Source organism: Carya illinoinensis, chromosome 4 (assembly GCF_018687715.1).
Source record: "Carya illinoinensis cultivar Pawnee chromosome 4, C.illinoinensisPawnee_v1, whole genome shotgun sequence".
In the NCBI taxonomy this organism is placed as follows: domain Eukaryota; kingdom Viridiplantae; phylum Streptophyta; class Magnoliopsida; order Fagales; family Juglandaceae; genus Carya; species Carya illinoinensis.
The window spans coordinates 34649595-34721683 of record NC_056755.1 but is presented as its reverse complement, the minus strand read 5'-3'; the positions used below and the strand labels follow the sequence as shown (position 1 = coordinate 34721683).

At 37.0% G+C, this 72089-nt stretch overlaps 2 protein-coding genes, 2 long non-coding RNA genes and 1 pseudogene across 4 annotated transcripts; 1 reads left to right on the top strand and 4 right to left on the bottom strand.

The window, feature by feature from the left end:
- The first annotated feature begins 4124 nt into the window (after window positions 1-4124).
- Window positions 4125-6865, top strand: LOC122306444 (annotated as a pseudogene).
- A 7433-nt stretch (window positions 6866-14298) lies between these two features.
- Window positions 14299-16335, bottom strand: LOC122308052. Its single transcript, XR_006241900.1, has 3 exons — window positions 16113-16335; window positions 15924-16028; window positions 14299-14757 (listed from the first exon to the last, which is right to left on the bottom strand). It is a non-coding gene; the product is annotated as an uncharacterized LOC122308052 (long non-coding RNA).
- Window positions 16336-16995: 660 nt separating this feature from the next.
- Window positions 16996-18064, bottom strand: LOC122306975. Its single transcript, XR_006241598.1, has 3 exons — window positions 17918-18064; window positions 17761-17818; window positions 16996-17479 (listed from the first exon to the last, which is right to left on the bottom strand). It is a non-coding gene; the product is annotated as an uncharacterized LOC122306975 (long non-coding RNA).
- Window positions 18065-34414: 16350 nt separating this feature from the next.
- Window positions 34415-40166, bottom strand: LOC122306443 (protein SIEVE ELEMENT OCCLUSION B-like). The gene is made up of 9 exons (XM_043118872.1): window positions 40030-40166; window positions 38242-38371; window positions 37273-37362; window positions 36777-37088; window positions 36583-36680; window positions 36409-36503; window positions 36152-36282; window positions 35005-35463; window positions 34415-34792 (listed from the first exon to the last, which is right to left on the bottom strand). Exons 1-9 carry the CDS (start codon window positions 40164-40166, stop codon window positions 34415-34417), a joined length of 1830 nt encoding a protein of 609 aa, XP_042974806.1.
- Window positions 40167-59492: 19326 nt separating this feature from the next.
- Window positions 59493-60077, bottom strand: LOC122306442 (uncharacterized mitochondrial protein AtMg00810-like). The gene has a single exon (XM_043118871.1). It carries the CDS (start codon window positions 60075-60077, stop codon window positions 59493-59495), a length of 585 nt encoding a protein of 194 aa, XP_042974805.1.
- Between the last annotated feature and the right edge of the window lie 12012 nt (window positions 60078-72089).

Here is a 72089-nt window from a genome sequence, read left to right as displayed (position 1 = left end):
AACAAACTAATAATTACAAATACATAAAATAAAACTGATAATGGGCTGTAAAGCAAAAGGGCCCAGCCTGAGCTAAAGGCCCAGCTTGTATGCACATGGGGGCCCAACCCGTTAGGGTTTCATCTCATCACTCTGCCATCGCCGCCCATCTTCATCCCTTCTATCCTCTGCATCTTCCCCCGCCCATCTCTTGCCCAGCCTTGCAATGCTCTCATCAAAGAAGGTTTTGAGGACAGCCCATGCCGCACCCTAAGATCTTTCCGCTCAGTCGCGCCCCGGCGGTACCTCCCCCACGTTCCAGCAACACCAACAGCCACTCCAACGGCTCTCTGCACTCCACAGCCAGCCCACGCTGCCCCTGCTATAACCCAAAAACCAAAGCAACTGTTAAAACGTCCGCAAGAGCCACCGCCCAGCCACTTACCCCAAAAGACCCAAGACCAAACCTCTGACCACCAAAACCTCTCTACCAGGTCAGCCCACGCTTCCGCACCGCTAAACGACAACATGTTGCCATATACGACCGGAGAGAGGGGTATTGGGGTGAGCCGAGGGCAAGGCCTTGGCGTAAGAGTCACGGCGATACAGCTCCCCCTTCAGACCTTCACCGAGAGCTTATCCAAAAACCAAAAACAAGAGTTTAAAACAAATCTAAAACAAATCTAAAAAAACAGCCACTAAAGAAAGAAAAAGGAGGGAGGAAAGGGAGGATGGAGCCGAAACCTCATTCCCCCCTCCCCCCCCCCTCCCTGGAACTGGTTCTGCTTTGGCTGGGTTTCTAGAGAGAAGTCGGAGGTTCTCTCTCTAAATGGTCCCCAAAACGAATTCTAAAAGCATGTTCAGATGAAATATGTATTTAAATCCTTGAGAATGCTCTAAATTCGCCATTTTCAAGTTGTTCTATCAAAGTGAAGATTAATGGCGAGCTTTTGTGTGAGGGAGCTGAGACTTATATTAAAAATAAAAAAATAATCTGACGTATGATATAATAAAAATAATTAACCAAAATTAAAAAAAAAAAATAAGTTTTGGTTAATTAGTTATTTTAGATAAAATATTTATTTAAGCCTTTGAGAATGCTCTAAATTCGCCATTTTCAAGTTGTTCCATCAAAGTGAAGATTAATCACCCCCCCTATTTTTCAAAGCCACAAAGTGTGCAGATCTTATATTCGTACATAAATCAAATAAATCAGATCCACATATTTCTTATATTATCCATCGAAATAATAGAGAAGATGAATTTTTAATTTGTATTAATAAATAAAATAGGCCAAAAAGAATTAAGGGAACATTTACTTGTATTAAAACTCAAGTCCAAGTTATATTGGTTTGCGGATTTTGTTGTTACATTTGAATAAAGTTAAACAATGATATTCGATAAGGGTAAGATTTCACATTATTTAAGAAGTAGAAATTCTTCATTTTTATAATGTTTCATTAAAGTGTTATAAATAGTATCAGCATTTATTTCAACTATAAATGTGAGACTTAAAGCCATATCAATACTATTTACGGAGAGACTAGCCCAACGAGTATGGGATCTAATTGTACTACTAAATAATTTTTTTAAATATAGATCATATAGCGTGGGCCTACTATTGGAGTATGACATAAACTACAACAAAACCACGTGATCGATAGACCACTTGAATTAAAACAAAAAGCAAAAACTTCATATTAAAAATTAAAAACATTATAAGTTGTGGAACTCGATGCTACATGAGTGCCCCAACTTGTAATTTTTTGTTTTCTTCCTCTCCCTCCTTTTATTGTAGATGATGCTGGTCAATGCGCAGCATGTGTTGCTTTGACCGTTTTCCTTGCAACTATGAGACGGAGAGAATGGGAAAATAAGATAAAATACGTACACTCCTTAGATCATGGTACCAGTTCTAGGATTCTGATCAAGCGTGGCTTTTTTGTTCTCGGATAAACCACTTTCAGACTACATCGATCTCAACTACGTTGTTACATGGAAAATGATACCTGTTCCCAAGAGTTTGTTTTTTCAAAGTTATTGTTTCGATATTTGTTTAATAATTAAGAAAGTGACTTCCATCAAAAAAAAAAAAAAGAAAGTGACTATTAGTGAATTGATGTATTTTTTTATTTTTAAAAACTATTTGTAAAAAAAAGTTAAAATAATAAAATAAAATTTACACTAATAATAAATTTGAAGGGACAAAGTCATCGGATTGAGTAGCAGCACCTTTAAAAAATAATAATAATTGTAATTGAAATTAAAAAAACCATTTGAACAAAGAAAGACCAATTAAAAACTCAGACGTCATTATAGTTGATGATGTCATTACCCCTTATTTGCCAATTAAAAACGGCAAACAAATTGAACGCATGATGATCATGTTGATAACATCATTGATGGAGACCGTTGAGTATGAGAAGAAAAAATTACTCGAGGATTTTAGATTAACTGATTTTTGTCTTTCTCAGATGATCAATGATTCATGATCGACTTTTTCATTCACCTTGCAAATTAAAATTCATACTCTTTAATAGAGCTGTTCAAACGAGCCGGATTTAGTCCGGCCCGGCCCGGAACTCGGATAACTGGGGTTCCGGTTATGGGTTTCGGTCAGGATAAAATCCGGGCTGAAACCCGCATTGGACAAACCGGATCTATCCGGTCCGGACCCGGGTTTCAAACCCGGGTTCCGTATTAGTAACCCGGTGTAACCGGGTTTGTATAAATTGCAAAGAAAAAAAAACCTAACCCGTCTACCCCGAGTCCTGACCCCCCCCTCTCTCTCTCTCGTTCATCTGCAGCCGTCGCGCTCTCTCTCTCGTTACGAGCTCGGACGAAACTTCAAACCCTAGCCTCCTTCGTCGTGCCCACTGACCCCGTGACGGCGACCCATCATCGTGACCAGATCGCTGACTCAGAAGAAACTTCAAACCCTAGCCTCCTTCGTCGTGCCCACTAACCCCGTGACGGCGTGACCCATCATCATGACCCCATCGCTGAGTCATCTTCATCTCTTTTATCGCCGAATCGTCTTCATCTCTCTCATCGCCGAAACTCAGAAGCCCCTGTCTAGTGCCGAGACCTAGTTGATTTTTATCGGCGAATCGTCTTCATCTCTCTTATCTGCTATTTTATTTTTGGGTTCTATTCGGTTTTGGGTATTTGTTTTCTCTGTTTGTATTGTTTTCTCTTTGTTGATTTTAGGTTTGTTTTGATGAGAATGTTTTGAGTATTTTTATGGGATGTGTTTATATGCTATCAGTAGTTGAACAAGGGTTTTTTTTTTTTGCTAGATCTACTCTTTCTTGTTGACGATGGGGTGGTTTTGTTTCTGGAAAACAAAACACACACACCCGGGTTCTATCCGAAACCCGGAATTCGGGTTTTGAAAAACCCAGATTTATCCGGATTCTGGCCCGTATTAGAACCGGGTTAACCCGGTGCGGGTTCCGGCCCAGATTTAATATCCAGGTTCCGGTCCGGGTACACCCAGATTTCCGGGTCGGAACCCGGATGAACAGGCATACTCTTTAATTTCATGGTTAAAAAGCTCATGAGATGGTCTTTGGAGAGAGGCAAATAATTGGAATCTAGAGAAGTTTCGCACAGCTAGCTGGCTGTAAATACTTTTATTAAGTTCAACACCTGCTATGAGATAATAATAAAATCCCAAGTTGTATTTGTTCTGAAAAATTTAAGACTAATTGCAAGCTGTTGTGTCTCGAAAGGAGCCACGAAGCAGATCATCAGCACAGAAGCTGCCTTAACTAATTTTCTTCAACCACGTGATCTATTCATCTCTCTCTGATCTAACCCTGTAGTATTACCATTCTCAATCTGTCTATTATTTAGTTTTGGAGTCATGAAAATATCACTACATATACACATATACACACACACACACACACACATACACATATATATTTCATTGAGTGAACGAATTACTTAATTGACTGTATAAAGAAAATGAAAAGATCTCATCCAATATTCATTTTTAACATGACACAATATATTGAACTTTTTTATTACAGCTTTAACTATTTACTTCGAGTCATGAGGGTATTATTTAATGTTTTCAAGAATATTAGATCAACATATTGTGTATAACAATGAGATGATTGTCATCAGAAAATCTAAAGATGGGGGACTTGGCGATTGGAAAATTAACTCAACGAAAAGCAAATGGTTCAATAATAGAAAGTGGAGATCACTTGGTAATTGATATCAAGGAGTTGATACATAGCTCGAGGCCTCTCTTATCACCGAAGTGTTGTACTTACAAGGTTCCAAATCACTTTCGTAAGTTGAACGAAGATGCATACACTCCTCGGATTATTTCCATAGGGCCTTTCCACTACGACAACCCAAAATTGCAAGCAATGGAAAAGTACAAAGTGCGATACCTCATGAATTTCATGGAACAAACAAAAACAAAGTTGGTGAGTTTAGTAAACATTATATAAGGGAGAGTGAAAAAAGTCTGCATCTTATGCAGAAGCCACCGAAGTTATTAGCAGTGATGATTTTGTGAAAATGATACTGTTTGATGCGGCCTTCATTATTTAGTATTTTCTGAAAAACCAATTTCCCAAAACAATGGACGGCGGAGGACAAGATAGTGATAAAGCCATGGCTAACTGCTAGGATGCAGTTGGAATTCCTGTTACTTGAAAATCAGCTTCCTTTCTTCATTATTGAGAAATTATATAAGCTTGTTTTGGTCATTAACACAATTTAACCACCCTTTATTGAGGTTACCTTTTTCTACTTTAGTTTTTTTAACAATCAGGACAAGTCTTCTGATTCGGTGTTCCAAATAAAGCATTTCGTTGATTTGCTGAGAACCTTTTATCTACCTCCACTTGGAAGAGTTCTATCAGAAAGAAAAGATGAAAGCAAGGTTGAGGAAATATACTGCGCAACCAAGCTGGTCGAGGGATGAATGACCTTCAAGAAAGAGTACAAGCAAGTGCCACCTTGATCTAACATATGCAGAATGGGTGTTAAAAATCCCACACTTTACCTTAGACAATGCGATCAAACGTTATGCTCGAAACCTCATGGCCTTGGAGCAATGTCATTGTTGCGCCTCTGGCCTGTCTAAAACCATACAAGACGATATTTAAGTTGTTTAGCAACTTTCCTACATCCACTGGAGCCAAAATTCATTGAGTTTGTATGAGATTACAAACACTCAATAATTTCTCTCTCGCGTCCTCTCTTTCTCTGATTTTTGCCCACACAATTTTACACAAATGAGTTCACCTTTTATAGGACAAGTTTCAGAGGACAAGCACTTACAATTGTTGATCAAGGGAATTCGATGCAGCACTTTATGGTCCAAAATTGTTGTCAGAGAATTGTTTGTCCTAATATGACAAAGGACTTTCGGCGGCTATACATGAGGGTATGCATACTTGGGGGGATTTCAACAGACACTATCCAAGAGAAGCATATATTACTGATTATTTTTTTCTGTTGGATTTCCTTATTGATACAGGCAAAGATGTGGGTCTACTTGCTCGAAAGAAGATCGTTGTTAATGGGCTGGGTGACGACAATGCAACTTTTGTCAACAATCTAGGCACAAATGTCGAATACTCATCCCTAAATTCTGAGTATTTTCATCTTTGTAAGGATTTAGTTGATTTCTACAATAAACTTTGGCATCGATGGAAGGCTATCTTGAGACGTGATTATTTGAGTTCTCCTTGGAGAATTGCTTCTACCGCAGCTGCTATTATCTTCTTGGTGTTCACATTAGTGCAAACCGGATGCTCTATCATTCAAGTGCTACCTGTATAGATCTGATGCTTTGATCTTTTATGTGCTACATGAAAATAATAGTCTTAATTAGTAGAAATCTTTGTACTAATCATTGTTACACCACACCCCTAATAAGGAATATAAATAAAAAGATAAAAAAATAAAATTTGTGTGGTGTAGGCCGGATGAAGAGTAGAGTTTTTCTTAATTAAATAAGTGTTTTACTCCATATTATTTTCATTGCTTGTAAGTTGTTAGATAGGCCTCATGGATAGGAGTCTTATGGTTTATGCTTCCACTTTGTAACTTGTTCCCTTGGGGAGGTTAAGGTTTCCTCGAGTTGAATCGCTGTTTAATTTTCTTTGTTCAAGGATTCCTGGAAATTAATGAATTGACTGTAATTCTTCTTCGACTCCTGTACAAGAATCAGTCTCCATTTGATGCTCAATTGGCCTTTCTGCAGCACTAACTTCTAACCAACATAACCTGACCCAGATTGCTAACTAACTACTAGTGTATAGAAAAGTCCAACATCCCAAAACAATTACGAGTTGATACGTAAGTCCCACCATGTTAACCTCCATGCCCATGATTTAAAACAAGTTCCCCATCTTCCCATAGTCATCAAATAGCTCTGGAACAATACGAATACTTGGCACAAAAGAAACATTTATTATTTCCTCCAAAAATTCTCTTCCTGCATAAGAAGGCATCTGGTATCTCATTCCTCTTCAACTCTTAGTGTAATTTATCGATGATAGTTGATCGATTCTAAAGAGAGAAGCTCTTACTTCTCTCTAAAGCTTTGAAACAGAAAACCCTCAAGTCCCTCCCCCCCTTTCTTTTAGTGTACTGCTTTCCTGCCTTAATTTCCAGTCAATAGATTTAGCTTCATTTTGTTTTTGTTTAGGTGCTTGTCAATAAGGCTCTTTGTGGTGCGATTTATGATGGCTTAAGGGAGATGCAACAGCTCCGCTGCAATGATGTGGCCCAGGCACAAGAAGGTGGCAGCGGAGGAGCTAGACGGGGCTGGCCTCCATGTGGTGGCCCTGAACCACTATGGGGGTTCTCAGCTGCAAGGCATGCCTTTTTGCTAGGTGGTAGCGTCTGGTAGCACCGCAACACAACTCATGCTGAGAACTTACATGTCCATTAATGGCAAGCTCATCTTGGGCTTCGTTCAACCTATAGTGGCTCTCGACATGAAACTTGGTGGACCCTGTGGCCAGACTCCTAAAATGGAAGGTGAGTGTGCTCTGTTTCAAAAAATGAAAACAAACGAGGCTCGGTAGCTGGGGTGCAGTCCGTTGTTGGGGGGGAGGCACACATGCTCAAGCTAGCTCACAGTGGGGCAACCATGGGGGTTAGCTCTAATGTTAAAAACGTTGCCGTCACTAGCCATGAGTTTGGCAAATGATGCAGCCGTGGAAGCTGGTGGTGACTCGTGGTTTGCTATAAGGCTTGGTGTTAAGCCATGATGTGGAGTCATGCTGTGAGTCATGGAAGGGGATTGCTGCATTGGTGACTCAATGGATTGGGTTGCAGCGAACGTAGAGGAGCAGAAGAACGTGGGTGTTCTGAACGAGGCTAGGTTGCAGACCACCCACACATGCTTGCTGCAAAAGGTGTAGAAAGTGTTTTGGCATGGGTGCTTGTCGGGCACTCATAGAACCATAAAGGAGGAAGGTGTGCAATAAGTACGGTGTGGGCTTGGCAAAAGTTGTTCATGACTGACAGTCATTTGGAGGGCCATTTACGAGTGTTTTTAATATTTTAATGCTTTATGTTGTAATGTTGACTTTATGTTATAGTTAGTTAAAAATAAATAGAAATAGGCTATTAGACTTATTGTTCATAGCGGTTTGTCCCTCTCCTCTTTTGGAGGAGGAGAGTTTCTCCCTTTCTTCCATTGAAAGAGAAGGGTTTTCTTCCGCTCCTTATTTGGAGAGGGGGTTGGATGTGTTTTCTCAGACAAGTCGAGATGGACTCCTCTGGTGTTTACAGAGTCTGGTATATCAGAAGGTCTTGTCACTCGAGAGTTTATTTGAAGTTCAAACATTATCTGTCACAAAAAAATTTATGTGCGGGGAAGTCTCAAACAGATAAGTAGTTTGACTTGTATTTATCAGTCACAGTTGTAACTTCTTTCATGAATGAATTGAAGTCTATTTCCCATAAAAAAAAAGAACAAGGAATTCTAGAACATCTTTTCCTACATTGCCCTTTGCCAGAATCATCTGGTGAGAAAGGCGCCCATGGCCACTAGACATCAGCAAATTCTCATATCTCAACATCAAAGACTAAATCCGACTCACTAGCAAACCACAAATTAGTAATATATTGTTACACCATTAATGATATATTGTTTTGCCGACGTTTAAAATAATGTCAAAAAATTATCAATTGTACGCGAGTAAATTAGTCGTTTGCTGGCATTTATATTGTTATGGCGACAATAATATATAGCTTTGGCAGCATTTACAAAAACGTCGAACATTGATCAATTATATGCCTATAATTTAGTAGTGTGCTAGTGTTTATATTGTTACACTGGTAATTATTTATAGCTTTGAAAGCATTTTAAAAAATGCTAAAAACTGATCAATTATGCACCGGTAATTTAGTAGTGTGCTAGCATTTATATTGTTACAATGGTAATAATATATAACTCAAAGATTTAAAACTATTATAAATTTATTGGTAGTTAAGGAAATATTAAAAAGAATAAAAAAAAACTTATTTAAATGATAGGAAGAAAAACATACTTAAGTTTTTGCTAAAAAGAATGGAAAAAAACAATCATAATGTGTCATTGCCACCACCTCTCTTGCTCAATAAACAAAACCAAGATCACAATAAAATCTTAAGGAAATTATAAAGAAAATATGATTAATATAATTTGAGATTCTTCACATATAATCCCCTCATTTCTCGTCCACATTGTTCTCTTCCTCTTCATCATTTCCCTTTTCATCTTTATCTTCCTCTGCATTCTATTTCATTTTTTCCTAAAGCCTGCATATAAATTCAAATGAAGGTCCAAAAATTCCAAAATAAAGTTGATTGATATCAACTAAACATATTTGGGGTGCTCACCGGTGCATGCATGGGTGTGTTTACTAAGTTTCGCAATTCAATTAATTTGTTCATTTTATCAAACTCTTCCTTGGATATACCATATTCGTACTTAGAAGTTGGTAGTGAATGTTGACAAGTTTGCCTTGTAAGGGTTGGCCCAAACTGTGTACAGGTCCAGATTGTTCTGGGCCCATAACTTTAGAATAAACATCATCTGATGCCTAAGCCATGGTTCCTCCAAACCCCATTTTTATGATACTTGTGTACTGTGTTAAAAGTCCCTCAATCTCAGCCTGTAATAGATAATAAAAAATACAAATTCTTCATCTTATAAATCCATTAAAATTAAAAAATAATAAATTTGAAAATAAACGTATAATTTTCTTCCTCGTCTCATCATTGTAGTGGGTTCCATCCTTTTACTTATGGGTCGTGACAAACAATTGGGCTCGACTTGGCAATGCCCCAGTTGATTTTTGCTGCATTCAATATTCTAGATTAAACACAAAAATCGAAAACAAAGAATTAACAAATATTTGAAAATAAATAAATATTAATTAAATATATACCTCATCATTGGCATATCTTGCATAACTTTTTTTTATCCTCTAATGTGAATAACCACTTGCTTCTTATGACACTCCTTGTTTTTATTACATTTTGACTAACATTATAAGAATTATGATTAAAATAACTAGTTGGTTGACTTTCTAAATCTATAAGAGAAATGAGCACATTGTTATATATATTCTGGATCGAACCAAAGATTGGCCAACTCTGCTAGTTACAATAAGTCCCACCATATCGGAAATTGCCCTTGCCATAACTTGTGCTGCAGAGGTGTCTTTTTCATTAAGTAACTTTTTCTTCAATTCATGCTTGTAGTCTCTCCATTTCTTCCCCATGTCCTTTAGTAGCAATTTTTTTAATGCATCCAATTTGTTATCAGAAACTTTAAACTTGTCTTACAATCAAAATAAACTTACACAAGTATCCATCTTACTTTCTAAAAAAATTTACATATTTAATTAATGATAATGGTTTAATACAAGTTCTATACCATTATAAAATCCCACGCTTCATCCTTTATGGTTGTAGGCACCGACCTCTAATCCTTGTAAATTATTAGAACCAACCTATTAGTTCTTACTATCATGCCACCTTTGAGTCTTGCTTTTTGATGGGTTGACCAAGACTATTGGGCTCCATATCAATTCACTTCCTTTCTGGTAGATGCCAAATATCACGAATCGAGTACAATTATCTCTTTACTCTACCTCCATTACTATCAGCACAAATGGATTTAATGACATTGTTACTATTCTGTATATGTGCATTCATAGTGAAATAAATAAGAAGTAAGAAAAACAAAAACATCCGAACAATGACAACAAAACGATTTCCAATGTCCAAACACAAGTCAACATTTTCTACTTCGGAATGTGGTGCTATTGGTACAGATATACATTGCTGGGTCTCTCTACTGATCTCTATATGTTTGGATAGTTGGCCTCCCATTTGTATCGATGCAGAAGGTTGGGTCCTTTTCTGTGAAGAAAATGATGATTGGGAAGAACAATCTACAAAACATGATAACTCCACCATCCTATCAATGGAAGGGGGAGGCCCAACAACAGAGGGTAATGAATGGGTTGCGCTATCAAGAGATAGGTATGATTGCGTCTCACTATGAATAGCTGGTACTGAAGTAGATCGTCTTCACAAGTGTGATCTAATAGTCTGTCTTCTTTTTTTGGACTCATTGTACCTATACAAATACAAGTCGTTATATTTGCAAATCAATAGAAATAATAATATTTGGAACATGATATAAGAGATATCATGTTAGTTAAATATATAAAACAAAAAATCAATTATATTAAAAAGTCTAAATATATATTTCTTACTCAACACTATTAAGCAATTTCGATCTTCACTCCATCTATGTCATTTCGTGTCCACACAACATCGTCAATGGCAGGTTCAATAGCTTCATCATTGTAAGTGTTACAATATTCGTTCTCATCGTTGCCTATCACTTCCTCTTCACCAATATTATACACGTTTCTTGGATATCAAAAAAAATATATCTTACACGCTTCTTAGTTTTTTCCTAACGATGACAACCCAATTTGGGCATATTTCATCTGTCACATAATATACTTGAGATACTTGGGAGGATAAAACAAATAGATCATCAATAATTTGATTACCAATGTGCACTATATGAGAAACATTTACAAGACTAAAGTCAAATTCGTCCTCCTTGAATATTGTAACACTTACAACAATGAAGCTATTGGACTTGCCATTTACGATGTTGTGTGGACAAGAAATGACATAGATGGAATGACGATCAAAATTCCTTAATAGTGTTGAGTAAGAAATATATATTTAGACTTTTGAATATGAATGATTTTTTGTTTTATATTTTTAACTTACATGATATCTCTTATAACTTCACTTCTTTCTCATATCATGCTCCAAATATTATTATTTCTATTAATTTACAAATATAACAACTTATTTTTATTTTGGTACAATGGGTCCAAATAAGAAGGCAAAGACTATCAAACCACACTTGCCAATACATCTACTTCAGTATCAGCTATCCATAGTGAGACGCAATCATACCCATCCCTTGATAGGGTGGCCCATTCATTACCCTCTGTCAATTGGCCACCCCCTTCCGTTGATAGGATGGTGGAGTTATCACGTTCTGTAGATTATCCTTCCAAACCATCATTTTCTTCACAGAAAGGGATCCAACCTTTTGCATCGATACAAATGGGAGGCCAACTATCCACACATATAGAGAACAGTAGAGAGACCAGCAATGTACCTATGTACCAATAGCACCACATTCTGAAACAGAAAATGTTGACTTGTGTTCGGACATTGGAAATCGTTTTGTTGTCATTGTTCGTATATTTTTGTTTTTCTTACTTCTTATTTATTTCACTATGAATGCACATATACAAAATAGTAAAAATGTCATTAAATCCATTTATGTTGATAGTAATGGCGGTAGAGTAAAGAGATCATTGTACTTGATTCTTGACATTTGGCATCGACCAGAAGGGGAGTGAATTGATATGGACCTCAATAGTCTTGATCAACCTATCAAAAAGCAAGACTCAAAGGTGGTAAGGTTTGGTGGCCTGATAGCGAGAACTAATAGGTTGGTTCCAATAATTTACAAGGATTGGAGGTCGATGCCTACAACCATAAAGGATGAAGCGTGGGGTTTTATAATGGTATATAACTTGTATTAGACCATTATTATTAATTAAATAGGTATATTTTGAAAATTTTATTAGAAAGCAAGATAGATACTTGTGTAAGTTTATTTTGATTGTAAGGCAAGTTTAAAGTTTCTGATGACAAATTGGATGCATTAAAAAAATTGCTACTAAAGGACATGGGGAAGAAATGGAAAGACTACAAGCATGAATTGAAGAAAAAGTTACTTAATGAAAAAGACACCTCTACAGCACAAGTTATGGCAAGGGCAAGTCCCGATATGGTGGGACTTATCACAACTAGCAGAGTTGGCCAATCTTTGGTTCGATCCAGAATATATGTAACAATGTGCGCATTTTTCTTATAAATTTATAAAGTCAACCAACTAGTTATTTTAATCGTAATTCTTATAATCTTAGTCAAAATGTAATAAAAATAAGGAGTGCCATAAGAAGCAGGTTGTTGTTCACAACGGAGAATAGAAAAAAATTATGCAAGATATGCCCATGATGCGGTATATATTTAATTAATATTTATTTTTTCTCAAATATTTGTTAATTCTTTGTTTTTGATATATGTGTTTTATCTAGAATATTGGATACATCAAAAATCAACTGGGGCACTGCCAAATCGAGCCCAATTGTTTGCCACAATCCATAAGTGAAATGATGGAACCCACTATAATGATGAGACGAGGAAGAAAGTTGTATGTTTATTTTTAAATTTACTATTTTTTAATTTTAATGCATTTATAAGATGAAGAATGTGTAGTTTTAATTATCTATTACAGGTTGAGATTGAGGGAATTTTAACATAGGACACAAGTCCTATAGAAATGGGGTCTGGAGGAACCATTGCTTGGGCATCAGATGATGTTTATTCTAAAGTTATGAACCCAGAACGGTCTGGACGTGTGCACGGTTTGGGGTTTGGGCCAAACCCGCACGAACCCCACACTACTCACACGTCGAGCTCAACTGCGCATTGCCAAGTCGAGCCCAATCGTTTGTCATGACCCATAAGTGAAATGATGGAACCCACTACAATGATGAGACGAGGAAGAAAGTTGTATGTTTATTAAATTTATTATTTTTTAATTTTAATGGATTTATAAGACGAAGAATTTGTTTTTTTTTATTATCTATTACAAGTTGAGATGGAGGAACTTTTAACACAGGACTCAAGTCTCATAGAAATGGGGTCTGGAGGAACCATAGCTTGACATTAGATGATGTTTATTCTAAAGTTATGAGCCCACAATGGCCTGAACGTGTGCGCGGTTTGGGGTTTGGGAACTCCTATAAGGCAAACTTGTCAATATTTACTACCAACTTCTAAACAAGAAGATGGTATATCTAAGGAAGAGTTTGATAAAATGCGAAACAAATTAATTAAATTGCAAAATTTAGTAAACACATTCATGCATGCACATGTGAGCACCCCGCATATGTTTAGTTGATGTCAATCAACCATATTTTAGAATTTTCGGACCCTCATTTGAATTTATATGTAAGCCTTAGGACAAAATCAAATAGAGATTAATGAAGGGGAAGAGAAAGATGAAAAGGAAAATGATGAAGAGGAAGAATAAGAGCAAGAAGAAGAAGAAAAGAACAACGAGGACGAGGATTGAGGAGATTATAAGTGAATAATCTCAAATTATATTAATATTTTAGTTTAATGGTATTTGTAACATTTCTTAATTGAGACAATATTTTTGGTTATGCCATATATTGACCCATCGTATTTTCTTTATAATTTCTTTAAGATTTTATTGTAATCTTAGTTTTGTTTATTGAGTAGGAGAGGTGGTGGCAATGACACATTATGATTGTTTTTTCCATTTTTATGTGACAAGAACTTTAGTATTTTTTTCTTTGTATAATTTAAATAAGTTTTTTAATTCTTTTTAATATTTCCTCAACTACCAATAAATTTAAAATAATTTAACTTCTTTGAGCAATATATTCTTACCGACGTAACAATATAAACACTGGCACACTACTAATTTATCGATGTATAATTGATCAATTTTTACCCTTTTCTAAACGCCACCAAAGCTATAAATAATTATCGACGTAACAATATAAATGTCGGCAAACTACTAATTTACCAGCGTATAATTGATAAATTTTTTGCATTTTTTTAAACACAGCCAAAGCTATATATTATTACTGGCGTAACAATATAAACGCTAGCACACTACTAAATTACCGGCGTATAATTGATCAATGTTCGGCGCTTTTTTAAACACCGCTAAAGCTATATATTGTTATTGCCGTAACAATATAAACGCTGACAAACTAGTAATTTATCCGCATATAATTGATAATTTTTTGGCATGTTCTTAAATGCTACCAAAACAATATATCATTAATGGCGTAACAATATAAACACCAGCAAACTATTAATTTACCGGCGTATAATTTACAAATTGTCGGCATTTTTTTAAACGCCGCCAAAGCTATATATTATTACCAGCGTAATAACATAAACATTGGAAAACTCAATAATTTACTTGCATAACAATTAAGCGCTGGCAATAATATTTTATTATCGCCGCATAAACAAACGCCGATAATATAAACGCCGGCAATTCTTAGTTTTTTGGTAGTATATACACACCTCAACCAGATGTGGAACTGAAATACAGGTGCTCTAGCCAAAGTTATCTTTCCAATCCACCTAATAATGCCAAGTACAACAGTAAAGAACCTTCAAACTATGGTAGCAGAATTCATATATATATATATATATACATACATATAAATATATTTATTTAAAAAGAAGAATGAAGCCATTCAATCACCAAAAAGGAGGCGGCTCAAGTATAGAGTGAATTCATTATAAATAATCTATTAAGCAGAAAACGTTTGTATTGTGGTAACAAATAAGCTCCCGACACCATATTTATATTTGCACCTGCCATGCTTATGCCAATTTTGACCCTTTAGCAATCAAGTTGTTAGTCTATCACATTACAAGGTTCCCTTGCCTATGGGAATTAGTAGTGGTAGTAGTAGGAGGAGGAGCTAGAGACTAACAAGACCAAGGGACCTCCAAAGAGTAAAGGCCAAATAAATTCCAAACCTTCACCAGCTCCTGGTCCATTTAAGACCCTTTGGCTTTTCATCTTTCAAAAATAAGAGAGAATATAATCCTTTAAGGTTGTAAAGATACATCTAAGTCCTCTAGACCCTAGTAATTGTGCCTCAAACTTATATTTCAAGCAAAAGGAGTTGAGGAGCATCGAGCAACCTCTCATTCTATGTTGTTTATACTTCTTTACCACAATTATTTTTCTGCTAAATTCCCTCTCAGATTCAACTACCATAGAAAGCACAATTTTTCCATCAAATTATTTTTCCCCATCACACTCAAATAATTAGCTCCTCATCATGTTTATCACTATAGTTCCACCAACAATACATTAAACTTAATTAATGTAGTGTAAAAGGTAAGAACCATGATCCCAAAGTATAAACTGGCAGAGTTTCTAAAAGTGGGAGGAAATAGAAAAAAATCAAAAAAGGGGAAGGGGCTAAGGGTTGAGAACAAATATCAAGCAATTGTTAGAAGGATCTCATTTTGGAATATGTAGGTAAGCAGTAATACAATCAAATATCTGATGGGGGAGCACCCCAATTTGAATTTGATAGAACTGCATGTCCAATTAATAAACCACAGCACAGAAACTAGTATCCACGTCCAAGAACACGTACAAAACAAAAGACTACAAGTTTCTGAATGCCAAATTTTATGCGTATCATCAGCTTCCAAAAAATTGAGAAATGGAGGATATAAATCTAACCTGAGATTATGCTGGTAGGATTATGACGGGAAAAAAATACCTTGATAAAAAGCGAAATCTTCCAATTCGTCATCAAAGCACATTACAAATTGACCTCTCGATGTTCGTTGCCCGCTTTCGGATCCGTCTCCATTATACAAAGTCACTAAAAAAGAAAATTCATTCCAATTCTAATCGAAAATACCTTTGCAAGAAAAAAAACCGCAAATGATGGATGAGAAAACCGCACCCAAAGTTGTCCAACGCCATTGAAAAGGCGAGAGAGAGATTTACCGTTGAAACGGAAATCTAGCGCAATGAGAAGCAAATTCTGTAAGTGCTTTTGGTGGGGGAAATTGAAACATCAAGAAACAGAGGTAGGGTTAGATCGAGAAAGGGGTGTTGGAGATAAAACGAGAGAACGTCTAAAATGTCACTGGAAGAAATAAGAATAGGAATAGGCTGATGGTTATTGCAACAATAATTATTATCGCCGTAATACTAGTATTTTCAAGGGAATTTAGCCAACGCACTAAAGGAAGAACATTTATGACGATAAAATTGTCACAAAAGACGAAAATATCTATGTAAAAGGGCACCGTTCATGATGACCATTCAATGTATTTAGCGATGGAATCTAATAGATAGGAGTGTAAAAAAAAAATAAAAGGTGTGAACCGAATCAAACCAGATCGAACTGGTGGGTTTAGTCCGATACCAAATTTGGTTCGATCAAATACCAATTTTGTTTTTCTTAAAATCGGTCAAAATTGGTTCGATTCTAATTTTTCTTTTTTAAAAACCGAACCAAACCAATTCATATATATATTTTAATTTTTTATATTGAATATAATTTATATATATAATAGTTTTGTATTATATGATAAATTACTAATTAATATAATATTAAATTTTAAAATCTTATATCACTATAGTTTATTGTATTAATAATTATACTAATATTATATAGTGCATATTAATAGTTATACTAATACTATTTCACTATATATTATAATATACTATAATATATCATTATATTATATATTAGTGATATATTAAAATATGAGAATAACTTATAACCGGTGTCTCCTACAAGGAGTGAAAATCGGAAACCAATGTCAACGTGCCATGTAAGGAGTTGGTGAATACATTACCTCTCTGCACTTTAGGGGATTCGTTCCCCCCTCTTTCTCTTTTCTCTCTCCCCGATGAGTCTAGTATGCATAAATCACTCTCTCTCTCCTTCCATATCTCTCCTTCCTAGGTCTCTCATTCTTCCTTCACGAAAACCTTAACCCAAACTCACGAAAACAAACCCTAAGTCATGAGTCTTACCAATCCGACTGGGAGCATGTGTACGAACCCTGTGGTAAGGATGATGCTAACAGCGAATGCCTTGGCGAATATGAAGAGATTGCTGTAAGTTCGGAGGAAGTGGCTGTTCTTTCCAACAATGGGGATTGAGATTCCGATGGATCTAGTGATGAGGATCGACGCAATGGCGATGGTTTTGAGGACAAGTGCGACTGGTTCATCTCGGCATCTCTCTAAATTGGCACCTCTATAGCTTGTTCTGGCCATGGTTTCCGATGTCGTGGGAAAGTTTGAATCTTTGTTCTGTCCAAAAACAAAGAATGCTTGAATTTTAAAAACATCCAAAATACAAACCATTTTTCCATTTAAGGTTGAAATCGTTTGGTTGCAAGGAAAACATAGAATTAAAAAAAAAAAAAGAATAAAAAAAGAATAAAAACACAAAAACGGATAAAAGGATAACTTTCATGTATAAGAACACCAACAAAAATTGAATTTTGTATAGTTTTAGACTAAAATGGTAGACAATTGTTGCATGCCATTTAAATTAAATTCGAAAATTTGGCCAAATAGAGTTCAATTACCAGAGAAAACTACACCTCTTTTTTTGATACCTTCAAGGTAGAGTAAGGACCATAAATTCTACAATGAAACCCAAAAACCAGAACATCATCATCATTAATGGAAAGAAAACAACAAAATTAGAGAGATAAAAAATGAAATAAGTCTCGAATAATGAACCTCAATGAAATTCATCGGAAGAAATTGAGAAACTTGAGAGAGGGTGTTAGGAAACAACACTAGTATGTACAGAAAGGGCTTGGCTTATTCCGATGAACACGAATTTGGGAATTTTTACATGGAAAAGAGGAGTTTAGAGATATAATGTGTCCGAGAATATGGAAGGGGGGAGAGAGAGAGAGAGAGAGAGAGAGAGAGAGAAGAGAGAGGGGGGTCGGGGGAAAGATTCATTGCAGTGCAGTCTCTACCTATGTCTTCCTCAACTCCTTACGTGGCAACTTTTCATTGGTCTCTGATTTTCATCCCTTTTAGGTGACATCGGCCTGAAGTGTTTCTGTTATAATATATCACTATAGTCAATAATATAATTATAATATATATTATAATATACTACAATATATTATCACTATAGTATTATATAGTATAATATAATATACTATATATATTATATATTATATAATATAGTATAATCACTACAAAAAAAGGCTAAATTGGCGGCATTTATAAGCGTGGCATTTGTTTATGTGCCCGTAGATATATAAATTTGCCGGTGAATAATTTTTCTGCCAGTAAATTATTGAGCTTCCTGGCGTTTAAATTTTTACGTCGGTAATAATATATGGCATTGGCGGCGTATATAACAATGCCGCCAATTTAGTAATGATGTGCCGGGACATTAATGGCGTTGGCGGTGTTTATATTGTTACGTTGGTAATAATATTTTTTTTTTTGGCGTTTAAACAAATGCCAATAATTTATTAATTATACCCCGTTATATTAACCGTGTTTGTCGGCGTTTCTAATATACCAGCGGTAATAACATATAACATCAGCAGCATTTCACAAAATGCCGACAATTGATAGAGTTTACGCCGATAAAGTATTGAGTTTTTCAACGTTTATATCGTTTAAATAAATGCTGGCCATTGATTAATTTTACGCTGGCGTTTATATTGTTATGCCGGAAATAATTATATACATTGGCGGCGCTTATAAAATGTCAAAATTTGATCAATGAAACGCCGGTAAAACTATTATAGATTTATTGGTAATAAAATAAATAAAATAAAATAAAATAACTTACTTAAATGATACGAAAATACACCCAAAAATTGTGCAAGTCTCGTACAATATTTCTTTTGAAAACAATAGAGTCTATTATTTAAAATTTAATCTTTTAATATGGATCTTATATTTATTCTTTTTTTTTAAAAAGTGTGTGGTGCTTGCGAACTTTATGACAAGATATGTTAAACATCATATTAAGATTCACAACTTCCAAAAAGAGTAGTAAAAATAATGCATAATCCAACACTTCTCCTTTAATTTCATAATTCATCCTAATTCCAACTTAACAAAACATAGCAAACGTCGATATATGGCATAACCATAAATATAGTCTCAATTAAGGAAAGTTGTGAATACCACCAAAACAGAGCAAATGTCGATATATTGCAAATACCATAAATATAGTCTCAATTATAGTCTCACTTATAATCTCGACCCTCAATCATCGTCCTCTTCATTCTCTTCCTCTTCTTCATCTTCCTCTTGATCTTCTTCCTCTTCAGCATTTTCCTCTTCTTCATCTTTCTCTTCCTCTTCATTCTCTTTCCGATTTTGTTCTGAAGCCTGAATATAAATTCAAATGAGGGTCCAAAAATTTCAATATAAGGTTGATTTATATCAACTAAACATATGTGGGGTGCTCACCTGTGCATGCACGAATGTGTTTACTAAGTTCTGTAATTCAGCTAATTCGTTCTGCATTTTCTCAAACTCTTCCTTTGATACACCATCTTCTTGGTTTGAAGTCGGTAGTGAATGTTGACAAGTTTGCTTTGTAGGTGTTGGCCCAAAACCCAAACCACGCACGCGTCCAGGCCGTTCTGGTCCTATGACTTTTGAATAAACATCATCTGATGCCCAAGTCATGGTTCCTCCAGACCCCATGTTTATAGAATTTGTGTCCTGTGTTAAAAGTTCCTCCATCTCAACCTGTAATAGATAATAAAAAATACACATTATTCTTCATTTATAAATCCTTTAAAATTAAAAAAGTTATAAATTTAAAAATAAACATACCATTTTCTTCCTCGTGTCATCATTGTAGTGTGTGCCATCCTTTTTCTTATGAGTCTTGACAAATAACTGGGCTCGACTTGGCATTGCCCCAGTTGATTTTTTCTACGTCCAATATTTTAGATTAAACACATATATCGAAAATAAAGAACTAACAAATATTCAACAATAAATAAATATTAAATAAATAAATACCATATCATGGGCATATCTTGCTAAACTTTTTGATTCTCCGCTATGAACAACCAACTTCTTCTTACGACACTCCTTGTTTTTATTACATTTGGACTGCAACATGTAAAATATTATGAGAATTATAATTAAAATAACTAGTTGGTTGACTTTATAAATCTATAATAGAAATACACGCATTGTTACCATATATTCTAGATCAAACCACAGATTGGCCAACTCTGCTAGTTGCTCTAAGTCCACCATATCGGGATTTGCCCTTGCCACAACTTGTGCTACAGAGGTATCTTTTTCATTAAGTAACTTTTTCTTCAATTCATGCTTATAGTCTTTCCATTTCTTTCCCAAGTCCTTTAATATCCATTTTTTGAATACATCCAATTTGTCATCAGGAACTTTAAACTTGCCCTACAGTCAAAATAAATTTACACGGGTGAGTAAGTAGCTTTCTAACAAAATTTTCAAAATATACCTATTTAAATAATAATAATATTTAAATATGAAAAATCATATATACTTTATAAGACCCCACGCTTCCTCCGTTATGGTTTTAGGTATTGACCTCCATTTTTTGTAAATTATCGGAACCAACTTATTACTTCTCGCTATTAGACCACCAAACTTTACCACCTTTGAGTCTTGCTTTTTGATGGGCTGACCAAGATTGTTGAGCTCCATTTCAATTCTCTCCCCTTCTAGAAGATGCCAAATGTCATGAATAGAGTGCAATAATCTCTTTACTCGATCTCCATTACTATATGCAAAAATAGATTTAGTTACAGTGTTAGTATTTCGTAAATCTGCAGTCATTGTGAAATAAATAATAAGTAAGAAAAAAAAAAACATACCGACGATGATGAGAAAGCGATCTCCAATGTCAGAACACATATCGACATTTTCTGCTTCCGAACTAGGTGCTATTGGTACAGATGTGCATGGCTCGGTCTCTCTGCTCATCTCCATGTGTGTGGATAGTTGGCCTCCCATTTGGCTCGATGTAGAAGGTTGGGTCCCTTGCTGTGAAGATAATGATGGTTCTATAGAAGGTTGGGTCCTTTGCTGTGAAGATAATGATGGTTCTATAGGAGGTTGGGTCCCTTGCTGTGAAGATAATGATGGTTGGGAAGGACAATCTATAGAAGGTGGTGACTCCACCATCCTATCAACGGAAAGGGGTGGCCCATCGACAGAGGGTAATGAATGGGCTGCCCTATCAGATTGTGGCTCACTATGGACAGCTTGTAGTTTTGTAGATTGTCTTCGCAACTGTGGTATGGAAATCTTTGCCTTCTTTTTTGGACCCATTGTACCTATACAAAAACAAATTTACATATATGCAAATCAATAGAAATAATAATATTTAGAGCATGCTATGAGATAGACTTATGTGATAAGAGATATCATGTTAAATAGTCTAAAATTATATATTTCTTACTCAACACTATTGGGGAGTTTCGATCGTCATTCCATCTATATCATTTTGTGTCCACACAACATCGTCAATACCGGGTTCAATAGCTTCATGGTTGGAAGTGTTAATACAATATTTGTTGACTAAATATTCATCCTCATCATCGTCAGTCACTTCCTCTTCACCAGTGTCATACACGTCTCTTGGTTTTGTCTTAACAACCACAACCCAATTTGGGCATCTTTCATCTGCCACATAAAATACTTGAGATACTTGGGAAGATAAAACAAACGGATCATCAGTTATCCGACTGCCAGTGTGTACTAAATGAGAAAAATTTACAAGAGTAAAGCCAAACTCGTCCACCTTCAAACCTCTACCCCGAGCAACGTCTGCCCAATCACATTTGAATAACACATATCGGGACCCATCATAATACATAACCTCAATTATGCGTGTTAATTGGCCATACCAAGCAGGACCATCTTGATCAGTACATACACTAACACCACAATTCTGAATTTTCTTCCCATTTTCATGATTCCTAGTGCGAAATTTTGTGCCATTAATGACAATTCGCTTAAATTCTTTGGCAACTTGCATGGGACCTTTAGAATGCATTACGACTTTATGCCCTAATTCACTTCTTCCATTGTCATCCATTTTCATTACCTGAAAGGTTGGATTATTAGCATTGATTAAAATGACGAAAAAAAGCTACAGAGGCATAATAAAATTGGTCTTAGGTGTAATCCTTACATAGTCTTGGAACCAATTACAAAATTGGTCTTCGTGCCTCTTCTGTAATTCATCATTCGATAAATGATTCCCATCAACTGTATTCCTTATTATTTCCAAGTGCATCCTATATATGTTCACGACATCACAAATGTATGTTATAATTACACAAATATAAATGAAACATAATTTGATTCGTACGTATTAAGCATTGCAACTCACATGCGGAATGGAGTGAAATCGTCAAAGTTGAAAAGAATATAGCGATGTGCTTGGGTCCACAATGTAAAATCGAGTCGGATGTCAATTACTTTCCCTTTAGAATCATCTAGGTTTCTAGACGGTCTATTGAAAACCGTTTGAGCGGATTCTAAATAACAAGAACAAAATGTCAATAATTCCTCCAACAAATATCCTTCAGCAATGGAACCTTCTGGTGCAGCTTTGTTACACACATGAAACTTAAGTCAGTGTAGGTACCTACCACATAAATCATTAGATGACTTTTACTATTTTTTTTTTAAAAAAAAAAATCTCATTCAACTGATATTTATGTGTTTTTAATTCAATAACTATAACATACCTTTCAACGGAATATATCCATCGATAATGAACAGGTCCTCCAAGCTTACATTCTGCAACTAAATGTACGGTCAAGTGCACCATAACCGTGAAAACTGATGGCGGGAATATCATTTCTAATTGGCACAATATGTAAGGTATTCTAGATTCCAATCGGTCTAAATCTTCAAGCCGCAATGTTTTGGAACAAATTCCCCTGAAGAATCCAGATAGCTCGATTAATGGTTCTATTACCTTTTTAGGTAATGACCCACGTAATGCAATTGGCAGGAGTTGTTGCATCAGTATGTGGCAATCATGACTCTTCATGCCCACTATAGTACGGTGTTGAAGCTTGACACAACGTGAAACATTTGAAGAATAACCGTCTGGTACTTTTACATTTTGTATAACCTTCAACAAGTTTTCTTTCTCTTTGTTACTCATTGTGAAAATAGCTGGAGGCAAATATGTCTTCTCTGCAGCTGTTATAACCGGATGAAGTTGTGGTCTCAAACCCATCTTTTGTAAGTCAAGGCGTGCCTTTATGCCATCCTTTGATTTTGTATCAATATTCAATAGTGTGCCGACAATGTTATCCACCACATTTTTTTCAATGTGCATCACATCAAGATTATGACGCAATAAATTATCTCTCCAGTAAGGCAAACTAAAGAAAATACTACGTTTCTTCCATGAGTGTTCCTTAACATTAGCCGACCCCACAACTCTTTTTCTTTTACGATCTGTTCTATCATTACAATTTAAATCATCTAACCAAAATTTCATCAGGTGTTGGCATAGTAGGTGAAGGATCAATTTCTCGTGTCCCATCAAATGTTTTTGCCATCATTCTCCACCTATGATCACTTGGCAAGAATCGTCTATGCCCCATATAGGAAAACTTTTTTCCATGTTTCAGCCATCTAGATCGTGTGTTACCCATACAACAAGGACATGCTAAACGACCTTTCGTACTCCACCCAGACAAATCACCATACGCAGGAAAATCATTTATTGTCCACATTAAAACCGCCCGCATTGTGAAGATCTCTTTGGAGCAAACATCATAGGTTGGTACTCCAACCTCCCATAATTCCTTTAATTCTGATATTAGAGGCTCTAAGTATACATCTATATTCATTGAAGGTGATGATGGTCCCTGTATAATCAACGATAGAATGAAACTTGATCGTTTCATGCACATCCAAGGAGGTAAATTGTAAGGTACCAACATAACCGGCCAAGTACTATAGGAAATGCTCATGTTTCCAAAAGGATTAAAGCCATCTGCAGATAAACCAAGCCTAACATTGCGGGGGTCAGAGGCAAAATCATCATGTTGTGAATCAAACGTCTTCCAAGTCATGCCATCTGCTGGATGCCTTAGTACCCCATCATTACTGCGGCCTATACCATGCCATTTCATTTGTGAAGAAGTCTTCGACGACATAAAAAGCCTTTGCAACCTTGTCTTTAACGGAAACCACCGTAATATTTTAGCTGGACTTCTTTTACCTTTTCTAGACCTATCATCCATAGACTCTTTTTGCTTCCATTTTGACGCTCCGCATACCATGCATGTTTCTAGATTCTCATTGTCCTTCCAAAATAACATACAACCATTGGGACATACTAAAATCTTCTCGTATCCAAGACCTAACTCATTCATGTACTTCTTCGCCTCGTACATATTTTTAGGAAATGATGCTCCTGGTGGGAGCAACTCATTCACAAATTCAGGTAGTTCTGTGAATATGCTATTACTCAATCCACCCAAACACTTCATATTCCAGAGACGTACAATAGCACTAAACTTAGTATGTTTTGTGCACCCTTCATATAATGGTTCATCGGCATCTTTCAACATATTGTAAAATTTATTAACTCTTTCGCTAGAACCTTGTCGATTTTCATTTTGCACTCCAGCCTCTCCAGCATCCACACCTCTTTCAGGCCCACCCTCTACTATTTCAGGATCAAACATGAGGAAAACATCATGTAACATGGTTGTCATCCCACCAGAGCCTTCATTTATTTGCTCATTATTATTTTGGGCATCAGTAGCATGGTAAGATGCCTCCCCTATTCTCTCCCCATGAGCATGCTAAATGGTGTAACCTTGAGAAATTTCATAGCTAATCAAATGATCATATACCATGTTGGGCATGAACATCTTACGTAATTCACATCTTCTATATGGGCAACAAATCGGCGAATCTGTATCACAATTCTTGCATGCAAACTTCAAAAAGTCATTGACACCATTGACAGACTCTTGTGTATGTCGAGGTTTTTTCATCCAACTTTTGTCCATAGCTTAACTAAATTATAAACAGGTAGGAGCAAGAACTCAACAAATCAGGATCAAACTAGAAATAGTCCGGCCCCTGTTTAGGATAAAACTAGATTAAATCATCATTGTTTCTAAAGTAAACAGTAAAAAAAATCCATATGTTAACAAATTAAATGGCGGAAAAACATCCATATGTTAACCAAATTAAATGACTAAATTAGTAGGATTTCTTGTTCCTTTCAGTACTTATGTATGTTTAATGTTTATGTAAGTTGTGGCTTTTATTTTTGTTTCCTTTTTCCCACTCCAAATTAAAAACAAGTTATAGGTTTAATTGGAGTTGTGGTCATATAGTACGTCAGAGGGTCATGGGGATGTACTTAAATATCAAGTTGGGTCATATTCTCTAATTCATGGTAAGATATATATTGTGGAAAGTGAGTGGTAACAAAAGACTGCCAAAAATTATATATGGGTTACTACAACAAAGCCTAAAACTGATGAGATTTTATTGAGTGAGTTTTAGATGAAGTTCTAGATGAAGCATATATACGGAAGACTTATATTGAGTGAAATTTAGATGAAGTTTTCATTGAATTCTCTTTTTCTTTAAATTGGGAAAAAAAAAAATTAGATCACAACAATAAAGCCTAAAAATGATAAAGATTCAAAGATATTTAAAACTGGACTAAAGTTTAAAATTTGATAATTGATAAACATCGGAAATGTACTAATTTACTCGCATATAATTGATAAATTTTTGCATTTTTAAATGCTATCAACCTACAATGCCACTTTGCTAGGCCTAGAGGCGCTTCAAATTCAAAACTTAGTTTACATTTTAATAAATTTGTACTTAGGGAAAATTTAAAACTCTTCTTTATTTTCTATAAGTAGAGCTTAGTGGGCCTAATTTTTTTTTTTATTATTTCCTCATAAAATGCTGGCTTAATTTAGATTTGGACACATAAACGCTATGTTGGGCATATACCATGTTGGGCATGAACATATAATTTCCTTCTAGAAGTAAGGTGTACTACATGGAGCCGACATCAAATAAATTAACAAGCACCGAAAGTTAACAATTTGAGAGACAAAGATTTCTCCCTCAACATGTATTAATGTTCTACTGTATTAAGACAAAAATATTATAAACATAATTTGAGATAATATGTTTAATATATCTATCAATATAGGAATATACATACCCTACTAATATAGCAACTAAAGCCGATAGATCACAATAGGTCTCTTTCATTCTTTAACAGAAATTAAGAATCACATTCAACTTTAACTACCAAAAAGAATGCAATGTATATTAGAGAGATAAAACATGTATTAATGTTCTAATACTATATTCTACATTTCTCCCTCAACATTAATACAAAAAAGAATAAAACATTTTTAGATATAATTGATAAATATTATCTCAATTTATACCCGTAAGCCACAGTTTTTTTTTTTTTCAAAAAACAAATATATCTAAAAATGTATATTTCTTTAATGATTTTTAAAAAGGATTTTTATTTCCTTTTGGCCATACGTACAACATCCAAAAGGTGGATGATCAATAGCCACATGAATTTGAATATTAGTGCCAGGAGCAATTAAATTGTGTTTCTAGTATCTTTTGTAGTTAGTAGTAGGATTGTATGGATGATCTTTGTTAGTTATTTAAGTTTTGGTTGTGAAGATGGTTGTTTAATGATGAGAAGTTTGGCCCTTAAACCATTATGTTCCACGCAAAAAACAGAGCAACTGAAAAGTTTGGCCCTTAAACCATGACTACTACCAAATCGGCATTCTTACCGTTCTGTTCCTCTGTTTTCATGGAAACCAAACAAAAGAAAATCTACCAATTAAACATACTAAAATTGATATCAATGATAGGGAACTTGTAAATAAAATGGGAAACCATCAACTTCAAAATAAAATGGGACTAAAGTTAATATTAGTACCTGTACGGTTACGGCTCCCGCTACTACAGCCTCTATATTACCGTGTACCGTGGCTATACTAAAATTACTAACCTTCTAGTGCTCTGTTTTGAGGCTGCAAAACAGAGCCTCTCTCTTTTATCAATCGGTGGACGTTGTAACAGAGGAAGGCTGGTGGGTAGAATATTTCCGTGTGGGCACGTTGTTGTGTGGAGGATGATATGTGATCAGGTCGAGCGATGTGAAGGGACGTTCTGTTGAGGCGTTGCTGCATGGGCACATAATGCACAAGGGACGTTCTGTGTGGCGGCAACCCTAGCCATGTTAATTATGGGGAAGATAAAACGGCAAGATATGGAGTTGTGGTGAAAAAAAAAATTAATACATGCAATGAATTAAATACAGGACAGATTTTATAAATAATTAGAGAAAAAAATACTTTGATCATTAGAATTTGGAAGGTGACGTTATGGGTGCAGATCCTTCAAGATATAAGCATGCGTGAGATAATTAACTATGGAATGGTAATTAGATTACAACATTGTTTAATTTTTTTAGTCTTTAAATTTACCAACCCATAAATTTAGTCTTTTTTTTTTCCTTTAAATTTGACAAAAAAAAAAAAAAATTAGATTACAGCATTAATGAAGCCTCAAACTTAATTCTTTAACAGATAAATAAAAGAGTACTACTACATCCACAAAGTAATCATACAAAAAAAATCATACAAATTGATATGGTTTTATCGGATCTATTAAATCTATTTTACAATAAAAGTAACTTTACAATCTGACAAATAACATTAAGCCATGTTTGTTTGTATGATTACTTTTGTATAATCTCTTTGTAACTATAATATTTCTCTAAATAAAATGGGACTAAAGTTTAAAATTTGAGAATTGATAAATTTTATTTTATAATTACTGATATTAATGCAATAGGGAAAGAAAAAAAAAATAATGATACAGAAGTGCAGCAAGAGAGGAGGCTATGTGGGACGAAATGAAAAGAAGAAGAAGAAGAAGAAGAGAGTTTGGTAAAAGTAACAGTTGGCAGCCTCACGCCAACCTATAATGCCCTAGGGCTGTAATCGAGCCGAGTCGAGCCGGTTTTTGGTTTGTCGAGCTCGGCTCGAGCTCGAGATTTTTGTTAAATCTTTATTCGAGCTCGACTCGATAAGTTAAAATCTCAACTTGAGCTCGTCCCACAAACGAGTTCAAGTCGAGCCGAGCTCAAGCTTGAATTTTTTTTTTTTAATAAGATTTAATAATTAATAAATTAAATAAATAAAAAAAGAATTAATATTAAATTTATACAACTAACAAGTAGAACCTCTATTAATATGCTTATATTATTAACTAATACATATATACATGCATATGTGTATGTATATATTTATCAATATATGAATGAGTTTTAATCGAGTTGAGCTAACGAGTCGACTCGAGCATAAATGAGCAAGGAATTAAATCTTAGCCGAGTCGAGTCGAGTTTTGTCGGGTATGTGTCATTTATAAATCGAGCGGGTATCTGCTTTCACGAATGAGCTTTTTTTTTTCACGAGTCGAGTTCGATTCGAGTTTAATCGAGCGAGTACCGAGCGGGCTATCGAACAGACTAGTTCATTTACAGTCCTAAATGCCACTTTGCTAGGCCTTTCACCTAGGATTCAAAAGTTAGGTTTACATTTTAATAAATTTATACTTAGGAAAAATTTAAGAATCTCTTTATTTTCTATAAGTAGAGCTTAGTAAACTTTATTATAAGGATTTATTTCCTGTCACTAGTTATTGGCTTAATTTAGTTTTAGACAAATAAATGGTTCTAGTAAATTTGAGCGAATTATATACAGACTTAAATTATATTACTAATAGTATTAGAGTACATATTAGTATAAGACCATAAAGTATAAATTGTAAAGCATATGATCAAAATAAATATTCATGTTTGAGATGATAATGATTTTATTACATATATTTTTTATATTAACATAAAATTATAATAACATTATCCTTTATATAATATATATAATAAAATATTATTATACATATAATATAATTATATCTAATATAAAGAAAGAGACGTACATATTAGTCAACAAATTAGAAACAAAGTGGCGGAACCAACAATTTCTTTGGAGAGGGGCTCATTTATTTTAACCGTATGACACATTTAGCGGTTAATATAAATAGAAATTAATAAGTTTATTATTTTTCTTATTAATTTTAATTTAATTTTGATAAGACCACATCTTTGAAAATATATATTATATAGAAATGATACAAAATTTAATACCTATAAGAAAAAAAAATGAGCGAGACATTTTTAAATATATTAGAAGAAGTACTAATTTTTTAAAAAGTATATGAGAATCAGAAATATTTTGGGAGGGCCATGTCCTGTATTTATAAAATTATGTTAAATAAAATCTTAACATCATAGGACTATTTTAAATTTCCCATAATTTTGGCATGTTCTCCCTTAAGCTCAAAGTGTTTCCGGGACCGCCACTTACCATATACAATTTCCCTCAAACGCATATAAAAATTAATGAAACTTAAGTTTCCGCCTCTACGCTGCCTCAAAATTTTCATGTAATTTAAATTTCCCTCTCATTGCTTGCAACGCATTGTATAGAATTTTCATATCCATTTAAATTTCCCTCTCACTGCTTGAGTACGCGACAATTGATACATGAAATTTTTCCAGTGCCTTTTATTCGAACAATGGAAGTCCCTTCAACCAACGCCACCACCCTCCTGTTAGAGTTTGCACTGACTCCTCCACACTCGGAAAGCTGCATTGGATGCCACATGTGAGACGCCAAGAACCAGCAACCACCTATACAAGTACTGAACCTGCAGCCTCTGTTTTAAGCAAGAAGAGCAGAGCATTGTTCTCCAAACCGAGGGCCATGGCTTGATGCAGTTGGGTGACGACGACACCGCAAGGAGCAATAGAAGACGCTGGAAAACAAGCCTCTACTGCCCAGTTGATGTTCATCATGCACCACCGTCCGCAACTCCCACGCCATTTTATTCGTAAACTCCCTCACACCATGCTTTCTCTCTCCATTCTCTCTCTCTCTCTCTCTCTCTCTCTCTCTCTCTCTCTCTCTCTCTCTCTTTCTTATCACAATATTTCTCCCTTCCACAGTACACTACCGCTTCCCACCCACCTTGCCGCCGCTTCGTTGCTGCTCTCATTGAGAGTCTCCTTCGCATAGCTCCTGTTTGGTTCTGTGTTTTCTTCTTTTTTTTTTCTATTTTCTCTGTTTGGTTCTTTGGCATAAGTTTTGCTTATTTTTTTTTGTTTGATTCAAGGTACTGATATTCGTGTAAAGTGTTTAATTTAATTCATTGACTTGCTCTGTAGGAAAAAAAATGGAAGAGCAACATCATATGGGTTCATTACTCTTCACCAACCATTTGGAAGAGGTTTTTCTAAACTTAAAATGCATAAATCTTACCTATTTGGACAGTTGCCTGTGGATGAATGTGATTGCAAGGTTTGTGTTCGGAAGATTGGTTTTTGCAGTACTTGTATGTGTCTTGTGTTCTTGAAGTTTGAGATGGCTTCAAATGCTTGTAGTTGGGTTGGATGTTTGTCGTCATTGGTGCCATACCGATTGTGGGTTACGAGAAATGGCACCACTTTACTGATATTGTACTCCTCTGTTTGGTATTTGAAATTTCCACGAACTGACATAAGGCAAACAAATCAAGTCACAATGACATAAGCCAATGTTTCTAGTCCTCTATTTAGCTGTGTTTGGTCTTATAATGACACAGAGGTATCATCTAATATGCACTCTGGTCCGTATAGGCTTCTCAAACTATATGCGCATATTTGAGCTTCTTTCTTGTGATGCTTATGACCCAACTATATACATAAGTAGTTCGGTGGTTATGGTAGTTCGATGGTTATGCTAGTTTTACTTCAAAACACAGCTAAATAGAGGACTAGAAACATCGGCCAGGTACAATGGAACCCATGTTCTTTGGCATTCCTTGGAGAAGGTGAAGCTAGAAACATCGGCCATCTAGAAGAAGAAGAAGAAGAAGTTGTGCTTGCCACAAATCGGCCAACAATATGTTTATTGAGAGGGATAATAATGCAAGTGGGGGAGAAGAAGGGGGTAGGGTGGGGTAGGGGTTGAAGAGCCTTGTAGAATAGCTTGAGTTCATAAAGCAAATCCTATGTACATTTATTATTAGATTGCATTAATTATATATGTTTTTGCATTTACATTAGAGGTCCCTTGTAATTAACCAGATTTTCAATCTCTATGTTTTTGCATTTGCTTTAGAGGTCTCTTGCATTTACAAAATAGTTTTCATTTTTAATCTCTATGTTTTCTGAAATATATGAAAAGTTGATCTAGTTCTATGTACTTAACAAGATTTACATTTTTCAGATGCCGTGCCCAAGGTATACTCTGTTTTTTGGTATTTTGAGTAGGATATATAAACGAGCAGATCATTTGAATCTTATCTATTGTTTGAATCTAGACTATTATGCTTTCAGCTACTAGATTAGAAGCTCTCCAGCTTGAGGATTGTATGATATTGAATATGACCCAAAGAAACATTTTGCGAGCTCAACGATTGCAAAACTTTCTTGGTTATCGATTAGAAGTTTTAGCTATTGATTTATTGTTACTCTCTATTAATTTAGTATAACTTTTTTGATCTGTTCCAAGCTCAACGATTGCATAACATTTTCCAAAAAACTTTTGGATAAATGTGAAGAAGAAGTACCCATGAAAGAAATGGTCTTAAAGCTAATGACAAACACAATGTGAAGACAAAGAATTATTCATGAAGAACTTTAATGTGCTTTGATTTGTAATTTTTCTTTTTATTATATGAATAATCACCCATTATATCATATTTATTATTAATTGATATATTATATTTTTTTATTGTGTGATATCATATTATTGGTGCGTTAGTAAATACTATTAATTAATGCAATGCGCCAGTAATATATTTGTTGCAGTTTTTATATTAATGTCGTTAATTTAAAAAATATGCTGGCAACAAATTAGTGGCAGCGTTTACAATAAGCAATGCAGAAAAAAACAAACTCATGGTGACGTTTAGATAAACGCTATTAATAAATTCAAGGTGTTGCCAATGTACTATTACTGACATTTAAATAAAAGCCGCTAATTTGTATGATGTGTTGGCAACGTAATGTGGCAGCGTTTATGTTAACGCCGCTATTTTACAAATACCATCGTTTAGATAAATGCCATTAATAAATTCGCTAAAATACTGTTAGTGGCATTTAAATAAATGCCACCAAATTGTATGATTATATACATTGTACTAGTGGCGGCGTTTAGCTAATTGCCGTTAAATTAGGACATTGGCGACGTTTCGATAAACGTCATTAAATTATTTAAGGTGCTGCCGCCAATGTACTATTAGTGGCATTTAAATAAATACCACCAATTTATATGATGCGCCAGCAAATTCTTATTAGCGGCATATATCGTAACGCCGCTATTTTACAAAGTGGCAGCGGTCAGAAAAATGTCGTTAAAAAATTCAATGTGCTGCCGCCAATGTACTATTAGTGACATTTAAATAAAGGCCGCTAGTTTATATTATACGTCGGCAATGTAGTAGCAGTGGCGTTTATGGTAACGTCAATAGTATATGGCAGGTAATGACAACGATAAAGTGGCGGCATTTTGAGAAACGCTGTTAATGTATATATTGTGGCGATGTTTCATGAAATGCCACTAAATTACATACAAACGCCGCTAATGAGATTTACCAATATCGGCGGTTGCGCAAACGCCGGAACTGGGGAATTACCGACCCTCCAGTAACGGCGGTCAGTTACGCCGATAGAAAACCACCGCAAATTAATTAGCGACGTTTTTTGGGACAATTACCGGCGCATAGCCAACGCCGGCAATTCTGTCTTTTTTTGTAGTGAATAAAACCAAAAAACTGGATTGAACCGGACCGGAACCAGTAAAATTGGAAGAATCGATTTAGAGGGTAATCAATGTGGAATTGATTGTTAAAAATGTAAAACCGATTCATACCGGTTTGGTCCCAAATTTTATTCAAAATCGGCCAAAGCAGACTGGTTACACCCTACTAATAACGACAAAAAAATCATAGCGATTACATGATATTCGTTGCGATTTTTTTTTTTTTGCAAGAAGGACGAAATCGCCATAATAGAGGATATTTGTTGTAGTGGATCTCTTCTCGTAGAGATAATCCCAGATCTGCGTCCTACAATCCCAAAATCTATGTTATCAAACTTATCGATTCAAGACACCTTCAATTCTTCTTCGGCCATCATTCTCACTCAAATCCAAACCTAGCTTTGGTACTAATTGTTAGGAATGATAAGAGAAAACATAAAATAAAAAGTAGAATTAATTACACACAACATAAGGTTTACGTGATTCAGCAACGCGCCTACATACGCACAGTTACAATTGATTTTATTCAAATGTTAATCAAAGATATCGTACGGTGGCCGTTCAAGGGTTTAATATGATGTATAGCAACCCAAAGCTGGATTGATTATGGACAAGCCTCTTGGCGGTCCAAGGGATCATTTGACTTGTTTTGACTTTTAATTAAAATAACAATAAATTATTATCAGGTCGGATCATTAAACCGGATGGCCATAAAACATTATAACCTTGTCGGGTGTCGATCACTTTTTGCCTATTTTTGATTATTTCATAATAACAGTTATTTAATTAAAACTATTATTTTCATCTGATTATCGCTACCGTGATCATAAATTAACACTTCCTCATTTTGGTTATGAAAAAATTATCCACAATCCGCGTGGTCGCGCACAAACTCCGTAATGAATAGGGTTTAATTAAGTACTACTTTCTTGGAACTGTAACAAATGGTTTATATATAGTGTAAAAAATGGTTTATATAAAAGTCAAACGAAAATTTCAAAAAATATACTATTTTAATCTATAGTTGTAAACAAATTGTAATCAATGAGTAGTTAGTCCATCATTTTTCTTATATATGTTTGTATTTTCTAATTGCACATTCTCTGGATCGATCAGCGCATACGTTTCAGCATGAAATGGGATTTAGAGTAGTGATCTTAGAGAATATTAGTGAAGACCAAACACGTAAACAACTAACAATGGCACCAGATTGCCAACGTACGTAACCATCAAGATGCCCATTATTGAAGTACCATACATTGCATTTCATACTTCCTAGCTACTACGTACGTAATGGTACTAATTCTCAATTTTCCAAAAGTCGCTTTTAAAGCTTTCTATAGCAATTTTCAAAGCAATATTGGAAGCCAAACTTTTTAACAGATCCTAACTTCTCCAAGACCTTCAGAATCGATGTCCCATGATCACTAACTACTGTCGTGTCGGGAACTTTGCGGAGCACAACCCATCCACTATCACTTTTGAAGGAATACAGCAAATTTCTGGGATCATGCAGCTTTGCATTCACTAATTTTTGTACATCATCTTCTTCGTTTCCTTCTCCAATTAGAAACCACCTTATGCGAGTGTTCGAGTTCTTCATGTCCCAATCATTAGACATTTTAGTTAAATTACTAGTAAATCGTTGCTTCCACTTGATATTGGCGAATCCGAAGAAGAAAGTATAATCCTCGTCGTCCTGATACTGAACAAAGATACATATATTAAAGCTTAAAGTTTATTTGGAAAGCACAGTATGAGTTTTGCTTAAAATTGCATAATATTTAGAGCCTAGAGCACAGTATCTGGAGTTATTGCCAGAATTTCAAGGCCTAGGGCAAACAAGAGATTGACATATATAAAAATGTAAATATATAAATACACATAATTCATTTAGAATTTTGAAAAAGACTTTACCACGAACGGTCGTTTTAGTGCTCTGTTGATCCTACTAAATTCAGGGCGCGGTTCTTCAGGTATTAGTTCCTTTTCAATTGTGATGGTGAAAGGGAAGGCCTTCATCCCCCATAATCGAATCATGCGAAGAGCATTTGGGTGTTCCACCACCCCTTGTTGGTTTATCACCACGACGATAGGCTTATTCTTAAAGTGCCATTCCTCCGTAATGAACTGGTTGTCTACTATTGATGAAAAATACGGCAGTATGTACCATGCAATGTTGGACCGCAAAATCTCAAACTTGGCTTGCATCTCATCGCTCCACTTCCCCACCACTGGGATCCATACAATTTTATACTGCTCCTCCTCCCTTGTTCCATTAAAAATGGGGTTTAAAATCGAGATTTCTTCGATGGAAATGTCCATAGCCGAAATGAACAATAGAAGACTCTTCTTTTTCAGCACGTCGATACTCAACTGTTTTTGCCAAATATATAGTTAAAAAAAAGGTCAAACTAATAATTAGTAGATTAGTTTGACTATTGCACATATTTATTAAGACATCAAATAAATAATGAAATCTATTTCTTCTCAACAACTCAAACTTTTAAGACAAGTAGTGAATCTACATTATATCAGAGCAGAATTACTCTTTAGAAACATGAAAATAGATCAAGCACAACGTACACAAGAAAGTGCTACAAGGGAAAGGCAATATTTAGGTACTTTAGCCTAGGTCAGTGGTCCATAATTCAACTGGAATCAATATTTTTTACATGCCAATAAGATTCTACTCCAGGCTTACTCATAATTCACTACAAGAAATTTGGTCTTTTTCCTTGAGTTTTTCTTTTTCAAGATCTAATAACTTGGCAAATAGGTAGCTTATGACACGAAATTAACTGTCCATGGGAAAAAATTAAGCCTTTTTTATTTTTTTCACGAGATCACATCCGATGAGCAAGCCTTCGTGGGAAAACGATTAACAATGCGAAAAAGATTAATATTTATAACGAGAGATGACCAACTATTTTATAAAAGAGCAAATATATTGATTAATGGGTGTTTTCGATCTAGTGCAGAAAATTTTTGAAAGCCATTGCCTCTTGTTTATCGGTGTACAAAAAACTACGTACGTATAATACAAGTGCTAATTACAGCTAACCATTTTGTTTGTGGAGCCATCAATAAGCTGCTGCAGATTCTCCTCGGATAAAATCAGCGCCTTGAAAGCCTCAACGATTTTTGTAGGTGTTACCGGAATTTCCATCATTCGCCAGTATGCCTTCACTTCCCCTGCAGTGAACAAGAATATTTATTCAGCAGCGTTGCCCACGTTTAACATCCCATTCTATAGTTCGTGCAACAGATTCAAGGTTGCACTGTTTTCTCAAGAACGAAATCAGCGTAATAATGTTTGACCTATTTGTTGATGGCATTCTTCTATCTGCATCTTTAGCAGGTTAAGAGTGACGTTCATCTTCTTAGACAAGGGCAATAATTCCAGTATCTTGTCCCTGAAATCAGGAAACCATGGCAATCATTTGCATCGCATCATGAAGGTCAAATATGTTATTTACACTCCCCTTTGGAGACCTACGAACAGAATTCATAACTTTGACATGGTAGACAGAACATGTCAAGGACAAGAACTTACTCATCTTTACTAAGACAGCACATTTGAATTGTGCATGCTATAACAGTTGTGATTGCCCAGTAGACATGCACTGGGATAATGTCTACGCCACTCTTGAAGGCAAGTAAATCGCCATAGGTATCCTTTGACTTACATAGTTTTCCAACTCAACAATGCATTCGATTACTTCCAGCGTGTCCTTGATCATATTGCTAAGCTCCCCAATTGCTTTTTTGCAGTTTCGAATGTCTGGGCGATTTAAGATGGCAGTTACAGGCTTTGTGATTCCCACTGAGTTGGCGAGTCTGTCTAATGACTGCACCTGTGAAAGGTCCCAGAAATCTCCATAGTTCAAAGCAAATGCCGCAAGCGTCAGCACTGCCTTTGCTGCCCATGAATAGCCAGAGAGCTTGCTAAGTATTGATATTAATGTTGTTTTGAGTTCGATTTCCCCGTCTTGAGCCAGCTGAGAAATGACATTACACATTTTTTTATCATGGAAAGATGCTAATATTTGACTACAAAGTAGAATGATGACACTCATCTTAATCTTTAATCACATCATTCATCCATTAAATGTGGGCAGCAGAAAAAAAACACATATTTTGCAAGATTTTCTATGGGTAAGAGAAAGAAATGCCTCTTATTACCTCCAAGGAAAGTTGCTCCAGTGTCCACAATTGTGAACTGTGGTCGGCCATCCACATCTGACCCTCCAGTTTCTCCAGGCCTTGAGTACCCTATTGAAAGTCACAAGTAATTATTAGAGAGAATTTACAAATGTATGTAAAGAAATTTAAAATTAAAACAAAAGCGTATTATCTACGCCTCAGTTTAAACAAAAAATAACGTGATCCTATTGATTAATTATCCACTTATGGAAAAAATGTGTTAAATCTTAATGGTCATGATCTCTCTAAAATGGATCCAACCGATCGGCAAGAGGATAAAATGGAATATTTGGAATGGAAACGGAAAATAAAAACATAAATCTTATATAACTAAGATCATGTACTGTAGGAAAACGAATATACCAGCAAAACATTGTCAACTACATGGGTTGCAAGGGAAAGAATTGATTTAATGTCAAATGAAAGAGAGGTAGGATTAAAAACTTGGACAGGAGGAGCATGGGTTTTGTAAATTTGATTCAGGATATGTTCATCGGACATGGATAACATGCTGATCAGGATCACACAATTAATGGGTTGCTCTGCATTATCTTGCAGCTGCATCTCATTGCTGGCCATAGTATTGAATTTTTATAAAGCACGAGACGCTAGAAACTTAGGGTTTGGGGAAGAAGAGAGAAGTTGTCTTGCGTAATTTGTGCAATAGCGGGGCTTTTCTATATAGCTGTGCGAACCGGATCAAGTATAAGGTGACAAGAAAGGAGTTGTTAGAAGGTGAAGATTTTCTGACTTCTTGAAGCATAACAACGTGAATGGAAGACTTTTTTGTTTGACTAAAAAAAAAATGATAAATTAAATTTTATATAAAGAACGACCAAAAGAAAGTCCAGCCTCATTGTTGATGATGCAATTTCATTGCTGCTTTCACAAAGGTCGGATGTTCCATGGCCAGTAGTAGACAAGGAAGCAGAGAAGGAAATAAAATACAATTTCTGTACAGTTGAACTCAAGCATGAATACAAAATGATCAAGAAGTTTCTCAATGTCCTCTTCTATGATCTTGTACCCTTTCATTTTCACTGCGCTCTCTTTCTCCTGCGACAAGGGTGAAATGGCCCTAAAAACAACAATAAACAAAATGAATTTACTGTTCTGAAGTCTATCCAAACATAATAGAAGTAAGAGTGAGATAGACCTAGGATAACAAAGAAGGTTACCCATCCGGGCCAAGAACTGACGAATTCGAGAAAGGAAGACTTTTGATCAAATTGAAGCATTTTAGAATATAATTGTCTTTCACTTTTGAATTTGTGCTTGTTTGGAATTAATGTGAATAATACTTGTTGAAGCAATTCCTGGCTCTCCACAGTAGTCATGTGGTTTTTTTTGCAAGAAGAACAATTAACAAAACTCGGAGTCTTGGAGTCAAGGAAACGTCCGATGCTGGACGCTTGATGGTGAGGGTGGGAATCTTTTTTGTCCATTTGGATGTAGCGGCCGCCTCTGCTTTTCGAGGATTGTTCTATGCCCTCAACATATCTTTCTCATTGACGAAGTTGTTTCCTCTATCCATGAATTTCAACAGGGTTAAAGGCTTCTTTCTTGCCAACTCTGCCATAAAGGGGCGTTTGGGCCAAATCCCTCCTAAAAGCACCACCAGAGTTACCTTCAATGAAAAGGTGTTCAAATTACTTTCATAAAATTTAGCAAACAAACTAATTAAAATTGCACAAAAACCACTTCTTGCATCTTAAACACATGCATGAATACCAAACACGCTCGAATATTGGTTTTTTCGTACTTATTCCTAATTTTCGTAGATAATGGCTAAGAAGTACTACAGATTATATGGAAAAAGAACATCAATCAGCAAAGACGAATCAAAATTGCAAATCCACATTTTATTTTCCCCCCAGCAGCTTGTTTGTATACTTGGAGCAAAGGATAAAAGCCTTGGAATAGAAAACAATGACACCATATCATTTGAATAAAGATAAAACTCTAGCGTCGTGGTTGATTAATGTCCTTACAACCGCATGTGTGTTACTTCTGGTTCAGCTAGCTGTAGGTTCTATTTTTATATGATTTTCAAGTATGACCTTTTCGTTCTCGGACAAACCCCATCTACACTGCAATATCTAAACCACGTGAATAGAAGACTTGATCGAGTTTAAAAAAAAAGGAAAAAAAAAAAAAGGTTTGACATTAAGCCATTGGTATAAAGAAAGACCAAGAATGATATATAATTACTTAAATTGGTTCTGTTTCTGATCATGAACTCTTTTTTCCTCATTCTATTTAAATTTCTTCTTCAAGATGGGAGTTCTACTCAGTGGTGGAGCCAAATATATATACAAGACACCACATGTGCCACTCCATCGTGCCCCTTCCTTGAACCTACAAAACACCACATGTGCCACTCCATCGTACTGTCACCAATTGGCAATATTATTGGAACATCACCTGACCATAGTGCCCCTTACCTAAATATGACTTCGGACTAAGTACATTGATCTAGATAGTCCACCACCATAATTTGCACCATATGGAAACTATTTCAACGGTTCCTTCCTTAGGTCGGCCAATGAGTATGGGCCATAATCAAATTCTTATTGTAGCTGGAAGGGATATTTATACCCCTACCGGGCTGGGCACTCATCCTAGAAGTCCTAGTAACCAAAGCATAGTCGACCCACGAGTCAGGTTAAGAAGGAGGCCTAGCCCTAGCACGAGGAGAAAGTTGACATGGAAAGATGGGATGAAGTCCCTACTAACACGACCTTGCACATGCACATATCAATGGAGCCATGTGGCATTAAAGTGCCAGATACAGAATGTGGATAGATCTCCTGGTGAGTCACATTAAAGGTAGCAACAAGGCACCCAGTACGGAAGACGGACTCCTTTGACATAGGAACAATGGCTATCTCGGCAGGAGTTATAAAGGCCGAATCCCAGGTTAGAATAGTTTTGATCTCTAAGATACAAAAATTCCCTCCAAGGATCAACAAACTAACTTAGGCATCAAATGTGTTTCATCAACCCTGAGCTCTCATCTTCCTTATGTTGCAGGTGATCAAGTCCAATAATCATTGTGGGAAACACGTCACCAACAGTTGAACCGTTTGTGGGATCCTTGTAAAAGTAACGTGTCCTTCGTATAGGGGCTAAAACATGCTCTCAAACAACCCGTGAACAGGAAGCATCGAAAAAAACATAGAAGGGAGATTTGCATAAATGAAGGAGTGCATGAAGAGAATGGCGGTGGGGATGGAGAACCTCTGGCAAGAGAATGAAGCCCTAAAGAGGAGGAACAAGGAGCCGCAAAAGGACGCTGGGCCAAGTTCAAACAAGCATGTCAAATCCTAGAGTGCTGGTGGAGTAGGCGTCAATGAGGAAGAAATGACAAAATGCACCATGAACTACACAAGCTTATGAATAAGTATGAGAAGATGGCGAAAAGGACAAGAGCTCCGTCGTTAGTCAATCAGTTGCTCACTAGCACAAATTTTCCATATAGTGCAATAATGGCAATGTCATTGCCTCCAAAGTTCAGAGTTCCCCAAATAGAGATGTACAATGGGTCCAAAGACCCTCTAAAACATTTAGAGACCTTGAAGACAAATATGACTTTACATGGGTTTCCTAGAGAAATAGCTTCCAGAGCTTTTCAGCTAACCTTGAAAGGCGCCACGAAAAGGTAATTTAGAGCACTACCACTCGGCTCAATTGACGGTTTTGGAGAATTGGCCTGCTTGATTCTAACAAAGTTTACAACAAGTTGGAGAACACCTGCTACTTACCTCTTGGCTATCAAACAACGGGAGGATAAGATCCTAAAGGCATACCTGGTCAAATTCAACAAAGAGCACATGACGACGGACAACCAGGATGTGAAAATAAAGCGGGCAGTGCTCTTGGGAGGCATATGGCCTGGAAACCCATTCATGACCGAGCTGGCAAGAAAGACTCCCACAACATTGTGGGAGTTCATGGATAAGGCAGATGGTTTCATCAATACCGAGGACACTTTTCGGGCCCTGACGGCCCCAAGGAAAATCAAATTAGAACAAGCTGACAAGAGGTCCAACACTTCGGGCTAGATAAAAGCCTCGAAGAAAAGTAAAAAGTTGCAGCATGACAAGTGGCGAAAGGAGAACACTTCCTCAAAAGGACAAGGCACCCAAGACGCATGATCTAGTCTAAATGTGCAAGAAGAAAGTAAACCAAACACTTGGGAAGCCAAAAACTGCGACCTTGGTAACCACCGTTTCTGCACCTACCACTAGATAGAAAGCCACAAGATTGAGGATTGCTACACCCTCAAGAAGAGAATGGACCATATGAGGGAGTCATGGCATGGTGGGGCCGAGGGCCACAAAGGATTGTGAACCCTAAAAGGCGAAGAACAAGATGAGAACCCGTATGAAACCCCTTTGTTGAACTGTGGTTTGTGTAAATAGCCCCCTGGGCTAGATCTGTACCATAGCCTAGGGGTTTGCCTGGGCAAGATCTGTTCCATAGCCTAGGGGTTTGCTTAGGGTAGCCCCACCACATCTAGTAGAAAAGCATACTAAAGTTCACGATATGAAGAAGTATACTCAACAGAGAGACCCTCGGCCAAGTAAGCAGATGAGGTGTTGGGCAACAACGGTCATCTCATTGGGTCATGAGGACAGTGAAGACGTCCTTTAACCCCCACAATGACATGCTAAGGATCCTAGTCGACAATGGCAACTCAGTGGACATACTCTTCTTGAACGCTTTCACAAAGTTGGGAATCGATTCCAACCGCCTACACCTGACACCAATGCCACTTAAAGGGTTCTTGGGGGATGTGGTCCGACTAGTGGGAACCCTAACCCTGTCGAGCTTAGCCGACATAGCCCCTAACTGCCTCAATGATGGCCAAATTTATTGTGGTAAAAAACCCTTCATCTTACAATGCCATTTGGGGCAACCAACCCTGGACAATATGAAGTCAGTAAAGTCAACTTACCAATTGAAGATGAAATTCCCAACAGTTACTGGCGTTAGGGGTGCTACCCGCACCATACGGTGCGGGGTAGCCCCCCCCCCCGCCCCCCGCCCCCGCATGGGGCGGATGGGGAAAATCTCCTCCGTCCCCCGCCCCCAGTGTGCGGGGGCGGGGTACCCCGTCCCGCATGACGGGGTACGGGGTGGGGGGGCAATCCGTCCGGCCCCCCATACACTCCTCGGAACTTCTTGCAATTCGACGGAGCCACCTTCAGTGGCCTCCGGCTGGCCGGACTCGATGTTGATCTCCTCGACTGCTGCCGCTGCGGCTGTTTCCCTCTGGTTGATGCCCACCGAAATGGTTGGAACTTGGAACGGAAGCCCAGGAGTTTAAAGTCGGTCTTGGTGGAATCCCAGGTACCGCTTCACACGTTGCCGGACTCGATGTTGATCTCCTCGACGTACCGCTTCACACGTTGCCGGCCCAAGAAATCATCGTCCTCATCGCTGGACGAGTCCGTGGCATCAGCGTCAGGGTGAGTCATGGGGATTGAAGCAGAGGGAACTCAGGGAAGGTAGGAGAGAGGGGCGGGGCGGGGGAAAAATGGACCGGGGGGGGTCCATCCCCGTCCCCCGCCTCCGCTGGGGAAAAACCATACGGGCCGGGGGGCCCCGGCCCGGCCTTGACAGTGCGGATGCCCCTCCCCGCCCTATGTGGGGGCGGGGCGAACGGGGCGGGGCAGCGGGTAACGGGGCCCCGCTGCCCACCCCTAACTGGCGTAAGGTTGGTCCTGGGCAAGCAAGTACTAGCATGGGAGTCCTATGTGCAATAACTAAAGACTGGGGGGGATATATTTGAACAATCGAAGGGATGACTTATGATGTGAACTAGTTGCCACCTCCAAAGTTTGTTGGCAAGGAAGAAGAAGTCAGGGATGAGTAGACCCTTCGGCAGGTGCATCCAAACGAGCCATTAGAGCTAGGGTTGCAAATGAACTGAATTGATTCGAATTTGAACATGGGGTCTCAAGCTCGATTAGCATGTATATGAGCTCAAACTAGACTTGAGCTCAACAAAAATTAAAAACTTCTGATCGAGCTTAGCTCGCTTAACATATATTAAGATTAGACTCAAACTCGAACTCGAGTAAAATACATAGACGAATTTATATGAGCTCGAGCTAGAGTTAAATTACATGTTTTGTTGAAAAACAAATACTCTATTTTTGTTGAAACCCACTGCCCAAACTTGTGATACCCTATTTTTATGCATATTTTTATTGAATGATTATTTAAATTATTATAAATAATAGTTCTCTTGTTTTAAATTTAATGTGTTATTTGTTGGGTTATTTTATGATTTTAAGTTGTGCAATCTATTTTAATATGCTTTCTTGTTATTAATTATTGTTTTGCAATTAAGTCACTCTTTAGCTTAAATTATTTTATTTTGTTAACATTGAATTGTAGTGTTTTTATTTAGCTTCTATTTATTTTATTGTGCTTTTTATTTTAAAGTAGTTTATTGTTGAATTTATTTTATTTTATTTTATTTTATAAAATCATTACATTTGAATTATTTTATTGAACTTGTTATTTTTTGAAAATAGTTTTCGTTGGATCAGTTTCTGGACCCTAGACATGAGGACTGGATCTCACTTTTTTTTTCCCTTTTTCCTTTTTCTCTTCTTTTTCTTTTATCTTTTTCTTCTTTCCTTTTTCTTCCTTCTTTTCTTTCTTTTTCCTTCCTTTTTCCATGCTTCTCTTCCGTCCTGCCCAGTTGCCTCCGTTAGCCTGACGTGCAGTGCACCACCCTCACCGGTTGACTCCCCTCCAGCCGGTGATCACTTCCCTCCTTTTTCAGGCTAACCCGTCCAACCGTTAGCTGCCATGCAAGGCTAGAATTAAGCCGCAACCACTCTTCATTCCAACTCCACCGTGTGCAGCCCATTGTCATTGCCGTTGCTCCCATTCTCTTACCCACCACCGGAGACCTCACCCTCCATTTTTAGCCCCCCAAACGCCACTGTTAACCGCCACGAGCACCACCCAAGCCGCATGCTTTTGTGATCCCCATACCGCCGTGCCTCCACCGTTGGCCACCACTTCTTCACCACATCATCATTGGCCTCCCAGCTACCTAACCCACCCAACCCCAGCTCCGATCTGTCATCAATGAAGCTTAACCAACCCACTTTCTGTTTTGGACTTTTTGGCCTTCAACTGGCGTTTGTGCTGCCACCCAAGGCTAAACTCCACTTGCTTTAACTTCATCAACACCCCTAAACTCTACCTTAGCCTTTCCTAGTCTTCGTTTGTCCCCGTTCAAATTTGGGTATTTTGTGACCCACAGCGACAGTGCATTTTGCATTGTTACGTTGTTTTTCCTCTACCTTTTGCAGCTCGTTGATCCTTCAAAAAATATTTTACAGCACTGTAAGTATTTTCCAAACTTCCTTTTAGATTTAAATATATTTTTGCTTTAACAATAAAGTGTGATTGGTTGGTTATGTCGGACTTAGTTCGAGAAGTCAAGGGTCGGATGGATTGGAGGACAGAGTTATTTTTATGTTGGTTGATGTTGGGAATTGTTAGATATATTTATGTCTTGTCATTTGCATTGCATAGTGCATGCATGTACATGTGTTGGAAAAGGAAAACTGGGTTTTCGTGTAATTGCATGCATGTTCATGTGTTGGAACTTGAAAACTGGGTTTTCAAGCGAGAAATGATTTTTGGGTATATTTGAATGATTGGATTGATTGGTTTGAGTCAGAGGTACTGTAGGGATGGTGGTAAGCAGGGATGGTGGTAGAGTCCCGCCTGTGATTCCCGCCTACAGTGCACACGTAGAGATGGTGGTAGAGTCCCATCTGTGATACTCGCCTACAGTGTTCTGATGGTTTGGTTAATGGGTCATTTTCTGAGAAAATGGTGATATTAGATTTTTGGGTCATTATCTGGGATAATGGCGAGGAAATGTTTTAAAGGAAATTTTTTGGGCAAAAATGGGATTTTGGCCTGCGTGGAAAAATGAGGATTTTCGGGACATATGCATATGGCATCAAGTTCACGCATTTGATTATTGTATGAATGTATTTTTATCTTGAGGTTTGTTTGGTTTGTTACTTACCTGTGGTGCTGGCTTTTTTACTGTAGATTTTGATGCAGATGACAAGGAGGCTGAGCCCGAGGAGGCAGCTCTGCCAGAGGAGTGATCAGGGATCACTTGTGGATTGTGGTTTATTTTCCTATTTTTGATTGGTATTATATTTTGACTGGTTATTTGTAATATTATTAGTACGTGGGAGTTAGGGGCTTCACAGGTGGTATCAGAGAAGTTCGGCTCTGGGTAAAACCGTATGCCCCGTAGGTGCAGTACCAAAAAGTTTTAAAGTCGTGATTTAAAATTATTTTGTTTGAAGTATGCTATTTGATTTGTTTTTATTTAATTTGATTCGATTTTTATTGATTTGAAATTATTTTTTAGTTAATTTGAATTTATTTATTAATTTGATTTTTATTTTATTTGAATTGAAAGTATGTTGTTTTATTTGTTTTATTTATTTCATTGTATGTTATTTTATTTTATTGGTTTGTTCTATTTTATTTTACGCTATATTGTTTTATTTTAGTTCATTTTGTTTTGTCCGGAGTTGAAAGTGGGGTTAAGGGATTATGCTATGGCAGGAAGATGGTACTATCAAGAATACCATTGTTAGGCTTGGACATTTAGTGTAGTAGGCCTGAATTCCTGGCGATTTGATTCGCTTTTTAATGTCGAGACTTGAAGGAAACGTCATGGTATAGCAAACTCTTTGGAGTAGGAACTCAAGCTACAACTGAGGAAGAGGGGATAGCTTTAAATTGCTTAGGATACTTGAGGTTTTAGATTTTGTAGAATTTGTGAAATGAATTTATAGAATAGGAGGGTGTAAGTTCAACGAACTTCAAGGTAGATTTAGGAGGATTGCATATGTAGTTGAGGCCCTATAGATTTTAGGAAACAAGTTTTTGGAATTTAAGGTGGTAGGTTCAACAAGCATTGAGGGATTAATTAAATTAGAAGTTTTAGAATTGTAGATTTGAAGGACTTAATTGTAATAAGATTTGAGTTCTTAGTTTTATAGACTTGATTCGCTAGCTTAATCTATTCTGGTGATGGATTAATCTGTAACCATTGAAATAGGATTGAGCAGGGTTGAGGTCCTGACATGAGAATTTTTCAAGAGAGTATTCTTTGGGATTGGAAGTATTAATTTAGTTCATGTGATTCTTTGAGGATTAAACCTTTGGATCGAATTCGGGAAAATAACTGTTATAACTCGAGGTTGTGGTGGCAGGTTTAGGACTTGATTCATGTCAATTTTAAGGATAATAAATGGTGCAAAATTAGGAAATGATTCTTGTTGATTTTGAGGATAGAAGTCTAGATGATGGAAATGTAATAATGGATCACTTGTACATTTGAATGATTATTGGTTTGGCTAAGAGTGCATGAGACCGATGCGTAGTAGTGGTGAGTGTGTATGGATTTCGAAGAATATGGATCCTAGTCTCATTCTCGACTCGGAAGAAGTAACTTTGGTAGGTGTTGAAGTGGATTCAATATAATAGTATTACATTCAAGAGATCTTGACTGTAAGTTTTTGGCGAGTCGATCGGAATGTTTAGCCGAAGCGTGATACTCAATGGAATGTTGGTTAGCAATGATTGTAGTGGTCATCTTTAGGAATTAATTGTGAATTGAGGCCACATAGGAATTTAAATTTTAAGACTATACTTTCCTTTGGAGATTGAGTATCCAGTTGGAAGAATTATACACATTATTATTTAACTTGAAGAGAGATTGTTGGGTTGCCATGTGTGGTGGACAATAAAATCTTGAAAGTGGAAGCTTAGGCATCAAAGGTGATTAGCCTAAACAGATACATGAGGTAATAAGCAAAGGATTTAGGAGTGTAATGCAATAGTTTTGGTGGATTGGAGATTTGAACAGCATGGCCTACCTTGAGATTTAGTTGTGTATGCAATTGAAGGAAATAGTCATGTTAATACTAGGGTTATGAGAATAGAAGTAGGTAAGCGAGTTTCTAGGAAGGGTTCATTAAGGTTATGGTGAATTCAATAGTAGTTTGTAGTGAGTTTAGTCATATCTAAATTTAACGATATTCAGAATTTAGGTGATGAGCTTGAAAGTGTAAGTTGTCGGGTAGAAGTTATAGGTGCTTTATTAGTTGGTCGGGATGGATTCAAGCCTTATGTTCTTTATCTTAGATGAGACTAGTGTATTTTGAGATAATGTTACTTGTTTTTAATTTGGAAGGTTGAAATTGATTGATATTGGTTTTTTTCGATTATCATGGGTGTTATTGCAGAATTTTGATTGGATTAAGGTAGCTAGAGGTAATTGAGGGATAGGAGTGATAATTCATGATTTTGGGAGATAGTATTTTCTACCAAAATGTGGTAAAAGATTTTCTTGTTTACAGGTGTTGAGTTAGCTTGTACTCAATGGTGTTAATTTATGAGGACATTTTGCATTTTAACAAGTTATCAGAGTGCACACGAAAGCGTGATTTTTGGAGATAACTAAGTAATTAAATTTTGTGTTAATTTTGAGGAATTAGTGGTGACTTGAAATTTTGAGAAGATGCTTATAATTGGAGATTAATCATTTGGTTGCGCTAATCTGTTTATGGATGGTTAAATTTGAAAGTGGCTATTCAGTTACCAAGGTGTAGTATACAATGAAGGTTTGGAGGTTATAGCATAAGAGTCGATTGAGGTTAGTACATGCTATTATAGAAAATAATAATCATTGGGATTCTATGGGTGTTGTATTAAGGTTCTTGTAGAAATGAAGATTTTGAATTACATAGCCACCCTAGGAGTACTAGGAGTGATATACCACTGGGAGACTAGTGAAGGTATGATGAAATCGTCTATAGCAGTAAATTTGAGAGAGCGTTACTCATGCTTGTATGGGAATAGTTGATGGTATGTTTTCTAAAATGTTCTGAGTTGTAACTTATATCCTACTTAGCGTTGATGTTTGACTTCACAAATTTCGAGGGCAGAATTTATTTTAAGGGGGGAGGATGTGATACCCCGTTTTTACGTGTATTTTTATTGAAAGATTATTTAAATTATTATAAATAATAGTTCTCTTGTTTTAAATTTAATATGTTATTTGTTGGGTTATTTTATGGTTTTAAGTTGTGCAATTTATTTTAATATCCTTTCTTGTTATTAATTATTGTTTTACATTTAAATCACTCTTTAGCTTAAATTATTTTATTATTGTTGGGCTTTAATTATTTTATTTTATTAATATTGAGTTGTAGTGTTTTTATTTGGCTTCTATTTATTTTATTGTGCTTTTTATTTTAAAGTAGTTTATTGTTGAATTTTATTATTTTATTTTATTTTATAAAGTCATTGCATTTGAATTATTTTATTTAACTTGTTATGTTTTGAAAAGAGTTTTCGTTAGATCAGTTTCTGGACCCTAGATGTGAGGACTAGATCTCACTTCTTTCATTCCCGTTTTCTTTTTCCCTTGTTCATTTTACTTTTCTCTTTTTCTTCTTTCCTTTTACTTCCTTCTTTTCTTTCTTTTTCCTTTCTTTTTCCCTGCTTCTTTTCCGCGCAGCCCAGCCCCCTCCCCATCCCTTTCCATCCATTTTTCATCCCGCCTAGACCGCTGCCGTCAGGCCCCTGTGCAGTGGACTGCCCTCACTAGTCGACTCCCCTCCAGCCGGTGATCATTTCCCTCCATTTTCAAGCCAATGTGTGCAACCGTTAGCCACCACGCACGGCTTGAAGCCATGGCCATTCTTCCTTCCAACTCCACCGTGCACTGCCCATGGTCGTCGTCGTTGCTTCCATTCTCTTCGCCATCCCGGTGAACTCACCCCTCGATTTTCAGCCCCCCAGCTACCTAACCCACCCAACCCCAGCTCCGATCCGTCATCGTGAAGTTCCACCAACCCACTTTCCGTTTTGGGCTTTTTGGCCCTTAACCGCTGTTTGTGCCCCACCCACGGCCAACCACCACTTCCTTTAGCTTCATCAACACCTCTAAACCCTACCCTAGCCTTCCCTAGTCTTCGTTTGTCATCGTTCAAATTTGGGTATTTTGTGACCCACGGCAGCAGTGCATTTTGCACTATTACGTTACTTTTCCTCCGCTTTTTGCAGCTTGTTGATCTTTCGAAAAATATTTTATAGCACTATAAGTATTTTGCAAACTTCCTTTTAGATTTAAATATATTTTTGCTTTAATAATAAATTATGATTGGTTAATTATGCCGAACTGAGTCCGAGGAGTCGGGAGTCAGATGGATTGGAGGATGGAGTTATTTGTATGTTGGTTGATATTGAGAATTGTTGAGAAAAGTTATTTCCAGGGAAAATTCTAGAAATAGCAACACTGACCCACTCAGAGATCAAACAAGAGACATATGGAGTAAAAGACCCACAACTATTATACCCCAAAACAAGAAAATCTCTATAAAACCCCACCCCAAGATAAAATATAAAAATTTAAATTTAAATTAAATTTGCCCTACCCATTTGAGACAAGGTGGTGGCTAATCGAGATGAGGGGTTACTGCTCGACGGATGCATGGCTAAGCTGGATTGATGACAACAGGTGACACGTAGTAGCACGGTGTTGCGCCTAAACTTTGACTCAAACTAGTGAACCAAAAATTTAGTGCAGTTTTACCTGCAAGTATATAAGTGTTGTAGTACCTAACATGGTTGAATTCACGAGGATTGAACCATGTAATGAAGAAAATAAACTCAAACAAAAAAAATAAATTACTAAAATGAATGTGCAATTAAGTAGACAAGAAAATTACTAAGATGAAGATTTTTAACATAACAAAATAAAACTAAAATGATAAAATAAATTGATTTGGAGAATGATTAAGATTTCGAGAATCCGTCTAATAATTTAGAATATTGTTTCCGATCAATTTATTTCAATTAAAATTGAATACTGATTCCGTTTAATTGGAGGATTTAGCATTTAAGGTCAAGAAAAGTAATCATTAATGATTAAGCATGAATGATTGATTGTTAAAACATTCACAAACTCATTTGAATATCACAGAGATTTTTTCAAGCATTTACTGTATTCAGAAATCACAATAAATTAAGATAAATATATAGATAATCAAAATATCTAAGAATAAAACCATTCAATTGATCAAACTCACAAAATAAATTATAATGTTGATCCGAAAACAATGTCTAAACCATTAGACTTCACCTCTAACTTTAATATGAGAATTTAGCCAATCATGCTCATCACAAGAGCTACGAAAATCACAAAAATATTCTTCATAAAATAATAAAATAAAACACACAAACTAACACTAGAAAAATAAAATACTTTTAGTGTGTCATGTGTGTGTCTAGAGGCGATTACAGAGAGGCTCAAAAGGGTGTTTACAGAGGGGCACAAAAGGGCGTTAAACCCATCTAAGGTTTGGGTAGAGAGGTACGGCAACTGCCGATGGCCACTTTAGGTGGCCATCCGGGAGCTTCTTGGAGTGGGGGCGGGACCTCTGAACAGCTCAGGGAGCTTGTTATTGCGACGGGCGGAGCTGGAGAGGAAGGAGAAAGAGCTGAGACGAGTCATGCAGGGGTTGGGCGTTCTTTTGCTCAAGCCCTCCAAAGACCAATTCTAACGGCTAAGTTCAGGATCCCGATGAGGAAGCCATAATTGATTTCTATAGAATTGGGTTTTGTGTTCTCGGAAGTGGAAATGTCAAGGGTTGCTGAAGAGTTGAAATATGCTCTGGTTCTCAAATTTTTCTCGAAGAGACCTTCCATTGATGTACTGAGATTACAAATCATCAAAACTTGGGGCTTCTTTGAAGTTCTGATGATAAGCTTCATGGATGAGCTCCATGTGTTACTCCACCTAGCCAATGAAAAAGACTACCTACATGCCTGGGCGAGGAAGGGAAGATATGTAGCGGGATGCACCTTCAGGTTGTTCAACTGGACATGTGACTTTGATATAAATAAAGAACCTTCCATAGCTCCTCAATGGATCTATCTTCCAGGTTTGCCTCTGCATCTTTACAGAATGGATATTTTACAAATAATGGCTTCTCGGTTCGGTAGGTTCCTAGGAACAGATAATGCGACTTTATATAGGATGAGGGCGACAGGGGCAAGAATGTGTGTTGAAGTGGATCTACAAGAAGAACCAGTGGCTGGGTTTCCGCTAGTAATAGGTAAAACGCAGAAATGGCAACGTGTAGTCTATGAGAAAAAAAGGATACTACTGTAAAAAATGTTTTAGATAGGGGTACACGGACGTGGTTTGTAGAACGGGAGAGGCATTTAACAGAATTAGTAGAAGGGAAGGAAAGAAAGTTTCAGAAAAGGAAGGAGAGGAGATGGTATGGAAGGAAGTGGGACAGAAACAAAGGAATTCAGTGTTGAGGGGAGTAGCAAGTGTGGTGTCAGTGCCATAAGAGAAACATGACTCTCAATAGGGTGGGGAAAGAGACAAGCGAGATGCTAATGTTAGAATGGTAGAGGAAGGTGGAGAGGGACACGAGGCTGGAGGTTCTCAGGAAGATGAAGAGGGGCTTGATAATGGTGGAGTGCAAGCTATTGACAACACCATAAGAATTGAGGAGGTGGAGGGAGAGGACAACTCTTTAGAAGAATACATGCAACTAGTTGAACAAGTGGAAGAAGGGGAATTTCGAAAGGTGGGGGGAGCAGCTCTGTTCTAGATATGGAAATAGTAAAGGAAACACAAAAGGATTATCGATCAGGAATAGGGACAATACCACAAAGTGAACAGGGATTACAAAACTCATATGACATACTGGTGAGGAAATCGAGAAGGGCTAAAGCCCAGCCAAAAAAACTGAATTTATGATTGAGAAAATGATAGTGTGGAACATTAGGGGGTTAGGCACATCAAAAAGAAGACTAAGGAAGTTGGTAAGGAAATATGAGATATCGGTATTGGTTGTATCAGAGCCTTTACAAGAGGATTCAAAGCTACACAAGTGGGTGGTAAGCTTACAATTCCCCAATTATTTTTCCAATGTAGAGGAAGGTGGAAAGATGTGGGTTCTTTGGAAGGATGAAATAAACTTGGAAATACTGGAAGTAAATAAGCAGTCGATGACGGCAATAGTTATAGAACCGGGGGGTAATTTGTTGATTACTTTTGTATATGCAAAATGCTCCCAAGTTGAACGTAGGAATCTTTGGGACCATCTAAAAGGACTGTCGAATACCACTGAGGCCTGGGTGGTGATGGGGGATTTTAACATAATTTTTTATGACATGGAAAGAGTGGGGGGTAGGCCTAGACCTCCCTTGGTAATGGAAGAGTTTAACGAGTGTATCAATGGCTACGGTCTAATGGATCTCCTTTAGTTGGGAGAGAATTATCTTAGTGTAATGGGCAGCAAGGATTAGCAAGAAGCTGGGCAAAGCTTGACTGGATACTAATAAATTCTAACTTTGGTCACATGCATGGGCAAGCCACGACAAGACTTCTAAGCAGAAAAACATCGGACCACTCTCCTATTTTATTAAACTTTACGACGGAAGATGAAAGGTATGGACCGGTGCCTTTCCGTTTTCAGAATATGTGGACCTCACATGACGGATTCTTAGAGATGGTACATAATTCTTGGAATGAACTGATGAGGTGGGAGTCAGGATTACTTAAACTGGCCGGGAAGTTAAAACGGCTTAAATAGAAAATGAGGCAGTGGAATAGGGAGGTTTTCGGCCAAGTGGATGTAATAATCAAAGAACTGGAGGAGAGGGAAGAAATCTATGAGGAGGCTCTTCAGGAAAATTACTTGGAGGAAATTGAGCAAGAGTTTCTTATCACTAAGGTGGAAATTGGAAATTTGGTATAAAAGGGAAGACATGAGACTAGCCCAACAAGCAAAAAAAATCTGGTTAGAGAAAGGCGATAAGAACACCAAATATTTTCTTGCAATCTTGGCTCAACGTAGAAAGAATGCATGTGTTAAAAGCATGAACCTGCCAGACGGGTCAGTATTGGGATCAATGGAATTAGTACATGAGGGGGCAATCAAGTATTTTGAGAATTTCCTATCTAAAGAAGAAGATGTCGAACTTCCGTGCTTGAATAATCTGATTCAACTTGCTGTGTCGGAAAGCATGGTACAAAAACTGAGAATAGAACCAACAGAGAAGGAAATTTTTGAGGCTTTTGCATCCATAAGTGCTGACAGCAGTCCAGGACTTGATGGTTTCAGATCCGCTTTCTACGTATCATGCTGGAGCATTATCAAGGAAGACGTAAAGGATGCTGTAAAAGAATTCTACTCAGGTCAGACCTTCCCAAGATTTTATTCCTCATCCTTTTTAGTTCTCATCCTGAAAATTAAAAATCCTCAAAGTTATGATAGCTTTCACCCCATAAGCTTATGTAACGTGATTTATAAAGTCTTTTCCAAAATTTTAGTGGATAAGCTATCCTTGGTACTCAATGATGTAATATTGCCGGAACAAGGGGCTTTTGTGAAAGGAAGAAACATTCTGGAAAATATCACACTCACGTAGGAGATGGTAAAGTTACTACACCGAAAGACTAGATGAGGAAACATTTTGATGAAAATAGACATGAGTATGGCGTATGATAGGGTAAACTGGAGATTCTTGGATCACACTCTAAGATCTATTGGATTACCGGAATTCTTTTGTAGGCTAGTAAAAAACTACGTGACATCGCCGTGGTTCTCTATCATGATGCATGGCACTTATAAAGGGTTTTCCAAGGCAAAAAGGGGGTTACGACAGGGGGACCCTCTATTCTCTTACTTGTTTATCATCATGGAAGAGGTATTCTCAAGATTGCTCAAGAGAAAGGCGTTGGAGAAGAGGATCTTGCCTTTTTCTCAGCCTTGCGGAACCACTCCAATTACACACTTATTATTTGCTGATGACATTATGGTGTCTGCGAATGCTAGTAAGGGATCCATACGAGGCCTAATGGAGATGGTTTAGACTTATGAAAACTGGACTGGTCAGAAGGTTAATCATGAAAAATTAGCAGTATACTTCTCTAAGCAACTGAAAAGAAGGAGGGGAGAGATCTTGATGGAAACTGGTTTCAAGGAAGGACACTTCCCCTTCTAGTACTTGGGGGTCCCAATAGTGGAGGGCAAATTGAAGATTAGAAAATTTGACTTGATGATTTTGAATATTGAAAAGAAACTTTCAGGTTGGAAAAGTGGACTGCTATCACAAGGGGGAAGATTGATTCTAATGAGACACGTGCTTTCTAGCATGCCTCTTTATTTACTCTCAGCTCTCCATATGCCTAAACTAGTGATCCGAAAGGTGCATATTCTTTTTGTAAATTTTTTCTGGGGTGAACAGGGGGTAAGAGTAAAAGAAAGTGGAGGGCGTGGAGGAAGCTTTGTGCCCTAAAGGACAAGGGTGGTATAGGTATGCAAGATGCTGATGGGCCAATTTTGGATGGAATATTCTAACCCAACAGTCCTTATGGGCCAATTTTTTCAAAGCCAAGTATTTGAAAATGGATATATAGAAAGAAGACTAGAGAACAAGCTAGTGTTGATGTTCTGGAAAAAAGTTAAGGAGGGACTTAAAGAAATTCTAGCTAAATCAAGGTGGAAAGTACAGGAATGAAGCATCTCACTTTGGTTTGATAACTTCCTAATTGGGGGACCTCTCTCTCAAATGGTGTCACAGGTGGAAGAGCCAAACACTAGACTAAAAGACTTACTAGACAAGGATAGATGGGAAGACAAGAGGATACAAGGACTGATGGGTAGATAGATAGCAAATGAAGTAATAGAGCTTGTTGGAAACTTAAAAAATGACAAGGATATTCTAGTGTGGTTGCCAGAGAAGAGTGGAATTTTCTCCACAAAGTTAGCCTGGAGTGAAGTGAGAATAAAGAGGCCGAAGTTCGAATGGACTAAATGGGTCTGGCACAAATTTCTCCCTAAAAAGATAGGTATATGTGTGTGGAGGGCAGCCTTTAATTGTCTAAATGTTGATGAACAAATACACAAAATTGGAATATCACTTGCTTCGGCATGCAACTGCTGCAAGAAACGACAGACTGAAGACTTAGAACACTTACTCGGCTAAGGGGAATTAGCAGTATGTATTTGGAAAAAGGCATCGGCTGAGATCCCCATTCCGTACACAATAGAGCTGGAAAGAAAGTGTGCAAATCTAGTTTAATAGGGCTTCGCGCAAAACCCAGCTTGGTTTTTTGCTGGGATTAACCCCCTGCTTAATAATCTGGAAGATATGGAGCTGGCGATGTGCAGCAAGGATGGAGGGAAAAACTGAAAACACTTTGGAGGTATGGGCTCAATTAAGTACTGGATAGGATCTATAGCCAATAAAATCAACAATGTCCAAAAATTAACCAACTGGGATGCTAACCTGATGATAAATATTGGGATTCAAACAATGGTAGTAAAAAAGAAAAAAGTGAAGATTATCAGATGGAGTAAGCCGAATTCTAGTAGGCTAACATTAAACGTGGATGGAAGCAGCCTTGGCAACCTAGGACCTACTGGTGAGGATGGAATACTGAGGGACAATGGGGGAAAATTAGTGTTTGGGTTTTCAAAACATTTTGGGTCTGCTTCAAGCATGGAAGCTGAACTAAGGGGTTTACTAGAAGGGATTAAACAATGTCATCATCTGGGGCACACAGCAGTAGACATTGAATGTGATTCACTAGTAGTCGTAAACTGGTTCCAAAATCACAAATGTACAACTCAGTACCTTTGGGACTACTGGGATCAACTGTAGGTTCTATTACAAAATTTGTAATTTTCAGTTACACACTGCTACAGAGAAGGCAATCAAGTGGCAGATTCTTTGGCTAGAAGGGGTGCTTTGGGCGAGTCCAGCTTCTACTTAGAGTGGTCGCAGCTCCCAAGAATGATGAGGATTATATTTTGTGTAAAGGTGTTCCTCTGCTAAAAGTGAGGGTATCAATGTAGTTGTTGGAGGTTCCGCCCTGCCTTAAAAAAAAAAAGAAAAAAAACTAGAAAAATAATTATAAGAGAGCAAAAGTAGAGAGAAGATGAAGCTTGAAAGACCCCCTTTCATTTCGTCTTAGCTCCTTTCAAAACCAGAAAAAAATGAAGTCCTTTTTTTTTTATTTTCTCAACAGTCTTCTAGACTCCTCCTTTACGTTCAGCATCTCACTTCCAGAAAGAAGCCTCTAATAGAGACCTCATAGTCCCTCTCTACCATACGAAAGGTAACTCTCTGAAGCTCTCTCCTTTCTTTTCTATCGTTTCACTTTGTCCCACTCTGCTTTCTCTTCCGTTTTTTTTTTCATTTTTCCTTTGGGTCTGCCTCTCCTCTCACCAGCCAGAACGTCCAAATGACCAAATAACTCCATATAACCCAAAAGCTTCCTTCCCGTAAGTCAGCACCCTCTATTGACAGTTGAAGTCTAGCTCTCTCACCTACCAGAACTCAGACTAGAACCCACTGTCATAGCTCCTCCATTCAAGTCCAACCTGCCCAAAGCTCTCTTTTTTTTTTTCCTTTAAAAACAGAGCAGCTGGTCTCATGAATTCCAAGCCAGAAAAAGAAGAAACCAGTCCGTAAGTCCTTGCTCTCCCGTTTTAGCTCTACTCATTCTGTCTAAGTCCACCGAAAAACCATAAGCTTCTTTTTTCTTTTCCCCCAGCCGCTCGTCTCCTTTCTTTATGTAAACGTCTCTCCTCCACGTAAGTCCCTGTTTTCACATCCAAGACCAGAACGAGAGAGTAAGCCTCTTTTTTCGTTCGATCTTCGTAAGCTTTCTTCGTTCGGTCCCCTGCCTTTTAGCCTCCTCTCTTTCCTTTCGTAAGCCTCTGTGATTTTTTTTTTCGATCTTCATCACAAGAAACACTAGCTTTCTTTCTTTTTAAAACTTGCCCTCCTCGTCTCGTCTTTCGGCCTCCTCCACAACTTATCTTCTCGTTCAGCATCCACAAAAGCCAGCACTCACCAACTTTCTTTTTTTTTTCAAACCTATCTCCGTGCCCCTCACCGTGAAGCACTCCTCTAATTTCTCCAAAACCTACTACATGACACCCAGATGACACCCCGTAAGTCCATCCTTAGCACGTGAAAAGGTTAGCCTTTTCTTTTCTTGTTGCAAAGTCCACTGCATGATGGTTGAAATATAGTTGCCATAAAATCCATGTGTTTGTGTTTTCCCTTTGGCTTTCTATCCAAAATCAAGCCGATCATGTGTTAAAATTGTATGCATTTTATCTAAAGACAGGAACTCAGAAACTATAAAATCAAAGGAAAAGTAAAAATAAGGAAAAGAAACAACACCAAAAAATAAAATATAAAACCAAAAAATAAATTAAAAAGTAAAAATATAATATTAAAGAAAAACATTGTTCATGGGAAAAAATATCGCTCAATTAAATTAGAGATTATAACTTTAAGTATAAACCATGATATTAACCAATTTAAATCACAACTCTAATTTATACCTATCAACTATTTTTTCATCTAAAACCAATAATAATGTCACGAAGCAATTAAAATACATTGGTTTTAATTATATAAAATATACAATATTTCAGCTCAATCACACAGTAGAACCCATAAGAAAATGACAAAGTGCAATGCAAGGATTTGGGGGGGGGGGGTGTGTGGCATAGATCAGAGGCAACGGGAGGCCCCGCCACGTGGTGTAGTGGTGGTGGCAATGGGGGTGGTGGGAGCAGCTCATGGATGGAGAAGAGAAAAAAAAATGAAAATGAAAGAAGAGTGATGATATCATGCAGGGTAGAGAGGGAGAGGGAAAATAAGATGGAACTAGGGTTTTGTGACTTCCAAGCCCCTAAAACAATGTCATTTTGGGTGGGGTTTAGAGGGCTAGGCTCCAACACACGGTCTGGGCCCTTCATATTACCAAATCCTACTATATTTTTCTCTTTAGGTGAAAAATAAATAATATTAAAACATATATATGTAGGAAACGTGGAGCACCTTGTGAGTGGAGGAAGTGGCTGTGAATAGATAAAATACCAAAAAAAATGTCCTTTTTATGTTGGAGAAAACTTCATTCATAATGGAATCATGAGGGCTATATTGCTACTAAACCCTTTTGTTCATACAAAACAAAAAAAAAAAAAAAATGCCAGAGCCACCGACCAAAGGTTGGTCAATCGCATGTTGAAAAGACAGATAGGGCACAACATGGAATTCTATGTGGATGATCTACATGTCAAGAGTAAAGAGCCCAAGTAGCACTTGACGGATTTGCGAGAGGTCTTCGCATTCCTTCAAGGGATTGTAGAAGGAAGACATTTTTTATTCTACACAAGACAAGTTTCATAAAGCTAACTGGCTTTAATAATTACTTGTATTAATTTCAACACCTGCGTTTAGATAATAATCAAATCCAAGTTGTATTTAAGATTAACAGCAGGCTTTTGTATGTGTGGGAGAAAGAGAAAGAGAAAGAGTACGTAACCTTTTCTTTTTCTACATAAGGCCTCACGTACACTATTTTCTTGGGAGCCACGTAATTTTCTTCAACCATGTAACCGCTTCCTAATGTTTAATTTAAAGCCAATAATTCAAGTTTTGTTTCGTATTATATATCTTCATACATTATATATCACACTTTATTTTAAATTTTTTTAATTTCTTTTAATACATAAAAATGATGAATAGAATTTTTTTTGCCTATAATAAGGAGAACATTTGATGTCTCCCTACCCATTTTTTATGCAAATTGGTAAGACTGGGAAAATAGAGTACGGTAGAATCTCAATAAGATTCTAGATCCTCCCAGCATGACATATCCATTTCGACTCCTCAATGCCTCCCAAATTATAATATGTGATAAGAACTCGATCAAGTGAGGGAGGAACTTGAAAAACAGAGGAAAAGAAGAGAATTCTGAATTGCATTAATGAAAGAAGTGCTTTTACAAGTCTGCTATGGAACTCTATTTATAGTAAAAGAACAAATTTAACTAACTATGACATATTGACTATTTTAGCCTTTTCTTCTTTGGATTTTAACTCCATATTTTCAATATGTGATGCAATACTCCAACACACCCCCTCAAGATGAACATGAATGTTAATAATGTTAATCTTGTTAAGAGTATGGTGAAAAGGCAATGATCCAAGTGGCTTTGTGAAAATATCTGCCAATTGCAACCAAGAGGGAATATAGAATAACTTGATGAGCTTTTCCTGCAGCTTCTCTCAAACTAAATGGCAATCAATTTGTATGTGTTTGGTTCTTTCATGTTCGACTGGGTTTGTGGCAATGGACATAGCAGATTTGCTGTCTGTATATAAGAGGGTTGGTTGAGAGTGGTCAATCTGTAAGTCTTGTAGTGCATGGAGTAACCACTGTATTTCACAAGTTGTAGTTGCAAGAGCCCTGTACTCAGCTTCAGCAGAGGATCGACTAATAGTGGCTTGCTTCTTAGACTTCCATGAGATCAAAGAGTTTCCCAAGAACACTACAAAACCTATTATGCTTTTCCTAGTATCAATGCAGCCTGCCCAGTCATTGTCTGAGAAGGCTTTCAACTGAAGTTCTGAAGATGAAGAGAAGAGTAAACCCTGTCCAGGTGTGGCATTTAAGTATCTAAGTACCCTTATTGCTGCTTTGTGATGATTGACTGTCGGTTTAGCTAGAAATTGGCTCAACACTTGAACAGAATATGCAATATCTGGTCTGGTAATTGTTAAGTATAACAATTTGCCAACCAGTTTTCTATAAGATGATGGATCTTCATATTGTTCTGAATCATCAATAGCGAGTTTGAGATTGGATTCCATAGGAAATGCTATAGGTTTGGAACCAATGAGGCTAGTATCTTGTAGAATATCCAATGTATATTTTCGTTGCAAAGAGAGATCTCAGTGTGAGATCTTGCTACCTCTAGTCCAAGAAAATATTTTAATGGCCCCAAGTCTTTGATTGTAAACTGTTCATCTAGAAACTTCTTCAATAGTTCAATATCTTGTAAACTATCACTGGCTAACAATACATCATCAACATACACTATCAATGCCATAAATGATGTTGCTGACTTTTTGATGAATAATGAACAATCAGATTTACCTTGAGAGAAGCCAATCTAGAAGCCAAGCTGATGAGAGAGTTAGACAATTTTTCAAACCACTGTCTAGAGGCTTGTTTAAGACCATAAAGACTTTTTAAAAGTTTACAAACTTTGTTGTTCTGATTTGGCAGACCAAGAGGCAAATCCATGTAGTTCACCATGTAAAAACGCATTGTTCACATCTAACTGATGAATATGCCAATTCTTAATTGCAACAACAGCAAGTAGAAGTCTAATAGAAGTAATCTTAGCAACAGGTGAGAAAGTGTCAAAGAAATCTAGACCTTCTTGTTGAGTGTAACCTTTTGCCACTAATCTTGCCTTATGTCTCTCTATAGTTCCATCAGCTTTGTATTTGATTCTGAACACCCATTTACAACCAATGGTCTGTTTATGTTTAGGTAAAGTAACAAGCTCCCATGTTTTGTTTAATTCTAAAGCATTAAGTTCATTTTGCATAGCTTTTTGCCATTCTGGAAATTGAGCAGCCTGTTTATATGTTTTGGGCTCTAATGAAGTTGTGATAGAAGCAAGAAAGGCTTTATGAGATGATGAAAGTCTATTTGCAGAAAGAAAAGGAGAGATAGAGTAGAAATTACCTTGTTTAGAACCATCAGTAGAAGAAATTGAAGGAGCTGCATTTGAAGAAACTTGGCTACAATAATAATCCTGCAGAAAATGAGGTGCTTGTCTAAGTCGAGTTGCTTTTCTGAGTTGTGGAGGATTGTTTGAAATATGATTGTTCTGAGATATAGAAGAATTTTGATGATCATCATTGTGATCATCATTAATATGTGGATGACTCATCTGTGAAGTTGATAATACAGGTGGATTAGCAACTGGATTACTATGGAAAGTATCATAACTGTATGAATTTGCTGATGGGGGAAATAGAAATGTGTGATTTTGAGGATCAGATGGTATAGCTGTAAAAGGAAGAATGTTTTCATGAAATATAACATTTCTAGAGATGAAAACTTTCTTAGTATGGAGATCCATTATTTTGTAGCCTTTTATATCAGAGGGATACCCAAGAAATATGCACTTGACAGCTATAGGATCAAATTTTTGTCTGTGATTTTGAAGTGTTGAAGCAAAGCAAAGACAACCAAATATTTTTAGATGAGTAAGTTTTGGTGTTTTATTAAAAAGCATTTCATAGGGAGTTTTGTTTTTAAGAAGAGGAGTGGGGATCCTATTAATAATATGAGCTGCTGTGAGAACACAGTCACTCCAAAAAGATAATCCAATATTGGCTTGAAACATTAAAGCCCTAGCTGTACTAAGCAAGTGTTGATGTTTTCTTTCTACTAGGCCATTTTGCTGTGGGGTTTCTACACAACTTCTTTGGTGTATGATAAAAATCTGTTAGTAGGAACTCGGCTCCATTGTCTGATCTTATTATTTTGACAGCAACATCAAACTGAGTTGTAATCATTTTGCAGAAACCTTTAAGTAGGAATGGAACTTCAGATTTTGTTTTAAGCATATAAACCCAAGAACAACGTGTAAAATCATCAACAATTGTTAAAAAATACTTATAGCCTGAATAAGAAATGGTTCCAAAAGGACCCCATATGTCACAGTGAATCAAATCAAACATTTTATTAGATTTGCTATGTGATACAGGAAATGACAGTTTTCTTTGCTTTGCTAAGGGACAAATATCACATACATTTTGACAATCCATAGAGATAGAAGGATCAAGATGTTTAAGAGAAGAAAGTCTAGAAAGAGATACATGGCCTAATCTGTAATGCCATAAGCCCAAGGATTTTTGAGATGTAGCAGAAAAATGAGTTGGATTAGCATGGGAATTTTCAGAGGCAGAATTGAAGTAATATAAGCCTTGTTTCTCAAATGCAATCCCAATCATCTTCTTCATTGATTGGTCCTGTAAAAGGCAATGAGTACGAAAGAAAGACAAAGAAATATTAGAATCTTTGGTTAGCTTAGAAATAGACAAAAGGTTAAAGGTAAAAGATGGTACACATAAGACATTTTGCAAGAAAAGATTGGTATAAATGCAAATTGTTCCTATGTGTGTTGCTGGTATAACTTGTCCATTGGGTAAATTGACAGATATATTTATTGGTTTAGGAGGAAAGCAATAGAATGAGGGTGAACAGATCATGTGATCTGTTGCACCAGTGTCTAATATCCAAGAACAATTAGATTTTGCAATGGTAGAAACTGAATTGCAAGAAGAATTACCAGAAAATTGAGAGGAAGTAACAAGATTGCAAGATGATAAATTCTGGGTGTTTGAGGGGATTTGAGATGACTGAGAGGAATTGGCAATAGCTAGCAGCTTATTGAAATCTTCAGAAGTCAAAGAAACCATGTGAGACTCATTACTGTTTTGTTTACAGACATCAGTAGTTGTAATTGCAACATGAGCAGCAGAATAAATTCTCTTTCCTTTCGGTCCAGTCCACCCAGGAGGGTATCCATGAAGCTGGAAGCATTTATCCACTGTGTGTCCATTGTATCCACAATGTGTACAATGAAGAATAGACTTCTTGGATTTTTCTTTGGAAAATCTGTACTGATTTGCTGCAGAAGTTGACTGTTTAACCATCAATGCATGAGTTTCAGTAGAAACTGAGTTGGTTAGCTGTCTTTGGCTCTCTTCTTGGAGTAACAAACAAAAGACCTTGGCCATAGGTGGTAATGGGATTGAAAGAAGCAACTGACTTCTTATGGATGCAAAAGAATCATTTAAACCAACCAGAAACTTTAGAACATAGTCTGATTGTTGCCTTTGTAGTAAAAAGGAGAAAAGATCACATGTACAACTTGACATTTTTCCACAAGTACATGTTGGAAAAGGACGAAAGCTTACATATTCATCCCATAATGTTTTAAAAGCACTGAAATACTCAATGACAGATGAAGAACCTTGGTTGATGCAACTCAAAGATTTTTCAAGGTGAAAAACCCTTGGTCCATCACTTCTTAAGTATCTAGTCTTCAATTCATTCCAAAGATCAAGAGATGAATTTACATATAGCAAACTGTTTCGAATATCTTTGGAAATTGAGTTTATAAGCTAAGAAAGTACCAAGTTATTTGCCCTTAACCAAGCTGTGTGAAGAACAGATTCAGAAAAATGTGGAGGTTGAATTGTACCATCGATGAATGCCACTTTGTTCTTGACAGATAAAGCAATGGTAATGGATCTGCTCCAAGCAACATAGTTATCTCCAGTAAAGATCTCTGAGACAAGAAGGGCACCAGGGTTATCACTAGGGTGCAGATAGTATGGACTTGATGAAAGGTCTGATGGATTTATGCTTGGGACAGAATCAACAGAAGTTTCAGAACCCATTTCAAGAAAGATCAAGAAGCACGATCTTGGAGTGTGTAATGTAGAAAAATCACTACAAATTCTTGACGAATCTGTAATGCAGAAAGATCACTACAAATTTTCTGAGAAATCTGTAATGCAGAGAAGAAAAATCACTACAAATTCTTGAGGATTTTGTAATGCAGAGAACAAAGTGTAATGAAAAGAGAAGAAAGAAGATGAATCGAATCCTAGAAGAGAAAGGTGTGGAAAACCTGGCTCTGATACCATGATAAGAACTCGATCAAGTGAGGGAGGAACTTGAAAAACAGAGGAAAAGAAGAGAATTCTGAATTGCATTAATGAAAGAAGTGCTTCTACAAGTCTGCTATGGAACTCTATTTATAGTAAAATAACAGATTTAACTAACTATGACATATTGACTATTTTAGCCTTTTCTTCTTTGGATTTTAACTCCATATTTTCAATATGTGATGCAATACTCCAACAATATGCAGGCATGTTGGACACCATGATATTTCTTAACATTTTCAAAATAGCTTCATTCATATCAATATTCAAACAAAAATATTTTTTAATTTTTAATTTTTAACTTTTTCTTCTAATTATTTTTTAATTTTTAACTTTTTCTTTTAATATATCAGACCAATAATTTTTAACTCAACGAAAAGCAAATGGTTCAATAATAGAAAGTGGAGATCACTTGGTAATTGATATCAAGGAGTTGATACACAGCTCTAGGCCTCTCTTATCACCGGAGTGTTGTATTTACGAGGTTCCAGATCACTTTCGTAAGTTGAACGAAGATGCATACACTCCTCGGATTATTTCCATGGGGCCTTTCCAACACGGCAACCCAAAATTGCAAACCGTGGAAAAGTACAAAGTGCGATACCTCATGAATTTCATGGAACGAACAAAAACAAAGTTGGTGAGTTTAGTAAACATTATAAGGGAGAGCGAAAAAAGTGAGTGTGCATCTTATGCAGAAGCCACCGAAGTTATTAGCAGCGATGATTTTGTGAAAATGATATTGTTTGATGCGGCCTTCATTATTTAGTATTTTCTGAAAAACAAGTTCCCAAAATAATGGACAGCTGAGGACAAGATAGTGATAAAGCCATGGCTAACTGCTAGGATGCAGTTGGACTTCCTGTTACTTGAAAATCAGCTTCCTTTCTTCATTATTGAGAAATTATATAAGCTTGTTTTGGTCACTAACACAATTTACCCACCAGCCTTTATTGAGGTTACCTTTTTTTACTTCAGTTTTTTTAACAATCAAGACAAGTCTTCTAATTCGGTGTTCCAAATAAAGCATTTCGTTGATTTGCTGAGTACCTTTTATCTACCTCCACTTGGAATAGTTCTATCAAAACGAAAAGATGAAAGCAAGGTTGAGGAAATATACTGTGCAACCAAGTTGGTCGAGGCAGGAATGACCTCAAGAAGAGTACAAGCAAGTGCCACCTTGATCTAACATATGCAGAATGGGTGTTAAAAATCCCACGCTTTACCTTAGACAATGCGACAGAGCTTTATGCTCGAAACCTCATGGCCTTGGAGCAATGTCTATCCAAGAGAAGCACATATTACTGATTATTTTTTTCTGTTGCTTATTGATACAGGCAAAGATGTGGGTCTACTTGCTCGAAAGAAGATCCTTGTTAATGGGCTGGGTGACGACAATGCAACTTTTGTCAACAATCTGGGCACAAATGTCGAATACTCATCCATGAATTCTGAGTATATTCATCTTTGCAAAGATTTAGTTGATTTCTTCGATAACCCTTGGCATCGATGGAAGGCTATCTTGAGACGTGATTATTTGAGTTCTCCTTGGAGAATTGCTTCTACCGCAGCTGCTATTATCTTCTTGGTGTTCACATTAGTGCAAACCGTATGCTCTATCATTCAAGTGCTACCTGCATAGATCTGATGCTTTGATCTGTTATGTGCTACATGAAAATAATAGTCTTAATTAGTAGAAATCTTTGTACTAATCATTGTTACACCACACCCTTAATAAGGAAAATAAATAAAAAGATAAAAAATAAAATTTGTGTGGTGTAGGCCGGATGAAGAGTAGAACTTTTCTTAATTAAATAAGGAGCTTTACTCCGTATCATTTTCATTGCTTGTAAGTTGTTAAATAGGCCTTATGGATAGGAGTTTTATGGTTTATTCTTCCCCTTTGTAACTTATTCCCTTGGGGAGGTTAAGGTTTCCTCGAGCTGAATCGTTGTTTAATTTTCTTTGTTCAAGGATTCCTCCGCTGCCACCTTTTAGTGTACTGCTTTCCTGCCTTAATAATGGACTGGGTTGTAGCGGATGTAGACGATCAGAAGAGCGTGGGTGTTCTGAATGAGGCTAGGTTGCAGACCACCCGCGCATGCTTGCTGCAACAGGTGTGCATAAAGGTGCGCAGAAAGTGTTTTGGCGTGGGTGCTTGTCGGGCACTCACAAAACCTAATGGGCAAAAGGTGTGCAGTAAGTGCGGCGTGGGCTTGACAAAAGTTGTGCATGACTGACAGTCGTTTGGAGGGCCATTTTCGAGTGTGTTTAATATTTTACTGCTTTATGTTGTAATGTTGACTTTATGTTGTAATGTTGACTTTATGTTGTAGTTAGTTAAAAATAAATAGAAATAGGATATTGGACTTATTGTCCATAGTAGGCTTGTCCCTCTCCTCTTTTGGAGGAGGAGGGTTTCTCCCTCCATTGGAAGAGAATGGGTTTTCTCTCGCTCCTCATTTGGAGAGTGGGGTTGGATGTGTTTTCTTAGAGAAGTCGAGATGGACTCCTCTAGCATTTACAGAGTCTCGTATATCAGAAGGTCTCGTCACTATAGAGTTTATCTGAAGTTCAAACAATGTCCGTCACAAAGAAATTTATGTGCGGGAAAGTTCCAAACAGATGATAAGTTTGATTTGTAATTGGGGTTTTTTTCCCCTATATTTATCAGTAATAGCTGTAACTTATTTCATGAATGAATTGAAGTCTATTTTTCATTAAAAAAAAAAAAGAACAAAGAATTCTAGAACATCTTTTCCTACATTGCCCTTTGCCAGAATCATTTGGCAAGAAAGGCGCCCATGGCCACCGGACCTCACCAAATTCTCATATCTCAACATCAAAGACTAAATCCAACTCACTAGCAAACCACAAATTAACCTCTACATCCCAATCTTCCAATCCACTAACTTCACACTATTTGCTATCCTAGACCTTGGACATGACTTATGACTTGGATGACCTGAAACCAAGCCATACATGGAAACCCTAAACCAAACCCCACTACAACATAAGTAACTTTTCACCGGCCAAAATTTTCACCAGGAAAAGTGGTATAAATTACCGTGAGACACTTTTCCCAGCGATTTGAACCTTATGGCCTTAGAGCAATGTCACTATTCAAGGGAAGCATATATTACTGATTATTTTTTTCTGTTGGATTTCCTTTTTAATACAGGCAAAGATGTGTGTCTACTTGCTCGAAAGAAGATCCTTGTTAATGGGCTAGGCGACAACAATGCAACTTTTGTCAACAATCTCGGCACAAATGTGGAATACTCATCCATGAATTTTGAGTATATTCTTCTTTGTAAAGATTTAGTTGATTTCTACAATAACCCTTGGCATCACTACAAAAAAACTAAGAATTGCCAGCGTTTAAATCATCGGCGTTTGTTTATGCACCAGTAAAAATATATTACTACCGGCGCTTAATTTTTACGCCGGAAAATTATTGAGTTTTCCGAATGCCAGAAATAATATATAACTTTGGCGGTATTTAAAAAAACACCGATAATTTATAAATTATATGCCGGCAAACTAGGAGTTTGCTGGCATTTATATTGTTACACCATTAATGATATATTGTTTTGGTGGCGTTTAAAAAAATGTCAAAAAATTATCAATTATACACGGTTTATATTGTTACAACGATAATAATTTATAGCTTTGGCATCGTTTACAAAAATGTCAAACATTGATCAATTATACACCGATAATTTAGTAGTGTGCTAGCATTTATATTGTTACGCTAGTAATTATTTATAGCTTTGATAGCATTTAAAAAAAGGCAGAAAATTGATCAATTATACACTAGTAATTTAGTAGGGTGCCAACATTTATATTGTTATGATGGTAATAATATATAACTCAAAGATTTAAAACTATTATAAATTTATTGGTAGTTAAGGAAATATTAAAAAGAATAAAAAAAATTATTTAAATGATACGAAGAGAAACATACTTAAGTTTTTGCTAAAAAAAAATAGAAAAAAACAATCATAATGCGTCATTGCCACCACCTCTTTTGCTCAATAAACAAAACCAAGATCACAATAAAATCTTAAGGAAATTATAAAGAAAATATCATTAATATAATTTGAGATTCTTCACATATGATCCCCTCAATCCTCGTCCACGTCGTTCTCTTCCTCTTCCCCTTCATCATTTTCTTTTTCATCTTTACCTTCATTTGCATTCTCTATTTGATTTTGTCCTAAAGCCTGCATATAAATTCGAATGAGGGTCCAAAAATTCCAACTAAACATATGTGGGGTGCTCACCTATGCATGCACGAATTTGTTTACTAAGTTTTGTAATTCAATTAATTCGTTCATTTTATCAAACTCTTCCTTGGATATATCATCTTCTTGCTTAGAAGTTGGTAGTGAATGTTCACAAGTTGTACAATTTCATACTTGCCTTTTACGTATAACGCTGCTCTGCTAGGGTTTCATCGCTTCTTCACCGTTATCCTTCACGTACGCTGCATGGCGGCCGTTGATGGCCAGGCTCCCATGGCAAGTCCTCTTCGGTCGTTCGCTGATCTTGTCTTGACAGTGCCACAACCACTGCCTGAGATGGTTGTTCCTTTTCGGCAACCGAAATATGTGGATGGAGAAGTGTTTTTCACCTTCTCATCCGGGGAGCTTGTTAGAACTGCAGAACCTCTTAGGTTCTCTATGGTAGTGAAATTTCTACGCCAAAGACCCTCTCTCGATACCATTCGTGCCTTCATTAGGAGCCGCTGGGGCCTATCTTCCATGCCGGTCGTCTCGGCCATGCAACATCCCAGGAATGTCTTCATCCGCATGTCCAACGAAGTTGATTTTCATAAAGCCTTGTCGAGGGAGTCGTGTGACATTGAGGGGGTCCCTTACCGTCCCTTTGCTTGGTCTCTAGAATATGATGAGGATTGTGAGCCGTCGTTGGTTCCAGTTTGGATCTTTTTGCCGAGCCTCCCGCCCAACTTCTATCATTCTTCTCTCTTGAAGATTCTCACGACACCGATAGGGAAGTATATCCGGCGTGATAATCCCACGACCTGTGCTACTCGCACAGATGAGGCTCAGGTCTGCTTAGAAATTGATGCTTCACATGAGCCCCTTTCCCATTTTTGGATTGGTATTCCTGGGATGCAAAAAAGCCGTAGGCAGGAGATTATATATGAGACCTTGCCGGCGTACTGTTCGACGTGTAGATGCCAAGGCCACAACCAACGAACTTGCAGGTCTGCAAATGAGCAAAAACAAAAAGTGAAAAGAGGGAAGATGTGGGTGAAGAAACTGGACAAACCGGTTGATAAGGGGGACAACGTGGCTGGAAGCTTACCGATTGAACCTATATTGCATAACTCTGATAATCTTGAAACGAGTTTGGAACCTTTTGTTGGTGTTGTCATAACTGAAAAGGGAGAATCAAGCAAAGAAGCATCTTGGGAGGAGACCACTCATCCAGTTGCTTCTGATGGTAACACTTTGCTGGGACTGGTTAATACCGAAAGCCTCCATGGCTTGGTTGATTCTGGACAGGTGCAAGTGCCTCTTGAGAAGGAGTCTGGGTTTGAGGTTGGTGCTAAGTTGATTGGAGAGTCCTTGTCTATAGCCATTCAAGAGGCTGTACCAATTGTTGTTATCTCGGATGAACTACCGTCGGAAATGGTTGAGGAGGTAGGTGTTGCAAGCCAAGGGCCTATGTGTAGGTCCATGTTCGGGTTGAATGAAGAAGTTAGTGTCGTTGGGTCTAGTGTGAAAGCCCACAGTGATCTGAATCACCTTCATCAGAGTGCTCAATTGAACATGGGTTGTTACAAAGATTTGTTGTCCATGGGCGATGACCTTGTGGCCGCTTCAATGGGCCCTGTGTCTGGGCTTAACAATAAGCTGATTTTGGAACCGATTGTTATTGAAGAGATTGAAGGTGAAAGTGAAGAAGAACTAGTCCATGAGGAGTGCGTACGAGTTGATGAGCAAGACATGAACATTGCCATTCATTCAGATTGTGAAAGTGAGCGGGACAAGCTGAAAGGAGACTTGAGAAAACATTATTACTCGGACTCAGAAGGACCAAATAATATGGCTGGTAAGTTTCCAAAAAGAAACTCCACTAGGGTGGTCACTCGCCCTTCAAAATTGAACTTATGAATAGTCCAATTATTTTTTGGAATATTAGGGGTCTCGGCACATCTATCATGCGTTTGAAGAAAATTATTAAAAAATTTAGGCCTAATATTCTTGCTTTGGCTAAACCTTTTGTGATGGCAGATGAGATTCCTAAGTTGTTGAGGCGTGTTAAATATGAGTCTTTCCTCACGAATGAAACACAAAAGGGGAAAATTTGGTTACTTTGGAAGTCTGCAGTTTCTGTCCAGTGTTTGGCTGCATCTAATGAATTTGTGTCAGTTAAAGTAGAAGAGAATGGGCATATTTATGTTCTTACCATTGTGTATGCTAAGTGCACTCAACTAGAGCGGAAGAAGTTATGGGAGGACTTGGAAGCCTCTGGATGTGGTAATCTTCCTTGGCTCATATGCGGAGATTTCAACATTATCAAAAATGACTTGGAAAGAAGAGGCGGTACCCTCGCCCTTTTGCAGCTATGGAAGATTTCAACTTATGCATTCATAACAACGGTTGGTTGGACATGCGCTCTACAGGCCCAAGCATGACTTGGTGTAATGGTTGAGGCAGTTTGGCGCGCAGTTGGGCAAGGTTAGATAGATGTTTCATTGATTCTAATTTTCTTAATTATTTCCCTAATGTGTTTTTTCAGGTCTTGGCTCGTACTACTTCCAATCACTCTTCGCTGGTAATTCAAATGGGTGAGGATCCTTTTAGGTATGGTCCTAGTCCTTTTCGGTTTCAGTTTATGTGGACTGATCATAGTGATTTTCTTAGTCTTGTGGAGAGAGTGTGGAGATCAGAGGGGTATGGTCATGGTCTTGTGTATCTTTCTAATAAATTGAAAAGGGTCAAGATTGCTTTAAGGGAATGGAATAGGAATGTGTTTGGCAGGACTGAGGTTATCATTAATCAATTAGAGCACCGTATTGAGAGTTTGGAAGTTCAGCTTCAAACTTGCTTTAATCAAGAGGATGAAAATGCTCTTTTGAGAACCAAAATGGATCTGTCTACTTGGCTTGATAGAGAAGATACTCGTCTTGCTCGTTTGAAAAACAGTTGGTTGAAAGATGGGGATCAAAATTCAAAATTTTACCATGCTTATCTTAATGCTAAAAATCATACGAAGATTAAGGAGATGCGTTTGGTTGATGGTACTTGTTTAAATTCCCCTTTTGATATTCATAAAGCTACTGTTGATTATTTTAATAATTTCTTGGGGACAGGGGCTCTTCGTGATATGCCCAATCTTAGTGAGTTAATAGATCCTGTGATTACTATTGATGAGAACAGGGTTCTTTGTAGAGCTCCTTCCCTCAAGGAAATTAAGGACGCTCTCTTCAGTATTCCTATTGACAGTAGTCCAGGTCCAGATGGTTTTGGCTCGGGTTTCTATAGAGTTTGCTGGGACTTGGTTAAAGATGATTTGTTGGGTGCTATCTCTGATTTTTTTCACTTTAAGTCTCTTCCCAGATTCTATACTGCATCTTTCATCGTGTTAATTCCTAAGGTGGATAAACCCTCTGGTTTTGATAAATTCCTGCCTATTAGTCTTTGCTCCGTGATTTATAAGATTTGTGCTAAAATTATTGTAAGCCGTCTTACGGATTTACTTAATAAGATGATCTCTCAGGAGCAAGGGGCGTTCATCCCTGGGCGTAGTATTTTTGAGAACATTAGTCTTACACAAGAGATGGTTCATTCTATTCATAGAAATACTAATGGCGGGAATGTTTTGATTAAACTTGACATGTCTAAGGCTTATGACCGTGTTGATTGGAATTTTCTTTTACATGTCTTGGATGCCTTTGGTTTCTCTTCTGAGTTTTGTATGTTGATTAAGGCTTGTATTACCACTCCTTGGTATTCTGTTATGATGAATGACACCTCCTTGGGTTTCTTTAAAGGGAAGCATAGCTTGAGACAAGGTGATTCGCTCTCTCCCTATTTATTTCTCATTATGCAAGAGGTGCTTTCTTGCCTTCTTAAGGTTTCTTTTGGG

Bases quoted from the DNA above. Each gene is read 5' to 3' on its own strand.
- LOC122306443 (XM_043118872.1), bottom strand. From the start codon at position 40,166: ATGTCAAAGGAGTCCGTCTTCCGTACTGGGTGCCTTGTTGCTACCTTT. The intron at 38,372-40,029 runs GTTAGTAGGGAC...TGTTGTTTTTAG, and splicing joins ATGTGCATGTGCAAGGTCGT to GGCCATTTCACCCTTGTCGC. The intron at 37,363-38,241 runs GTATTTTATTTC...GACTTTCAATAG, and splicing joins AGTTCAACTGTACAGAAATT to GGTACTCAAGGCCTGGAGAA.
- LOC122306442 (XM_043118871.1), bottom strand. From the start codon at position 60,077: ATGGAATCCAATCTCAAACTCGCTATTGATGATTCAGAACAATATGAA.